Source organism: Globicephala melas, chromosome 5, assembly GCF_963455315.2.
Source record: "Globicephala melas chromosome 5, mGloMel1.2, whole genome shotgun sequence".
Classification (NCBI taxonomy): Eukaryota; Metazoa; Chordata; class Mammalia; order Artiodactyla; family Delphinidae; genus Globicephala; species Globicephala melas.
The window spans coordinates 77,456,806-77,528,894 of NC_083318.1; the positions used below are offsets into that span (position 1 = coordinate 77,456,806).

Below are 72,089 nucleotides of genomic sequence, written 5' to 3' on the forward strand. Positions count from 1 at the left end.
GGCGGCAAAATAATAGCTATAGCTTTGAGTTTCATTCAAATTTTTTTCAATAATGGTATTCTATCCCTCTCTTTTATAAAGCTGAAAACAAGTTTCTTGGAGCTGAAAACTCACTTGGGAGATCCATCTTCTCTTGTGCTCCCAAGGAGGATTCTTTCAAATCTTGATCTAAAAGGAAAATTTAGTTGATGGTTATGAGTATGTAACCCCTGCTCTAAGCCAGAAAGGTACCTGTGTTTACCTTATGGGTTATTACTGATTAAAGACCTAGATCTTGTCCAGTAGAGTTTCAAACAATTTCTGTCCATTAGAAAAAAGTTCCAGATGTTATATTTTTAACTCTCTGCAAGTATTAATCAGTTTTGTGTCTTTCCTAGTTTTCTAGTTCCCCCCTAGTTTTCTAGTTCCCCAAAATACCTAGTTTCTCAAAATGCTGTTTCAACCAGCTTTTTCATTACTGGTTTCCTATTTTACAAATTAAATATATTTTTGATATATATCATTCTGTATTTGAAAAAATGGTTTGAGCATATTATTAATCTTTATATGTCTCATAATGCACTTTTTAATTTATTCCACAGAACAGTTTGATGTGCTTGTGACAGGTAAGCCTGAATGAACTGTCTCCCAGCCAGTGAGGCTACTAAAAGTTGAACTGATCAATCTTTATGGTAAAATTTCATGAGAGAGATTCTCCTTTGAGTATCTTTTCTAGTTGGAAGGTACAATGAGAAGATAAAAGTTCATGCCAGTGATATTCTCAGTGTACTCTGAAAATTCCAAGTGATTAGTGGATAATGGGCTCTTTCACTTATCTTTCTAATGGTTAAGATTATTCATGATCTAGAGTAACATTGTAAAGAATGGACTGTATTATGCTAACTCATACATAAACTTAAAACACAAGTCTTACGCAATTCCAAAAGGTTACTATGTAATTGCATCCATATTTTAAGAGAGCCTACATTTGAATTTTGTTCCTGATAAGAAGTCAAGCAGCGGTAAAGAATTAATTTATATTTCTTCTATATATTATTATTGTTACAAATTAGTGAGCTAGTTTTTGGAAGAAGAATGAAGCAACATGTAATTTTTGTTAAATAATTGATTTTCTGAAATCATATGGCTGCATAAGGATATATGCTCATTTTCTTCTACGCCTACACATTACTTAGATGTTCTTGGAAGAAAGGTAGATAAATTGGAAACAAAAGTAAAATCCTAAAACAAATTTTCAGTCATTCGGAAAAGAGTAGGATAAAATCCTGAGTTATTTTAACTCTACTGCAGGGACTAATCAACTAGTTTCCAGTGCTTTTTTTTGAAATAGATTTTAAACACAATGTCCTTGTTTTTTCCTTTTATACCATTCCTCATGTTTGAGTTATGCATCATTGGTAGTGATTTAAACCATGGCATCTACATCTGGTCTTTATTACATGCTTTATTGCATACTTGAATGGCATTTTTCAAAGCCTGGAGGTTTTTCATATTTCCTTTAGTGAGATTTATGCAATAGAATTTGTAGAGTCAGAAAAAAGAGAATCAAGAAAAGAGAGTTGATGACTCTATTTAATGTAACCTTAGATTGCCACAGGCTAACTCAGACCTAAGGGAAAAAAATCAAGTACCCAACTTAAATCAATGGCTTTAAATTCTTTTTTTTTTTTTTTTTTAATACTCTACTGAAGTTCTAATTCCACCAGTCTTCACAAGTGGCTGCTTGTGATGCCGGAATGCCTTCTAACTTCTTTTTCTCTCTATCAAGGGCAACTTATTTAAAGAAATATGCTTATCACAGTTATAGAATGCTTAGAAAACTATTTATTGAATGAAAGGGCAATATAAAAAATCTAAGTAGTCTTTGCACTGTAAGACTCCTTTCAGCAATGGGCAGATGCCCTCCAGTATCTGGGGCAATCAATAAACTAGCATTGTTTCCACTAAGAGTTACATATTTCACAGGCATCAGGGTATAATGTAAAGCACCAGACAGGCATAGATTTTTAATCCCATCTCTGTATGGCTATGGGAATGTTATTTGGCCTACTAGGTTTTAGTTTCCTCTTATATAAAAAGGAATGTGACCTTGGAAGGTTGCTGGTAGATTAGAAATAATGGATACAGAGCACCTGGAACATAGAGTCATTCTATAATTGCTGTTAGTAAAAATTATCCCACCCCAAGTAGAAAGAACTGTCATTTTTTTTTGGTTGCTATTAGATACCCTAATTGATTCATGTTCTTTTGGTCTCACAAGGTAACCTTGTTCTTTCAGCCTTACTTACTTTTCTGTGAGGAGTTTATATCATGTCCTCCCAGGAAATGGGACAAGAGCTGTTTTTCTGTCAAAGCTTTATGCTAAGCTCAGCTGTCTCCTCCACTGACCTTCCCCATTTTTTCTGAACTGTAGTTTTGTATTTCAAATCTGTGACTAATCAAGATGGAAGGGACTGGAAATACAATGCTGAGTTAGATATGATCCCTGCATCTGGGATCTCCTGTCTTCCATGTTACTAATTCTCATGTTTGTTTTAGAATGCTTCCAGCAGAAAGCCCAGGGGCCTAAATGCCAAGAGTATCCTTAGTAGACTGATTTACATAAGCTGTTCATGGTCTCAATTTCATTGCTTCTCGGACTATTAAAATAAAATTTTAAAATAAAATCTCTCTACAATACAATTGATTGTTGAAAACCAGAAAAAAATATACAGTGCCCTCTCCCTCTTCCAATACTTCCATCCTTAAATTGCTGCTGCAAATGAATAATAAACCATTTATTATACAGATGTTAACTGGGAAGCTACTAAAGTTCTAGGGATACAACACTGACTAAAACAAACAGCAGTCCCTCATTGAACACACACATTTGAGCCTTGGCCTTGTGTGGAACATAGGTTGTATAGGCTACCATATGTAGGTGATGGGAATCATTTTTTAAAAAACTTTATTATTTTTCTTCTGCTTTTTTTGAGATATAATTGATATACAGCATTGTATAAGTTTAAAGCGTACAGCATGATTTGACTTACATACATTATGAAATTATTATCGCTGTGAGATTAGTGAATGTCCACCAACTCATATAGATTCAGAATTAAAGAAATATAAAAAAAATGTTCTTTGTGATAAGAACACTGGATTTCCTGTCTTAACAACGTTCATATATAACATACAGCAGTGTTAATTATATTTGTCATGTTGTACAATACTTCCCTAGTACTTATGTATCTTATAATTGGAAGTTTGTAATTTTGACTGCCTTCCTCCAATTCCCCCTCCTTCCCCTGCCTCTGGTAGCCACAAATCTGATCTCTTTTGCTATGAGTTTGTTTGTTTTTGAAGTATATTAGTTCCTGGTGTACACTATAGTGATTCGATATTTCTTTACATTTCAAAATGATCACCAAAATAAGTCTAGTTAGGGTATGTCACCATACAAGGATATTGCATAGTTATTGACTATTTTCCCTACACTGTACATTTCATATTTGTGACTCATTTGTTTTGCAACTGTAAGTTTGTACCTCTTAATCTCCCTCACCTATTTGTTTTCTCCCCTCACCTGCCACCCCGCCCTCAGGCAACCACCTGTTCATTCTCTGAATCTATAACTCTATTTCTGTTTAGTTATGTTTGTTCATTTGTTTTCTTAGATTCCATATATAAGATAAATCATTCAGTATCTGTCTTTCTCTGTATGACTTATTTTACTTAGCATAATACTCTCTAGGTCCATCCATGTTGTCTCAAATGCCAAGATTTCATTCTTGTTACAGCTGAGTTATATTCCATTGTATATATGTACCACACCTTCTTTATTCATTCATCTGTTCATTCATCTATTGATGGCACTTAGGTTGTTTTTATATCTGGCTATTGTAAGTAATGCTGCTATGAACACAAGTGTGTTTCAAATTGTTGTTTTCATTTTCTTCTGATAAATACTGGGCATGAAATTGCTATGGTAAGTCTATTCTAAATTTTTTGAGGATCTTCCATACTGTTTTCCATAGTGATTGCACCAGGATACATTCCCACCAATAGCGCATAAGCGTTCCCTTTTCTCCACGTCCTCGCCAACACTTGTTATTTGTTGTCTACTTGAAACTCGTGGTTTTGATTTGCATTTCCCTGATGACTAGTGATGTTGAGCATCTTTTCATGTGTTTATTGGCTATCTGTATATTTTCTTCAGAAAAATGTCTGTTCAGGTCCTCTGCCCATTTTTAAATTGGGCTGTTTGTTTTTTTGGATGTTGAGTTGTATGAGTTTATTGTATATTTTGGATAGTAACCCTTTATTGGAAATATCGTTTGCAGATATATTCTCCCATTCAGTACGTGGCCTTTTCATTTCATGATAGCTTCCTTTGCTGTGAAAATATTTTGTAGTTTGTTATAGTCCCATTTGTTTATTTTTGCTTCTGTTTCCTTTGCCTGAGGAGACATATCCAAAAGAATATTACTAAGACTGATGTCAGAGAGCTTACTGCCTATATTTTATTCCAGAAGTTTTATGGTTTCAGGCTTTACATTTAATTCTTTACTCCATTATATATTTATTTTTGTGCATGGTGTGAGAGAGTAGTCCAGTTTGATTCTTTTGCATGCAGCTGTCCAGTTTTTCCAACACCATTTATTAAAGAGGTTATCTTTTCCCCATTGTACATTCTTTCCTCTTTTGTTGTAGATTTAATTGTCCATATAAGTGTGGATTCAATTCCAGACTCTCTATTCTTTCCCATTGATCTATGTGTCTGTTTTTGTACCAGTACCATACTGTTTTGATTACAGTAGCTTTATAGTATAGTTTGAAACCAGGGAGCCTGACATCTCCAGCTTTGTTCTTCTTTCTCAAGCTTGTTCTGGTTATTTGGGATTTTTATGTTTCCATACAAATTTTACAATTATTCTAGTTCTGCGAAAAATGCTGTTGGCATTTTAATAGGGATTGCATTGAATCTGTAGCTTGCCTTGGATAGTATGGTCATATTAACAATATTAATTCCTCCAATGCATGAACACAGTATATCTTGCCATGTGTTTGTGTTGTCTTCAGTTTCTTTCATCAGTGTCTTGTAGTTTTCTGAGTATAGGTCTTTAACTCCTTGATTAGATTTATTCCTAGGTATTTTATTCTTTTTAATTAGATTGTATTATTTTCTTAACTTCTGATAGCTCATCGTTAGTATATAGAAATGCAACAGATTTCTATATATTAACATTGTATCCTGCAACTTTACCAAGTTCATTGATGAGTTCAAATAGTTTTTGGTGGTATCTTTAAGATTTTCTATATACAGAAATGTCATTTACAAATAGTTACAGTTTTACTCTTTTCCATCTAATGTGGATTCCTTTTATTTTATTTTTTTTCTTGTCTAATTACTGTGACTAGAACTTCCAATACTATGTTGAATAAAAGTGGCAAAACTGGACATCCTTCTCTTGTTCCTGATATTAGAGAAAGTGCTTTTAGCATTTCACTATTGAGAGTGATACTAGCTGTGGGCTGGTCATATATAGTCTTTATGATGTTGAGGTGTTTTCCCTCTATATCCACTTCATGGAGAATTTTTATAAATAGATATTGAATATTGCCAAAACCTTTTTTTGCATCTGTTGAGATGATCATAGGATTTTTATTTTTCAATTAGTAAATATGATTTATTTACAGATATTGAACCATCCTTGCATCCTGGGATAAACCTCAGCTGATCCTGGTGCATAATTCCTTCTATGTATTGTTGAATTCAGTTTGCTAATATTTTGTTGAGGATTTTTGCATCTATGCTTATCAGTGATATTGGCCTATAATTTTCTTTTTTGTAGTGTCTTTGTCCAGTTTTGGTATCAAGGTGATGCTGGTCTCATGGAATTAATTCAGAAGTGTTCCTTCCTCTGCAATTTTCTGGAATAGATTGAGAAGGATAGGTGTTAACAACTCTTTAAATGTTGATAGAATTCAATTGTGAAACTGTCTGGTCCTGGATTTTTGTTTGTTGGGAGTTTTTCTTTTCTTTTTTTTTTTTTTAATTACTGATTCAATTTTATTACTGGTGTTGGTCTGTTCATATTTTCTATTTCTTCCTGGTTCAGTCTTTGAGAGAGTGTACATTTCTAGGAATTTGTCCATTTCTTCTAGGTTGTCCATTTTATTGATACATAATTGTTCGTAGTAATCTCATAATTCTTTGTATTTCTGTGGTGTCAATCATAACTTATTTTTCATTGGTGATTTTATTGATTTGGGCCCTCTCTCATTTTTTCTTGATGAGTCTGGCTAAAGGTTTACCAATTTTGTTTACCTTTTCAAAGAACCATCCCTTAGTTTCATTGATCTTTTCTATTGCTTTTTAGTCCCTTTTTAAAAAATTTCTGTTCTGATCTTTATGATTTCTTTCCTTCTACTCACTGGGTTTTGTTTGTTCTTCTTTTTCTAGTTCCTTAGTAAGGTTAAGTTGTTTATTTGTGATTTTCTTGTTTCCTGAGGTGGGCTTGTTTCAATAACAACATCTGTCTTAGAACTTTTTTTGCTGCATCCCATAGATTTGGATTGTTGTTTAATTGTTTTCATTTGTCTCAAGGTATTTTTTAATTTCTTCTTTGATTTAGTCAGTGACCCTTTTCTCATACCCTCACTTTTAGTGTCTTTAGATCTAAAATGAGTCTCTTGTAGACAGCATATAAATGGTCCTTGCTTTTATATCCACTCAGGCACTCTATATCTTTTGACTGAAGCATTTAGTCCAATTACATTTAAAGTAATTATTGATAGGTATAAACTTATTGCCATTTTATTGTTTGGGGTTGATTTTTTAGTTCTTTTTTGTTCCTTTTTTCTTTTTTTGTCTTTTTTCCTTGTGATTTGATGAATATCTTTAGTATTATGTTTGGGTTCCTTTGTCTTTTTTGTGTATTATCTATTATACATTTTTTGTTTGTGTTTACCATGAGGTTTATATTTAGCAATTTATGTGTGTGTGTGTGTGTGTGTGTGTGTGTGTATGTAGATGATTATTTTATTTTCAAACACATTTTAAGAACTGTGTATTTTTACTCACCTCCCCCTCACAGTTACTGTTTTTGACATCATATTTTATATGTCTTTCTTTTGTGTATCCCTTAGCTACTTATTGAGGTTATAGATTTTACTACTGTTGTCTTTAGTCTTCCTACTAGCTTCGTACATGGTTGATTTACTACTTTTACTGTATATTTGCCTTTACCAATAAACTTTTTCCTTTTCATGTATCTAGTGGTGGCCTTTTCTTTTTTTCTTAAAGAAGTCCCTTTAACATTTCTTGTAAAGCTGGTTTGGTGAACTCTTTTAGCTTTTTTTGTTTCTAAAACTTTTAATCTCTCCATCAAATTTGAATGAAATTCTTGCTGAATAGAATATTCTTGGTTGTAGGGTTTTCCCTTTCATCACTTTAAATATATAATTCCACTCCTTCTGGCCTGCAGGGTTGCTGTAGAAAATTCAGCTTATAGACTTATGGGAGTTCCCTTGTAGGTAACTTTTTTGCTTTTCCCTTTCTGCTGTTAATATTCTCTCTTTATTTTTTTTAATTAATTAATTTATTTTTGGCTGCATTGGGTCTTCATTGTGGTGCATGGTGGCTTCTCTTGTGAAACACGGGCTCTAGGCATGCAGGCTTCAGTTGTGGCACATGGGCTCAGTAATTGTGGCACATGGGCTTGGTTGCTCCTTGGCATGTGGGATCTTCCTGGACCTGGGTTCGAACCCATGTCCCCTACATTGGCAGGTGGATTCTTAACCACTGATTTGATGAATATTAAATTCATCAAAGGGGAATTTGAGAGCAGGGAAGTCCCTCTCTCTTTATTTTTAATTTTTGCCATTTTAATTACAGTGTGTCTTGATGTGGTCCTCTTTGGGCTGATCTTGTTTGTATCTCTGTGCTTACCGGACTTGGATATTTGTTTCCTTTCCCAGGTTAAGGAAGTTTTCAGATATTATATCTTTAAATATGTTCTCTGCACCTTTCTCTCTCTCTTCTCCTTCTAGGACCCCTATAATATGAATGTTAGTATGCTGGATCTTTCCTCAGAGGTCTTTTAAACTGTCCTTATTTTTATTCTTTTTGCTTTTTTCTGTTTAGCTTCAGTGATTTCCACTGTTCTGGCTTCCAGATCTCTGATCCATTTCTCTACATCATCTAATCTACATAATCTTATCATATTCTTCATATATATTTGGTTCTTCTTTATATTTTTAACTCTTTGTTAAAACTTCTAATTTTTCACTCTTTTCATCCATTCTTCTCCTGAGTTCTTTGAAGCATCTTTATGATCATTACCTTCAACTCTTTATCAGGTAGACTGCTTATCTCTACTTCATTTTTTTTTAATTATAAATTTATTTATTTTTGGCTGCATTGGGGCTTCATTGCTGAATGCGGGCTTTCTCTTTAGTTGCAGTGAGAGGGGGCTACTCTTCATTGTGGTGTGTGGGCTTCTCATTGCAGTGGCTTCTCTTGTTGTGGAGCACAGGCTCTAGGCACACGGGCTTCAGTAGTTGTGGCTCATGGGCTCAGTAGTTGTGGCTTGTGGGCTCTAGAGTGCAGGCTCAGTAGTTGTGACGCACAGGCTTTGTTGCTCTGTGGCATATGGGATCTTTCTGGGCCGGGGCTCGAACCTGTGTCCCCTGCATTGGCAGGCAGATTCTTAACCACTGTGCTACCAGGGAAGTCCCTCTACTTCATTCTTCATCTTGGGTTCTATCGTATTCCTTCATTTGGAACGTATTCTTCTGTCGCCTCAATTTGCCTAATTTGCTGCTTTTATTTCTATGTTTGGTGAGCTGGTTAAGTTTCTCAACCTTGGAGAAGTGACCTTTTGTAGGAGATGTCCTGTGTGTCCCAGCAGGGCACTCCTCTCTGACACCAGAGCTATATGTTCTAGGTGTGTCCCATATGTGCGCTGCATGGGTCCTTCTGTTGTAGCAAGCTGACTACTATGGGTGGTCTGATAGGCATGGCTGACCCCCAGTCTGGTTGATTGCCAGGCTCTGACTCGTGTGGAGACTGCCGGTCACAGATGGGTTGGGTCAGGTCATGAAGCAGTTGGCTGCAGATCCTTGGGGGTTCCCAGGGCTAGTGCTGGCCTGCTGGTGAGTGTAGCCAGGTTCCAGAGTGGGTAGTGCAGGGCTGGGGACCCTGGATCTATATCAGCCTGCTAGTGGGTGGGACTGTTTCCTGACATGGCTAGCTGCTGAGTCTGGGGAGTCCCAAAGCTGATATCAGTCTGCTGGTGAGTGGGACTGGATCCTGGGGCAGCCGGCTGAGGTGTCCAAGGTGTCTCAAAACAAGTGGCAGCCTGCTGGTGGGTGGGGCTGGGGCACAGGGTGTCCCAGAGCTAGTCCCAGGCCAGTTGTGAATGGATCTAGGTCCCAGGGTTTCTGGCTGCAGGGTCCTGGGGTTTCCAAAGTTGGTGTTGGCCTACTGGTGGGTTGGGCAGATCCTGGGGCTGCTGGCTGAAAGACTCAAGGTGTCTCAGAGCTGGTGTTGGTCAGCTGGTGGGTGGGACTGGGTCCCGGGTGTCCTGGGGCTGGTGCCATTCTGCTGGTGGGAGGGCTATTTCCTCACATGACAGACTGAGGGACTGTGATGGTCTCAGGGCTAGTGCCTGCCCACTGGTAGGTATAGCCAGGGTATTGCTGCTGGCTGCAGGGCCCTGGGGTTCCTGAAGTTAGTGTCATCTTGCTGGTGTGTGGGAGTGGGTCCCAACATCTGACTGTGTGGTCCCTGGGCGGTTCGAGGACTATTGCTGGTGCTCTGGTATGCAGGGCTTGGTCCTAGGGCTTTATGGTGGACAGGACCATGTCCCAAAATGTCTGTGGGCTCAGAGGGTCTTAGGGCAGTTGGCCTGCTGTTAGGTAGAGATGTGTCCCTGCCCAGTTAGCTGCTTGGCCTGAGGCATCCCAATACTGGTGCCAACAGGCTGGTGGGCAGGGCTGGGTCCCATCACTAATAAGCTAGAGGGAAGATTCCAAAATGGTGCTTGTCAGCACCAGCGTCCTTGCGGTAGAATGAGCTCGCAAAGATGGATGCTGCCAGTGTCTATATCCCTATGGTGAGCTCCAGTTTCATCCTGCCTCTACAGGAGGCTCTCCGAGATCAGCAGGTGGGTCTCACCCAGGCTCCTTTTAAACTACTGTTTCTGCTCTGGGTCCAGAGTGTGTGAGATTTTGTGTGTACCCTTTAGCAGTAGAATCTCTATTTCCCATAGCCCTCTGCGTCTCCTGAGAGTAAGCTCCACTGGCCTTCATAACATGTTCTGAGATCTCATCTTCCTGGTGCAGGACCCCTGGGCTGGAGAGCTTGATGTAGGGCTGACATCTCTTGCTCCTTAGGGAGACTCTCTGAAATTGTCATTATCCTCCCATTTGTGGGTCACCCACCCAGGTATATGGGTCTTGAGTATACCGCAACTTCGGCACTCTTACCTGTCTCATTGTGGTTCCTTCTTTATATCTTTAGTAGTAGAAGATCTTTTCTGCTAGTCTTCTGCCTTTTTCATCAATAGTTGCTCTGTAAATAGTTGTAATTTTAGAGTGCCTGTGGGAGGAGGTGAGCTCAGGATCTTCCTACTCTGCCATCTTGGCCACTCTAGGAATCTTTTTTTTTTTTTTTTTAAGTGCATTCCTTTCTCTGTTCTGCTATTGGTTTCTTTGGAAAGCATCAATTATCTGCTAACTGGGCATCATTGCAGTTTCTATAACCATTCATCAGAAATTTAAGATCCCTTTCTTAAGGCACAGGCAAGACCCAAAGTCCTGTTTAGCCAGAATAATCACCTCAGGTTAGAATTCTATCCAGGACATTTATTATTCTTTTATTTTTGAGCTAGAAAGCTGTACTGAAGCACATTGTGACAAAGGGAGAGTGTGGGTTTTTAATTTGTTCCTGGGAATAAAATATCAGTTTCTTTTCTTTTCTGCCTGAAGCTATTTGCTTGCTTCACTTAATAATTAACCCCTCAGAAGAACCAAAACGCAAAAACAAAAACAAGAACTTTTCAAGGGTAAAACTATAAGTTGTTTTCTCAGACCATTAATAATTTGGTCAGCAGAAGCTGAATTAACTATAAAGTTATAGCTATAAAAGCTGTTTTACATAGTGGAAAGAGAGAGCTCAAGAATGACCTAGACATTTGTTAAAATCTTTACTTCACCACCTGGCTACTATGCAGTCTCGGGTAAGTTTCTTATGTGTAGTAAGCTGAAATTTCCACACCTGTAAGATAAAAATAATATTACCTATCATATAGATATTTGGGGGGAAAATGAATACCGTAAGTACAATACTGTGACTAGAACATGGTAAGTAGTCAGTAGGTAGTAATTGTTCTCATTGTTATTATCTTTCATAAATTCACAGGAATTAGAGAATTAATCTTTTTAAAAACTATTTAAAAGTTTTACAAAAGTACTATTGTAGAAATTTAGAAGAAAAGGTAGCGTTTTTACTTGAGCTGAACTATTGGATCGGGAATAGACCGTAAAGATTTCTCTATTTACTAGAATTTTCCTCTCTCCCAACCTGACAGAGAATGTTGAGGAAATCTTTGTTGAAAATTTGTATTACAGATATCTCCACTTTTAGATAAGAATAACTTATAGATAAAATAACATTCAAATTCATAAAACCAGTATTTTACTAACCATTATTCATGTGTCAAAAATTGGTTTAGATGAGAAAAAGTTAGATATATAAAATTAAGAAAAACAATATTCTCAAAACTTTGCTTTCTCATGGATAAATTCTTTCACTCATTTGCAAAATGCCATAAATTGTTTAAAATGCTAGATATACACATTTATATAAAATTTAATTTTTTGTCTATTACTGTGTAAAAATAAAGTAATATAGAATAAAATCTTTATTTGAAGGTAAAATAATATAGAGTTTTACCCTTAAAAAATGGGATGTCTTGAGACCTACATATCTTTATTTTATACTCTACAAAGTCAGCTTGAAAGCATCTAGTCCAGACTTTGTTTTCAGAAAACAAAATGACTTTTTAAAATATAATACATGACAGATGGATGAAAACATATACACACATGCATGTTGAGTGTTCTTTCACACTGATTCCTCAGTGAAAGGAGAGTCTAATGAGAGTTCCTATGAATGGTGACCAGGAGGTGACACAGAAGAACTGTATGCTCACCTTTCTTCCTTAATTTTACTTTGTTAAGACTTGACATTGTTCGTGTAAGACAAGCTTGCTTTGTTCCCTAACATTGTACTTCTTCCACCATCATTTAGTGTTTCAACTCATTTATTAACTCATGAAGATGAGATGAAATACAATACATTTTTCCTAATGGAATCTTAATCTTTTTCTCATTCAGTAGAAAACTGAAATTTAAGTTACCATTACCTTTGGGCAACTGTGAGATATACACTAAGTCTCTGGAGTTTAAAATATCGTGTTGGGTTTCTATCTTTGAAAATATTAACAACTGTAAATACTAAAGCTGGAGGGTTAAAAATGTTTCATTAAAATTCTTGTGGAAGTAAGGTGCTGTGGTCAGAAGAATCTCTCTTCTCTTGACTCAAATCCAGCCTAAGAACTTGTGGAATCCAGGTGTGGGAAAGCTGTATGCCTAGCTGGACCAGCATGCCAACACAAGTACCAAAGAAACTGCCCCATAACAACTTCATGAAATCGATATTGCCCCAGTTTTGCTGCTGTGGAATTTGATGCTTAAAAAGTTATGGCAAATTAAGAAGGTCACACAGCTGATAAGTGGTGAAAAAGACTCTCCTTGACTAAACTTTATTCAGCTCCTCCAAGCCCTCTTCTCAACCAGACCAAACTGTGGCCCCAGTCCTGCTAGGCCTGCATAGTCCAATTTTAGTGAGAACCCTGTTAAGCCAGTTTAGAGAGAATCCTCTATCCTCTATATCTGATCAAATTCCTCATGCCCCACATTGGCCTGCCTTCAGCAAAAATCCCAAGTCACTTTAGCAAGAATTCCCCTTACTCTTAATGTCTCCTCTTAGAAATTTTCCATCCACCAACAGCCACCACCAACCTGCTCCTCTACTGTGTTCCCTTTTCCTTATTGTATTCAGGGTAGAGCTCAGTCTCTCTCCTCTATTGCTATAGTCTTGACACCTATCACAATAGTCTGGAATAAAGTTTGCCTTACCATTTTAACAAGTGTAGAATAATTTTTTTCTTTAACAGAGACAAAACCAAGAATGGAATCAAGTCAGCTGAACTCAAAATCCTGGTTCTTTTCCTTAAATTGCTCAACATTTTCCTTTTCCTTAATAGCTCAACATTTGATATTTTTATTCTCTAACATTAAATTTCTGTTCTCTTAACTAGGCATATTAAAATAGTTTTTTAAAAAGCAGTAGACAGTTCTATTTTTGGATAGCAATGAGCGTGACACCTAAAATTTTTCCAAATCACTTTTTTATGTCACAGAAGTATTTATAATATGGTTTATTTCCTTTTTAAAAAATCTCTGCAGGCCATATGGTCTGTGGGCCAGTGCCTTCTCTGAACCATCGAATGAACTTGGTCAAACATACTTAGTTTAACAGGAAGAGAATTAGCAGATTTTCTTTTTCCATTGTAGAGTCTTTTTTTTTTTTTTTTTTTTGGTAATTTTATTGAAGTATAGTTGATTTAAAATGTTGTGTTAGTTTCAGGTGTACAGCAAAGTGATTCAGTTATACTTCTTATACATATATTCATTCTTTTTTAGAATCTTTTCTCATATAGGTTATCACTGAGTAGTTTTAATGACTGTTCCTGCTGTCATAATTATAAATATTAGTTAATGTTGCATTGAGTTGGTGTGTGATATATGTGATTTAAAAAATGGGTATGTAAAGTAAGTTTCCAAAGAATAGTGGTTTTCATTTAATACCTTCATTCATTCATTATGTGGTAATATTTGTTATTATTACTATTGCTGAGAGAAAAATGTAACAAAAAAATCTTATTAGAAAATCCCTTTTTTGTGGTAGCTATGATGTCTCTCATCACAACTAAGTTTAAACAATTAGAGGTGATTTTCAAAATCTGTAGTCCTATATTTTGGCTGTTTTAAAAATAGAGTTTGTCACTACTTATCACGTGTATTTTTTAATTAGACAAGATAGTGTTTATTTTTCTTCATAGTTGACACTTTCCTTCTACTTCATCAAAAGCTTTCATTTTCCTAACTTTAATGCTTTATTGCTGCCTGCTGCCCTTAAAGAGATCATGTTTTCCATTGCCTATAAAAGATCATGCTTAAATTGTGTTCTTTGCTACATCACACAAACAATAGTTTTAATAGTTTTCCTTATTAACTGTACTTTGCCTACTTTAAGAAAAAAGTCAGATAAACAAACATCTTCAAGCACAAATGTTTTATTTATCCTGATTTTATTACTCAACATTTATAATCCCTTGAATAAAAACAATTACTAGTGACTTAGGCAATACTTGAAGATCATATCATTTTCACAACCACTGTATGTGATAATTATTATAATGCCCAAATTTTAATCTGAAGGGTTTAATTTACTTCTCTGAATTCCCACAAACTGTAAGTAATTAATCTTGGACTTGAAACTTGGTCTTTTAAAAATTCAAAGCATTTTACATTTGATCTTCACAAATGTACAATTGAGCAGTAAATATTTATTGTTGATGCTTAATTAAAGTTGTCTGTATCCATTAATCTATTTCTGTATGCTTCAGAAATGTGCTTACCATGCCTTGAAGAATATTGAAAGTAAAGCTTGGGTGTTTCAATAGAAAATCTTAAAGATATCTGGGTTTTATTTAACGGGACCTATTTCATTACAGAAAAAAAATATTCTAATGTATACTTATGCAGCATCAAAAAGAGCATATCTGACATCAAAAATTTTTGGCTCAGGTTTATTCTGTTAAAGTGTGTCATTCACTTTAATTATCTTGAATACTTGCCCTCTTCTGTTTAATAATGTTGATATATATATATATATATATATATATATACACATACATACATACTTAGAGAATGAACTTATGGTTACCAGGGGGAAGGATAACAGGGAGGGATAGGTTGGGAGTTTGTGATTGATGTGTACACACTGCTATATTTAAAACAGGTAGCTAACAAGGACCTACTGTAAAAAAAAAATAATTAATTTAAAAAAAAAAAGACTTTTCCTGACCCCTTCCTCTCCTGGAACTATCTCACTAGCCCATCTTATTGTCTAAGGAAATAAAAACATTTATATGTGTGTGTGTGTGTGTGTGTGTGTGTGTGTGTCTGTGTGTGTCTGTGTGTGTGTATATATATACTGCAGCTTTATATATATATATAAATATATATATACTGCAGCTTTATATATATATATATATATATATATATATATATAAATACTGCAGCTTTAAAACCATTCTCAGAAACACTAGGTTTACATATATGTACTTGGCCTGCTAAAAATGTATTCAGCCCACCCCTATGTATCAATAGCTCCCCTTAATCCGTACCTCCTGCTGTTCCTTGTTCTAAGAAGCTAAGACAACACTAACATTTGTCTGCGACAATTATGCTTAGAATTTACAAAAGCATGCTGATGCAAGCCAAACAAGTAGTTTGTGGATTTAGAAGTGGCTTGAATTTCTTTTGGGCTTGCTACTTTATTCTTGTTAGTCCCCTGCCCGACTGCCATCAAGCTCAGTTCGATGCCATTTAAGCCTTTAGCATACAGACTGTATTTGTCATCACAGCTGATAAAGACAGAATTTATATGATTATACCGATTTTTGCAACTTTACTACTGAATTCAATTTGAAGTCAAATATATTTTATAATTTAAAATATGTAAAAGAATATGGCCTCAAAATACATAGTACTTAGTATTGTCCACTTTGAATGATACTGAGCTGTCTTCCACTGAATAAGAGTTGATATTAGTACTACAAAACTTTATAAGGCATTTACTACAAACTGGAAAAAGATTCTATTCAGCACTGAATTTAGGGCTGAAATCTCCATTTCAGTGTGGAGGCAGTGTTACCTCTGTTTAATGATCTTATTTTAAGTATTGATAAAATCATCCTCAGGTTTTAAAGGTTAATGTTCCTGAAAATACTCAAAGCAGATTTCATCAGAAAATATTTCTTCTTATTCACAGTTGTATGTATGCCATATAGTACTTTTTAAATAAATGAGGGAGATGCCTCATTACAAGAATGTACCACGTAGATTAGACTGCCTATATAATGCAAACACTGATATATTAATGACTACTCAAGCAACTGGTTTCTTTTTTTCTTTAACATCTTTATTGTAGTAAAGTTGCTTTACAACGGTGTGTTAGTTTCTGCTTTAAAACAAATTGAATCAGCTATACACATACATATATCACCATATCTCCTCCCTCTTGTGTCTCCCTCACACCCTCCCTATCACACCCCGCTAGGTGGTCACAAAGCACTGAGCTGATCTCCCTGTGCTATGAGGCTGCTTCCCACTAGCTATCTATTTTATATTTGGTAGTATATATAAGTCCATGCCACTCTCTCACTTCCTCCCAGCTAACCCTTCCCCCTCCCTGTGTCCTCAAGTCCATTCTCCACGTCTGCATCTTTACTCCTGTCCTTCCTCTAGGTTCTTCATAACGATATTAATATTTTTTTAGATTCTATATATATATATATATATATATGTTAGCATATGGTATTTGTTTTGCTCTTTCTGACATACTTCACTCTGTATGACAGACTCTAGGTCGATCCACCTCACTACAAATAACTCAATTTCATTTCTTTTTATGGCTGAGTAATATTCCATTGTATATATGTGCCACATCTTCTTTATCCATGCATCTGTCGATGGACACTTAGGTTGTTTCCCTGTCCTGGCTATTGTAAATAGTGCTGCAGTGAACATTGTGATACATGACCCTTTTTGAATTATGGTTTCCTCAGGGTATATACCCAGTAGTGGGATTGCTGGGTCATATGGTAGTTCTACTTTTAGTTTTTTAAGGAACCTCCATACTGTTCTCCATAGTGACTGTATCAATTTACATTCCCACCAACAGTGCAAGAGGGTATGCTTTTCTCCACACACTCTCCAGCTTTTATTGTTTGTACATTTGTTATGATGGTCATTCTGACTGGTGTGAGATGATACCTCATTGTAGTTTTGATTTGATTTCTCTAGTGATTAGTGATGTTGAGCATTCTTTCATGTGCTTGTTGGCAATCTGTATATCTTCTTTGGAGAAGTGACTATTTAGGTCTTCTGCCCATTTTTGGATTGAGCTGTTTGTTTTTTGATATTGAGCTGCATGAGCTGCTTGTAAATTTTGGAGATTAATCCTTTGTCAGTTGCTTCATTTGAAAATATTTTCTCCCATTCTGAGGGTTGTCTTTTTGTCTTGTTTATGGTTTCCTTTGCTGTGCAAAAGCTTTTAAGTTGCGTTAGGTCCCATTTGTTTATTTTTGTTTTTATTTCCTTTTCTCTAGGAGGTGGGTCAAAAAGGATCTTGCTGTGGTTTATGTCATAGAGTGTTCTGCCTATGTTTTCCTCTAAGAGTTTTATAGTGTCTGGCCTTACATTTAGGTCTTTAATCTATTTTTGTGTATGGTGTTAAAGAGTGTTCTAATTGCCTTCTTTAACATGTAGCTGTACAGTTTTCCCAACACCACTTGCTGAAGAGGCTGTCTTTTTGCCATTGTATATTCTTGACTCCTTTATCAAAAATAAGTTGACCGTATGTGCGTGGGTTTACTTCTGGCCTTTCTATCCTGTTGCATTGATCTATATTTCTGTTCTTGTGGCAGTACCATACTGTCTTGATTACTGTAGCTTTGTAGTATAGTCTGAGGTCTGGAGGTCTGATTCCTCCAGCTCCGTTTCTCTTTCTCAAGATTGCTTGGGCTATTCAGGGTCTTTTGTGTTTCCATACAAATTGTGAAATTTTTTGTTCCAGTTCTGTGAAAAATGCCATTGGTCCTTTGATAAGGATTGCTTTGAATCTGTACATTGCTTTGGGTAGAATAGTCACTTTCACAGTGTTGATTCTTCCAATCCAAGAACATGGTATATCTCTCCATCTGTTTGTATTTCTTTAATTTCTTTCATTAGTGTCTTACAGTTTTCTGCATACAGGTCTTTTGTCTCCTTAGGTAGGTTTATTCCAGGGTATTTTTTTCTTTTTCTTGCAATGGTAAATGATAGTGTTTCTTTAATTTCTCTTTCAGCTTTTTCACCATTAGTATATAGGAATGCAAGAGATTTCTGTGCATTAATTTTGTATCCTGCCACTTTACGAAATTCATTGATTACCTCTAGTAGTTTTCTGGTAGGGTCTTTAGGATTCCCTATGTATAGTATCATGTCATCTGCAAACAGTGACAGCTTTACTTCTTCTTTTCCTATTTAGATACCTTTTGTTTCTTTTTCTTCTCTGATTGCTATGGCTAAAACTTCCAAAACTATGTTGAATAATAGTGGTGAGAGTGGGGAACCTTGTCTTCTTCCTAATCTTAATGGAAATGGTTTCAGTTTTTCACCATTGCGAATGATGTTGGCTGTGGTTTTGTCATATATGGTCTCTATTATGTTGAGGTAAGTTCCCTCTATGCCTACTTTCTGGATGGTTTTTATCATAAGTGGTGTTGAATTTTGTCAGAAGTTTTTCTGCATCTATTGAGATGATCATATGGTTTTTCTCCTTCAATTTGTTAATATGGTTTTTCACATTGATTGATTTGCCTATATTGAAGAATCCTTGCATTTCTGGGATAAACCCCACTTGATCATGGTGTATGATCCTTTTAATGTGCTGTTGGATTCTGTTTGCTAGTATTTTGTTGAGGATTTTTGCATCTATGGTCATCAGTGATATTGGCCTGTAGTTTTCTTTCTTTGTGACATCTTTGTCTGGTTTTGATATCAGGGTGATGGTGGCCTCGTAGAATGAGTTTGGGAATGTTCCTCCTTCTGCTATATTTTGAAAGAGTTTCAGGAGGATAGGTGTTACCCCTCTCTAATTGTTTTATAGAATTTGGCTGTGAAGCCATCTGGTCCGGGGCTTTGGTTTGTTGGAAGATTTTTAATCACAGTCTCAATTTCAGTATTTTGATTGGTCTGTTTATATTTTCTATTTCTTCCTGGTTCAGTCTCAGAAGGTTGTGCTTTTCTAAGAATGTGTCCATTTCTTCCAGGTTGTCCATTTTATTGGCATAGAGTTGCTTGTAGTAATCTCTCATGATCCTTTGTATTTCTGCAGTGTCAGTTGTTACTTCTCCTTTTTCATTTCTAATTCTATTAATTTGATTCTTCTCCCTTTTTTTCTTGATGAGTCTGGCTAATGGTTTATCTATTTTGTTTATCTTCTCAAAGAACCAGCTTTTGGTTTTGTTGATCTTTGCTATAGTTTCCTTCATTTCTTTTTCATTTATTTCTGATCTGATCTTTATGATTTCTTCCCTTCTGCTAACATTGGTGGTTTTTGTTCTTTCTCTAATTGCTTTAGGTGTAAGGTTAGGTTTTTTACTTGAGGTGTTTTTTTGTTTCTTGAGGTGGGATTGTATTGCTATAACCTTCCCTCTTACAACTGCTTTTGTTGCATCCCATAGGTTTTGGGTCATCGTGTTTTTATTGTCATTTGTTTCTAGGTATTTTTTGAATTCTTCTTTGATTTCTATAGTGATCTTTTCATTATTAAGTAGTGTATTGTTTAGCCTCCATGTGTTTGTATTTTTTACAGATTTTTTTCCTGTAGTTGATATCTAGTCCCATAACATTGTGGTCAGAAAAGATACTGGATATGATTTCAATTTTCTTAAATTTACCAAGGCTTGATTTGTGACCCAGTATATGATCTATCCTGGAGAATGTTCCATGGCACTTGAGAAGAAAGTGTATTCTCTGTTTTTTGAATGGAATATCCTATAAATATCAATTAAATCCATCTTGTTTAATGTATCATTTAAAGTTTCTCTTTCCTTATTTATTTTCATATTGAATGATCTGTCCATTGGTAAAAGTGGGGTGCTAAAGTCCCCTGCTATGATTGTGTTACTGTCAATTTCACCATTTTTGGCTGTTAGCATTTACCTTATGTATTGAGGTGCTCCCCTGTTGGGTGCATAAATATTTAACAATTGTTATGTATTCTTCTTGGATTAATCCCTTGATCATTATGTAGTGTCCTTCTTTGTCTCTTGTAATAGTCTTTATTTAACATCTATTTTGTCTGATATGAGAATTGTTACTCCAGCTTTCTTTTGATTTCCATTTGCATGGAATATGTTTTCCCATCCCCTCAGTTTCAGTCTGTATGTGTCTCTAGGTCCGAAATGGATCTCTTGTAGACAGCATATATACAGGTCCTGTTTCTGTATCCATTTAGTCAGTCTATGTCTTTTGGTTGCAGCATTTAATCCATTTACACTTAAGGTAATTATCGATATGTATGTTCCTATTACCATTTTCTTAATTGTTTTGGATTTGTTATTGTAGGTTTTTTCCTTCTCTTGTGTTTCCTGCCTAGAGAAGTTCTTTTAGCATTTGTTGTACAGCTACAACAAATTGCAAAGCTGGTTTGCAAAGCTGGTTTTGTGGCGCTGAATTCTCTTAGCTTTTGCTTGTCTGTAAAGGTTTTAATTTCTCCATCGAATCTGAATGAGATCCTTGCTAGTTAGGGTAATCTTGGTTGTAGGTTTTTCCCTTTCATCACTTTAAATATGTCCTGCCACTCCCATCTGGCTTGCAGAGTTTCTATTGAAAGATTAGCTGTTAACCTTATGGGGATTCCCTTGTATGTTATTTGTTGTTTTTCCCTTGCTGCTTTTAATATTTTTTCTTTGTATTTAATATTTGATAGTTTGATTAATATGTGTCTTGGCGTGTTTCTCCTTGGATTTATCCTCTATGGGACTCTTTGTGCTTCCTGGACTTGACTATTTCCTTACCCGTGTTAAGGAAGTTTTCAACTATAATATTTGAAATATTAGCTAAGACCCTTTCTTTTTCTCTTCTTTTTTTGGGTCTCCTATAATTCGAATGTTGGTGTGTTTAATGTTGTCCCAGAGGTCTCTGAGATGGTCCTCGGTTCTTTTCATTCTTTTTTCTTTATTCTGCTCTGTAGCAGTTATTTCCACTATTTTGTCTTCCAGGTCACTTATCCGTTCTTCTGCCTCAGTTATTCTGCTATTGATTCCTTCTAGAGAATTTTTAATTTCATTTATGGTGTTGTTCATCATTGTTTGTTTGCTCTTTAGTTCTTCTAGGTCTTTGTTAGTGTTTCTTTTATTTTCTCCATTCTATTTCCAAGATTTTGGATCATCTTTTCTATCATTACTCTGAATTCTTTTTCTGGTAGACTGCCTATTTCCTCTTTGTTTGGTCAGGTGGGTTTTTACCTTGCTCCTTCATCTGCTCTGTGTGTCTTTGTCTTCTCATTTTGCTTAACTTATTGTGCTTGTGGTCTCCTTTTTGCAGGCTGCAGGTTTGTAGTTCCCATTATTTTTGGTGTCTGCCCCCAGTAGGTTAGTCTGGTTCAGTGGGTTATGTAGGCTTCCTGGTGGGGGGACTGGTGCCTGTGTTCTGGTGGATGAGGCTGGATCTTGTTTTTCTGGTGGGCAGAACCACATGTGGTGGTGTCTTTTTGGGTGTCTGTGAACTTAATATGATTTTAGTCAGCCTCTCTGCTAATGGGTGGGATTGTGTTTCTGTCTTGCTAATTACTTGGCCTAGGGTGTCTAGCACTTTAGCTTGCTGGTCATTGAGTGGAGCTGGGTCTTAGCATTGAGATGGAGATTTCTGGGAGAACTTTCACCGTTTGATATTATGTGGAGCTGGGAGGTCTCTGGTGGACCAATGCTCTGAACTTGGCTCTCCAACCACAAAGGCACAGGCCTGACACCTGGGTCCAGAAGAAAAGGGAGAGAGAAAGAAAGAAAGAAAGGAAGAAAGGAAGGAAGGAAGGAAGGAAGGGAGGAACGGAGGGAAAGAAAGAAAGGAAGGAAGGAAGAAAGGAAGAGAAAGAAAAAGTTGCTAAAATAAAAAATAATTATAAGAATAAAAAAATTAAAAATAATTTAAAAAAAGAAAGAGAGAACAACCAAACCAGAAAACAAATCCACCAAAGATAATAAGCGCTAAGAACTATACTAAAAAAAAAAAACAAAAAAAACCCGACAGACAGAACCCTAGTACAATTGATAAAAGCAAATCTATACAGACAAAATCACACAAGGAAGCATACACATACACACTCACGAAAAGATAAAAAGGAAATATATATATATATATATATATATATATATATATATATCGTTGCTCCCAAAGTCCACCGCCTCAATTTTGGGATGATTTGTTGTCTATTCATGTATCCCACAGATACAGGGTACATCAAGTTGATTGTGGAGATTTAATCCACTGCTCCTGAGGCTGCTGAGAGAGATTTCCCTTTCTCTTCTTTGGTTGCACAGCTCCTGGGCTTCAGCTTTGGATTTGGCCCTGCCTCTGTGTGTAGGTCGCCTGAGGGCCTCTGTTCTTCCCTCAGACAGGACGGGGTTAAAGTAGCAGCTGATTAGGAGCCTCTGGCTCACTCAGGCGGGGGGTGGGGGGCTGGGGGGGGTGGGGGGGTGGGTGGAGCGGGGGGTAGGGAGGGGTATGGAATATGATGCGACCCTGTGGTGGCAGAGGCCAGCGTGCTGTTGTAATAGCCTGAGGCCTGCTGTGTGTCCTCCCAGGGAAGTTGTCCCTGGATCACGGGACCCTGGCAGTGATGGGCTGCAGAGGCTCCCAGGAGGGGAGGTATGGATAGTGACCTGTGCTTGCACACAGGCTTCTTGGTGGCTATAGCAGCAGCCTTAGCATTTCATGCCCACCTCTGGGGTCCGTGCTGCTAGCTGTGGCTCACGCCCATCTCTGGAGCTCCTTTAGGTGGTGCTCTGAATCCCCTCTCCTCACGCACCCCGAAGCAATGGTCTCTTGCCTGTTAGGCAGGTCCAGACTTTTTCCCGGAATCTCTCCCGGCTAGCTGTGGCGCACTAGCCTCCATCAGGCTGTGTTCACGCAGCCAACCCCGGTCCTCTCCCTGGGATCTGCCCTCCGAAGCCCAAGCCTCAACTCCCAGCCCCCACCCGTCCCAGCGGGTGATCAGACAAGCCTCTCGGGCTGGTGACTGCTGGTCGGCACCGATCCTCTGTGTGGGAATCTCTCCACTTTGCCCTCTGCACCCCTGTTGCTGCGCGTTCCTCTGTGGCTCTGAAGCTTCCCCCCTGCCACCCCCCATCTCTGCCAGTGAAGGGGCTTCCTAGCATGTGGAAACTTTTCCTCCTTCACAGTTCCTTCCCAGTGGTGCAGGTCCCATCCCTATTCTTTTGTCTCTGTTTTTTTCTTTTTTCTTTTCCCCTACCCAGGTACATGGGGGAGTTTCTTGCCTTTTGGGAAGTTCTGAGGTCTTCTGCCAGCGTTCAGTAGGTGTTCTGTAGGAGCTGTTCCACATGTAGATGTATTTCTGATATATTTGTGGAGAGAAAGGTGATCTCTAAGTCTTACTCTTCTGCCATCTTGTAAGTCTCTGGTTTCTTTCTTATTTCCTCTTTTGATTAATAATTTAGGAGTGGTATGGAAAACAGGGTGGTAGAAAGGTATATTAGATACAGTATTATGGGTGAAAGGGTGTAGAAAATAGAAGGGAATATTGAATGTTTAGTGTAGAAAAGGAAAGGAATCTTGAGAGAAACACAAAAATATTGATACTTTCATGAACCAATACTCCTTGTACACATCAAAACTTCCGAATACTTTGTGATGAGAGTTCTTACATATTTAACTATAGAGTCTTTTGACTTTTTGTTTTCTTAGGGAATGTTTTTGGGGATAGCAGACAAATTAGCTCTCTAACAGACAATTTGAACTAATTCTATAATATTGAAGGCCATTAAAATCTATTTGGCTGGCAAACGAAAATTAAAATGTAAAAGTATTAAAACTAATCTTTGTTATAATTAACAAGGCTTGGATTAGGAACAACCATAAAGCCCAACACTGAGAAATGGTGTTGAAAATTCTTTGTGATTCTTCTTCCAGTTTCATTTTGATTTCTATCTCTAAAAACATCTGAAAAGTTGTTTAAGCATGATGTTAAATGGTGAATGCTAGAGATTATAGTATTACAATTTCATATATTTGCTTAATAAGTATTTGCTTTTTTCCCTCTCTCCATTCTTTCTTCCCTCCCTCCATTTCCCATTCCTCCCTCCACCCTTCCCCCTTCCTTCTTTCCTTTTTTCCTTCTTTCCTTTCTTTCCAGTTCTTAATAAAGAATTCATGCAGTATAAATTCTTCTTGGGAAGATTGAATCTTAAATAACATTTCTTTCATTTATCAAATTTTAATATTCATCCTATACAATGCTATAAAAATAAACATTATTTACATATGTATTTAAACAATATTCTAATACATAAAAACGTGTTATTTTAAAAGAGAAAATATCTGTAGTTTTATATCTATGTAGATATTTGCAGATAAGTCTTGGGAAACACTGCAAACTAAATAAGGTTTTCTTTTTGAAGCCATGTTGTGTTTCGTCTCTGCTTCATTTTCAGCTCTCATATTGTCATCCAAGCCCTCACTTCTCTTGTCTCCCAGAGATTGTTACTGCTGTGCTCTGTTTTGCACCTTAGGTTGAACTTTATTAATATATTATTGGATAAGGCAGAAAAAGAAATCACTGAAACATCTGCCAAAGATCATCTGGAACTTCCATGTGGCAAGAGAATGTCTTTAGCATCCAGCAGAAATGGCTATGTATTCTCTTCCTGAAGGCATTCACATGAAGGGCCTCTATCACTATCCCTGCTTATTTTCCATTATTTAGTCAACTGACAATCAAAATAGTTTTCTTGGTGCTCGTCTGATTCCTCTACTGCCTTTATTTAAGTCCATTGCTTCCATGTGTTCCTCTGAAGAGAAACGATTAAATAGCAGTTCTCTCAAGACTGAAAAAAAAGTTTTTATTTTTGAAAATCCACAAAATTACCCAGATTCCCTTAGAAGAAAAAATTGGGGTCATAGGCACAGAAATGAGTTCTATCAAATGGAAGAGTCCCAGGTATTAAAAGGTAAACTAGATTTTAGCATACAGATGTCTTTTCTTACACAAAACCTGACAATTGCAGGTTTGAGCAGCTTATTATATAGTCATTGCTTCCTCTTCAATAACTCATTTTGATATTTTGTAATTTGCCAAAACGTGCCTTTGTGATCCCATAGGCTCTTAAGTACTTTGTAATGAGTGTGTATGAACAGATGGAAAATGTTTTCAATTTCAGGGAAAACCACTAATGGATGTCACCAGCTATTAGAAAAGCTCAGGTGGCTCCATTTTCCAAGGAAAGGTATTGTCATAAAGCTCTTCATTTTTTAATAAAATGTTTGCTCATTTATACCTGGATGGTAATTTAAGATTTCACAAGTCTAAACAGATTACAACTATAGTTGGAAATTATTTAGTGCTAAATAGCCTGGAAATCCAATCTCAAGAATCTCACCTGAAAACAGTAATGACAATCCAGGTCATTTTATTAGCACAACATGAATTACTATAAAAACAATCCCCCTGAAGAAGTGGACAAAGACATTTCACTAAGAAGTCAAATCCATGCTTGAGCTTTGGTGATAATCCCTCTTTTAAAGTAAAAAGGAGTATACCTTCTGTCCTCAATTTGTATCCCAAACTAACACATCTTCTCAAAGAGAAACACATCAAGGGAATGATTGTAGCAGAAGCTGTTCCCAAAGTATAGTCTATCTCATGTTCAAAAGGTAGTTACTTGTTCTCCAAAATGCAGAGCCATTAGCTGTTAACTCTCCCCTCAAAATTCACACCAGCTCCTTCTTTTACAAAGCTCTTGGTCTGATATCCTGTGGAAGAAATAAGAAGATTTCTGATCTAATTAGTTTATTTTCGGCCTTTGTTACCTCTCTTTTATTTAGTAAAACATTGGTCAAAAATAAATGCAATACCATCTGTGCAATGATTGATATAGCATGTGCTTCTTTATTTAGAGCTCCACTAACAGGAATTATTTATATGTAGGTTAGGAAAGAATGGAGCTAGCAATTCTATCTAGCAAAGTAACTTCCTATAATTTTAAGGAGTGCTTCATGGCTGCATTTCTTCCTTACTTGGATATGAAGTATTCAGTATATATTTTGGATAAACGCTTTTCTCTTGTCATGGAAAATAGGTGGTCTAACACCATCCAGAGTGCTGACACTACACTTCTTTTAGTATCATGGACATCATGTAAATGTAATTACATCAAAACCAAAGTTATTAACAATAATATATATCTTTTAATAAGAGTGCTTCAATATAGAACAAAAAAGTTAAAAAAAATTATAGGTCTAAGGGCTATGTCAAATGCACATTGGAGTTTCTTCATATTTTGTTTCACCATGAAGACAAACCAGCTGACAGTGGTACTTCTGATGAGCCTACATTTTAGAGTAGTAGCAATTAGACAATGTTGTAGAAGCAATATGCATGAGAAAAGTCACTGCTTTTAAAAATATAACTACTCTAAGGATATCATTTGCTTTGATCTCAATGACTTTTATGTATAGATTCATAGGTTTAGTAATATAATTTTTTAAACAAGACAAATGACACACACCTCACTTTCTTCTTCATTATAAATGCTAGGAAGTTCCCACTTGTGATTATATTATTTAGCTAGGGATTATTGATATAATTTTCTTAGCCTCACTATCCAACTTTTATAACTTGCTTTCATTTTCATTATTCTTTTCAAATAGATCTTGGTCATATGGTATGCATTATATTTTTTAAAATTTCAAATCAAATCACCTTTTAATCATTTGTTTATGTACATGTAGCTTTAAGTCTAAATGAATTGTTTATGATAAGATGGACTTACTCTTCTTAAACACACGTTAGAATAGAATTTAGAATCTCGTTTGTAATATGGCTTAACAAATGAAGGGCTGTAATTAATTCATGAGTTAAATTAGTGTCCCTAAACTTAGCCATCTGCATCAAAATTTCTCCATGAAATTTTTGGCCTCTGTGAAGGGATGTGTTAATTTCTAACTTTGAATATTAACATTATTAAGACATGAAATTTTATGCTTCTGTTCTTTTTACTCAAATGAATACACACACATACATAATTATCTTAATCACACATGAAATTAATAGAAGATTAGATAATGGAGAAGAAAAGAGTAGTGAACTTGAAAAGATAGTTAAAGAAACTATCCAAAATGAGACAGAGAAAGAAAATCTGTGGAACAACTTCAAGTTGCCTGATTGGGGTCCCTGAAAAAGGGGAAGGGCAGAAAATATTTGAAGTAATAATGGCTAGAATTTTTCCAATTTTATGAAAATAATAAATCCACAGATTTAAGAATCTCAACAAATCCCAAGCAAATAAATATGAAGAAAACTACCTTAAATCATAACATCATATTGCTCTGAAGTACAGAGGAGCAAATATATAGAGATGATAGCAGATTTCTTATCAGAACGATGCAAGTAGGAAGACAATTGAGCAGTGTTCTTCCACTTTGTCTTCATTATCCCTCTCACACAGAAGACTTTTTAAATATATATTTTTTCCTAATCAGTCCTGCCTGATGAAATCTCAATACTTCAGATGTAAGGTATATCTGTTCAATATATACAGGTATACATACAGATATTTGTTCAAAATTATATATATATTGTATGTACTGTGGCTCTTTTGAGAGACACAAATCATTTCATATGACCCCCCACCCCAAGAATAAACTTTCACTCCCTTGAGGGTGGTCTTGCCCCATTGAGGATGCATGCAGAAAGTAACATCTTGAAAATAATGGGGGAAACTGTCAATCTGGGATTCTATATCCAGCAAAGATATCCTTCAAAAAACTAAGAAATAATAAATACTTTTTCAGATACAAAAGTGCTGAAAGATTTCATCACCAGTACAGCTGTACTATAAAAAAAGGAAGGGCAGAAGGAAGGCAATACCAGATCAAAATCTAGATCTACACAAAGAAATGAAGCACAGAAAAAATGGAAACAGCTTTTGAAAATATAAAGGCTTTTCCCTTTATTATTTACATCTCTTTAAAAAGGTAATTGACTGAATTAAACTATTAACAATGTTTTGTGAGGTTTGTAACTTTACCCCAGTGAAAAGAAACAGAAAATAAACATTAAAAATACTCAAAATAATGGCTATTAATAAGAGGTATGAAGAAAGTAAAAGAGTATAATGGTTTAGTAATTGACCACAATGGTGGAAGCAGGCACTGGTATTGAAATAAAGTTCTCCTTGAGGAGCTCAGGAAGTCAACCACAGGAGAATTCTAAAGTCAGAATAATCAAGGCAGGAGAAATAGTTAGATCAAAGATTCTTAAAAAACCTACACAGAAATCAAAGTGTGTGGTATAGTGATAAAAGATGGGATTAGTTGTCAACTCCGCAGAAAGAATACAGATTGGGGGGAGTGTTCAAAGGAGGAATAACAATATTCAATAAGTCTCTGGGGTCAAAAGGACCTTGTTTTGGAGAGAAAAGAAAAAGGAGAAAGAGGAAAAAGATAGGATTAGACCTAAAGGGAATATTTTTTGACACATCTCATTATTGAGTTTGACATACCAAAGGATATCCTAATAACATGGTTTTAATCTAAGCATATTCATTCGACCACCTAAAAAGCATATTCTCTTATTTTAGATTATCATACATGTTAATAATTTAAGAATATGACCATTAATCTTTCCTTACTGTGACTCCAGTGCTAGTATATAGCTTTCATATCAAAACTTTCATATCCCCCGTTGGACTCTATGCCAGAGCTTTATGACGTGGTCAGAGCTAACCCTTTTTATTCTAAGCAACCTGTTACTTAAATGTAGTTTATCACATAACACAGAGGCACAATGTTATCAATTATCTCAGACATAGCACAGATAATCTAGTATATTTACTGGCATTTTTGCCCAGGTCTTCATAATTGTTTGGTTAAAGTTGGCATAACATCATAGTAATCTTTTCTTCTATGTTTCTTATTCATGAGGTTTTTTTCAGTATCTTTATTGGAGTATATTTGCTCTACAATGGTGCATTAGCTTCTGCTGTATAACAAAGTGAATCATCCATACATATACACATATCCCCATATCCCCTCCCTCTTGTGTCTTGCTCCCACCCTCCCTATCCCACCCCCCTAGGTGGTCACAAAGCACAGAGCTGATCTCCCTTTGCTATGTGGCTGCTTCCCACTAGCTATCTATTTTACATTTGGTACTGTATATATGTCCATATCAATCTCTTACTTTGTCCCAGCTTACCCTTCCCCCTCCCCATATCCTCAAGTCCATTCTCTAGTAGGTCTGTGTCTTTATCCCATCTTGCTCCTAGGTTCTTCATGGCCATTTTTTTTTCTTAGATTCCATATATATGTGTTAGCATACAGTATTTGTTTTTCTCTTTCTGACATACTTCACTCTGTATGACAGACTCTAGGTCCAACCACCTCACTACAAATAACTCAATTTCATTTCCTTTTATGGCTGAGTAATATTCCATTGTATATACATGCCACATCTTCTTTATCCATTCATCTGTTGATGGACATTTAGATTGCTTCCATATCCTGGCTATTGTAAATAGTGCTGCAATGAACATTGTGGTACATGACTTGACTCATTTTGAATTACGGTTTTCTCAGGGTATATGCCCAGCAGTGGTATTGCTGGGTCATATGGTAGTATTATTTTTAGTTTTTTAAGGAACCTCCATATTGTTCTGCAGAGTGGCTGTATCAATTTACATTCCCAGCAACAGTGCAAGAGGGTTCCGTTTTCTCCACACGCTCTCCAGCATTTATTGTTTGTAGACTTTTTGATGATGGCCATTCTGACCGGTGTGAGATGATACCTCTTTGTAGTTTTGTTTTGCATTTCTCTAATGATTAGTGATGTTGAGTATTCTTTCATGTGTTTGTTGGCAGTCTGTACATCTTCTTTGGAGAAATGTCTATTTAGGTCTTCTGCCCATTTTTGGATTGGGTTGTTTGTTTTTTTGATATTGAGCTGCATGGGCTGCTTGTACACTTTGGAGATTAATCCTTTGTCAGTTGCTTCATTTGCAAATATTTTCTCCCATTCTGAGGGTTGTCTTTTTGTCTTGTTCATGGTTTCCTTTGCTGTGCAAAACCTTTTAAGTTGCATTAGGTCCCATTTGTTCATTTTTGTTTTTATTTCCATTTCTCTAGGAGGTGGGTCAAAAAGGATCTTGCTGTGATTTATGTCATAAAGTATTCTGCCTTTTTATTTTCTCTAAGAGTTTGATGGTGTCTGGCCTTACATTTAGATCTTTCATCCATTTTGAGTTTATTTTTGTGTATGGTGTTAGGGAGTGTTCTAATTTCCTTCTTTTACACGTAGCTGTCCAGTTTTCTCAGCACCACTTATTAAAGAGTCTCTCTTTTCTCCATTATATATTCTTGACTCCTTTTTCAAAAATAAGGTGACCATATGTGCGTGGATTTATCTCTGGGCTTTCTATCCTGTTCCATTGATCTATATTTCTGTTTTTGTGCCAGTACCATACTGTCTTCATTAATATATCTTTGCAGTATAGTCTGAAGTCAGAGAGTCTGATTCCTCCAGCTCCGTGTTTCTTTCTCAAATTGCTTTGGCTGTTCAGGGTCTTTTGTGTTTCCATACAAATTGTGAAATTTTTTGCTTTAATTCTGTGAAAAATGCCATTGGTAGTTTGATAAGAATTGCATTGAATCTGTAGATTGCTTTGGGTAGTATAGTCATTTTCACAATGCTGATTCTTCCAATCCAAGAACATGGTATATCTCTCCATCGGTTTGTACCATCTTTAATTTTTTTCATCAGTGTCTTATAGTTTTCTGCATACAGGTCTTTTTTCCCATTAGTTATGTTTATTCCTAGGTATTTTATTTTTTGTTGTTGTTGCAGTGGTAAATGGGAGTGTTTCCTTAATTTCTCTTTTAGATTTTTCATCATTAGTGTATAAGAATGCCAGAAATTTCTGTGCATTAATTTTGTACCCTGCTATTTTACCAAATTCATTGATTGGTTCTAGTAGTTTTCTGATAGCATCTTTAGGATTCTCTATGTATAGTATCATGTCATTTGCAAACAGTGACAGCTTTACTTCTTCTTTTCCGATTTAGATTCCTTTTATTTCTTTTTCTTCTCTGATTGCCATGGCTAAAACTTCCAAAACTATGTTGAATAAAAGTGGTGAGAGTGGGCAACCTTGTCTTGTTCCTGATCTTAGTGGAAATGGTTTCAGATTTTCACCATTGAGAATGATATTGCCTGTGGGTTTGTCATAAATGGCCTTTTTTATGTTGTGGTAAGTTCCCTCTATGCCTACTTTCTGGAGGGTTTTTATCATAAATGTGTGTTGAATTTTGTTGAAAGCTTTTTCTGCATCTGTTGAGATGATCATATGGTTTTTATCCATCAATTTGTTTATATGGTGTATCAAATTGATTGATTTGTCGTCGTGAATGATACTTGATATGATTTCAACATTCTTAAATTTATCATGACTTGATTTATGACCCAAGACATGATCTGTCCTGGAGAATGACCCATGAGCACTTGAGAAGAAAATGTATTCTATTGTTTTTGGATGGAATGTCCTATAAATATCAACTGAGTCCATCTTGTTTAATGTATCATTTAAAGCTTGTGTTTCCTTATTTATTTTCATTTTGGATAATCTGTCCATTGGTGAAAATGAGGTGTTAGTCCCCTACTATGACTGTGTTACTGTCGATATCCCCTTTTATGGCTGTTAGCATTTGCCTTATGTATTGAGGTGCTGCTATGGTGGATGCATAAATATTTACAATTGTTACATCTTCCTCTTGGCTTGATCCCTGGATCATTATGTAGTGTCCTTCTTTTTCTCTTGTAGTAGTCTTCATTTTAAATTCAATTTTGTTTGATATGAGAATTGCTACTGCAGCTTTCTTTTGATTTCCATTTGCATGGAATATCTTTTTCCATCCCCCCACTTTCAGTCTGTGTGTGTCCCTAGGTCTGAAGTGGGTCTCTGGTAGACAGCACATATACGGATCTTGTTTTTGTATCCATTCAGCCAGTCTATATCTTTTGTTTACAGTATTTAATCCATTTACATTTAAGGTAATTATCGATATGTATGCTCCTATTACCATTTTCTTAATTGGTTTGGCTTTGTTATTGTAGGTCTTTTCCTTCTCTTGTGTTTCCTTCCAGAGAAGTTCCTTTAGAATTTGTTGTAAAGCTGATTTGGTGGTGCTGAATTCTGTTAGCTTTTGCTTGTCTGTGTAAAAGTTTTAGTTTCTCCATCGAATCTGAATGAGATCCTTGCTGGGTAGAGTAATCTCGGTTGTAGGTTTTTCCCTTTCATCACTTTAAATATGTCCTGCCACTCCCGTCTGGCTTGCAGAGTTTCTGCTGAAAGATCAGCTGTTAACCTTATGGGGATTCCCTTGTATGTTATTTGTTCCTTTTCCCTTGCTGCTTTTAATATTTTTTCTTTGTATTTAATTTTTGATAGTTTGATTAATATGTGTCTTGGCGTGTTTCTCCTTGGATTTATCTTGTATGGGACTGTCTGTGCTTCCTGGACTTGATTAACTATTTCCTTTCCTATATTAGGGAAGTTTTCAACTATAATCTCTTCAAATATTATCTCAGACACTTTCTTTTTCTCTTCTTCTTATAGGACCCCTATAATTCGAATGCTGGTGCATTTGATGTTGTCCCAGAGGTCTCTGAGACGGTCCTCAAGTCTTTTCATTCTTTTTTCTTTATTCCACTCTGTGGTAGTTATTTCCACTATTTTATCTTCCAGGTCACCTATCTGTTCTGCTTCAGTTATTCTGCTATTGATTCCCCTAGAGAATTTTTAATTTCATTCATTATGTTGTTCATCATTGTTTGTTTGCTCGTTAGTTCTTCTAGGCCCTTGTTAAACATTTCTTGTATTTTTTCCATTCTATTTCTAAGATTTTGGATCATCTTTACTGTCATTACTCTGAATTCTTTTTCCGGTAGACTGCCTATTTCCTCTTCATTTGTTAGGTCTGGTGGGTTTTTACCTTGCTCCTTCTTCTGCTGTGCATTTCTTTGTCTTCTCACTTTGCTTAACTTACTGTGCTTAGTGTCTCCTTTTCACAGGCTGCAGGCTGATAATTCCTGTTGTTTTTGGTGTCTGCCCTCAGTGGGTAAGGTTAGTTCAGCGGGTTGTATATGCTTCCTGGTGGGGGGGACTGGTGCCTGTGTTCTGGTGGATGAGGCTGGATCTTGTGTTTCTGGTGGGCATGACTGAATCCATTGGTGTGTTTTGGTGTGTCTGTGAACTTAGTATGATTTTAGGCAGCCTCTCTGCTAATGAGTGTGTTGTGTTCCTGACTTGCTAGTTGTTTGGCATGGAGTGTCCAGCACTGTAGCTTTCTAGTCGTTGAGTGGAACTGGGTCTTAGTGTTGAGACGGAGATCTCTGGGAGAGCTCTCGCTGATTGATATTATGTGGGCCTGGGAGATCTCAGGTGGACCAATGTTCTGAATTCGGCTCTCCCACCTCGGAGGCTCAGGCCTGACAGCCGGCCAGATCACCATGACCCTGTAAGCCACACAGCTGGAGAAGATGGGCTATGAGTTGGGTGTCAGCCACTGCCCTGTTGTAGCTCTGTCTTAGCTATCTCCAAAGGTTCACCCAGATATATTGGGTTATTCCACCATTCCTCATAACTTGCACATGCCAGTCTGGGATTTGTAGATGTCCTCCTTATACTCTTCATTGAAACATCTTGCATTCATTGTGGTGAGAGATATGCTAATAGTGTTGGTTCTCTTCAGTTCAGAGACTGGGACAGTCTGAGCCTGCATGTGGCCAAGTCAGGAGCAGCTGGCCACCAATCCCAAAGTGATAACTTGTCAGATTCCAAGAAGGCTTTCTGCAGCACCCGAGCATTAGTCCCAAGCAGCTGCTCCACTCAGTTGCAGCACTGTGACCGGGGAACTCGGTGGGACCCTCAAACAAGGATTTCTGCTGGCCCTAGAGCCTGGCTTGCCCACCCAGGCAAGGAGCTGAGGAGAGTGTCTCCCGGCCCGTCCCACCAGAGGGGCAGACACCTGGAAGCTGCACAGCCGACAGCACAGGAGTTCTCATGTTTTTCTATCAGTGTGTATTCCCCACTCCCATAACCTTCCCCTCAAAAACTTAGCATCTGTAGTTTGTTTTAAAAAAGATTTCTAACAATTTTCACAGAATATGGGGATTTCTTATAGCTTATATGAAAATATTAAGTAGTGATGTTCTACATCATTAGCACATGACAAAACTTTCAAAATATTAATCCATAATTTCTCTGTGTTTTCTTACATGATTTGACCTTTTCGTCACTCAGAGGAGGGCTAATTTGGCTAAGAGAATGCAGTGGTCAAAATCTGCTTTTTGTGTTTCAAAAGCCTTGTAATTGGAGGGAAATTAAAGCAACTCACATTTTGAAAAATAAATATAGGAGAGAATATCTATGGTATAAAAGCCAGGTATTCTATCTTCGGACTAGATCAGAATGGAAAAAGAAAAGTATCAGAGTAGAAAGAGGGAGTGATTAGATGTGCGAGAATCCCTTTGAAAAAGGGTTTAGACTTCAAGTGGGATGAGCCTCAATTGGAGTGGGACAGTGAGAGACCAGTTAGGTTTGTGTAATCTAAGAGCAAAAAAAACAAAAAACAAAAAAATGGTGTGTGTATATTTCTTCGTAAACATTAGGAAGTTAGAAAGACCCAATTCTAGGAATATATATGTAATGTCTAGAAATGAGCTTACTTGGTTCTCCCTTGCACCAGTATAGTATAGGTGTACCTGAATAATTACACAAACTTAAGAGTACATTTGACATTAAACTAGACATCATGTGACATCCACAGAGATACTCTCCTGTCCTGGTATGGTGTGAAGCACTAAAGTGAACTCCAACAAGGAATGCTACTGAAAGTAAGAGCAATTAGTCAGACATTAACATGGGATGAAGCAGAGGCACTGGAATGGATCAGTGATGGATGATCATTCAGAATGATGAATGTTTCACTGAATGTCAACAGAGACTGAAGGCTACGAGGACAAGATATTACATACAAAATCCTTGCCATTCTGCAGGGTACACACAATTCTTGGCAGTAGGGTAGGGAATTTAAATGGACTGGTTTTAAGTTTTCCCGTCTCCACTGAATAGGAGCTTGAAATAAAAATTATACTGAATTATAAAAAATAAAGAAAATGACACTTCTGGCATATTTCTGGTTTTGGAGTGAGACATGCACCTTCTATGAATAAAGTCTATGTTTCCTCTGAGGCACATCTTACATTACATTTGAACAATCAAATATGTCATTGTCTATGTTTGCTTTTTCTCATATACCTGAAAAATGGCAACAAAACTCAGACATTTTTAACTCATTTTTTCCGGATGATTTGTATTGGTTATCAACTGTATTACTTAAATTTAAAAAACAAACCCACAATATCTTTTTCGCTGTAGAAAAAAAGGACTTCTAAAATTATAACTAGAGTTGATATCTTTTCCATGTATTATATTCAGCTCATGGAACATAATCACATTAAAGGATCCTAACTTAGGACCTCACCCCATCATGTTGTATGCCACATATTGTTTATAAATTAGTTAGCCACTTTCTCTCTACTTATATTAGCAATTCTAACCAGATGTTTTTTTCAAAATTTATAGAGTATTTATTTAAAAAAAACACTTAGAAACAGTATGGTTAAGTCTTAGGTAGTAATATACTTTTCTAATTCACTTCTAGATTTTTATCAGTTTATATCAAGTTATATAAACTTGCTTAGGTTATAATATCTGATCCACTTCTGAAATCTCAGTATCAAAAATATCTTTCTCTCTCTCTCTCATCATATCCTATTCATCCAATTTACTTATTAAAGAACCTTTACAGCAGTGATTCTTTGATTTCATCGAGATCTCTAGTCCACTTATTTTACCACTTTATCATTATTAACCGGAACTCTCCGGTGTTCATTTTTCCTAGTCTAGCGTACAATTCATACTCCATCATTGTCATTATTTCTTACTTTTATTTTGCATCCGTAGTACTATGGTGAACACATTAAAGTGATGTAAACCCCAATATCCATTTATTTTCTCCAGATCTGTACTACAGCACATAACTGCTTTGTTGACGTGAATCATTTCATATTACACATTTTAAGCAGGTAATCAAGACTACTTAACTCTCTTATAGGGCTTTCTTGTTGGGCTCATGTTCTCATGCCATGAAATATTCCTTCTCTCTTTTAACCCTAAATTTCTTCACCTTTAATCTGAGCTGAATATTCATCTTTTAACTCATTGAGAAAGTGGAAGCCACCAGAAACCATTTCCTTCAACATTCCACCACAAAATCTACAGATTTATCTATCCCACACCCATCTTCTCTTTCTACCCTACCACAGTTTAGAGTGTTACCCTTCTTATCAAAAAATAGTCCATCCCTACATTCTTTGGATCCAGTTCCTTTTCAAAAAGCTCACTCTTGGGCTTCCTTGGTGGTGCAGTGGTTGAGAGTCCGCCTGCCGATACAGGGTACACGGGTTCGTGCTCCGGCCCGGGGAAGATCCTACATGCCGCGGAGTGGCTGGGCCCGTGAGCCATGGCCGCTGAGCCTGCGCGTCCGGAGCCTGTGCTCCGCAACGGGAGAGGCCACAACAGTGAGAGGCTCGTGTACCGCAAAAAAAAAAAAAAAAAAAAAAACTCCCTCTTTTTGTCATATCTTCTGTTTCCTCCCTCGAGATTCTCTTCCTTTATAGCCAGCTGATAATTCCTGCAAGCATAAAACATATTTTTGCTAGCTCCTATTCGTTCTGTGGACTGCATATTCCTTCCACCTTCTTTCTTGGCTTCTACAAAATTCACCTCATTGGGGTTTCCTTTTACCACTTATTCAATCTTCTTTGCCAACTCATCCTCCTAAACCAAACCTTTAATTGTTAAGATCCTCAGAATTCGGTCTTGGTCCTTTTATTCATTTCTTTTTGATTACTTCTCAGTAATGTCATTGACTCCAAAGAATTCCAGTGTCATCTGTATGCTGATGACTCAAAAATTATCTTTTCTCTCCACAGGCATCTCCTTTGACTATCTGTTTCTCTCAAATTGCATATCTTGCTCCTTTCAATAAATGCCACTATCACCCACCTGAGGCCAGGAATTCAGAAATAATCATTTATTATTAATAGTAATCTGTCATACAGAGTGAAGTAAGTCAGAAAGAGAAAAACAAATACCGTATGCTAACACATATATATGGAATTTTAAAAAGCGGTAGTGATGAACCTAGTAGCAGGGCAGGAATAAAGACGCAGATGTAGAGAATGGACTTGAGGGCATGGGGTGGGGGGAAGGGGAAGCTGGGATGAAGTGAGAGAGTAGCATTGACATACACTACCAAATGTAAAATGGATGGCTAGTGGGAAGCTTCTGCATAGCAAAGGAGATCAACTCAATGCTTTGTGATGACCTAGAGAGATGGTATAGGGAGAGTGGGAGGGAGGCTTAAGAGGGAGGGGATATGGGGATATATGTATACGTATAGCTGATTCACTTTGTTGTACAGCAGAAACTAACACAACATTGTAAAGCGTTTATACTCCAATAAAGATGTGAAAAAAAGTAGTAATAATTTATATTAGTAACTATATTAGTAATTCTCTAAGCTAACAATTGCTCCCTCCTATCCTTTCCTATTGATTATAGCTCTGAAATATATTGATTACATATTTGAATTGTATACTGATTATATTTTGGAAATATCTGCCAATTTTTAGATTCTTTTACTACATGATTGTTCTTTATCTTGAGTTGCTATTAACTATTATCTGAATTACTAGAGATACCTCCTGTCCATTTGCTTCAACTTCTTCTCTACATGGCAGTAAAAGTGATCTTTTAAAATGTAAGTTGGATCACATTGTTCTACCAAAAAGTTTGAGTTGTTTCCCAAAGCTCTCAGAAAAAATTTAATGTTTACTATGATCTATACAGTTGGGCATGATTCACTTCTACTGAATCACTAAACTCACTTCACACTTGTGCCCCTCCATCTCCTTCCCCAGTCACATTGATCTTTTCTCAGTTGTGAGAATATGTGAAATTATTTTCATTACTTTGGGTGGAAATATACATGTTGGACCCCAGTTCCCACTAAACGTGCCCACAACTTCCTCTTCATCTGATTGTTTCTTTTTCATTTTTAATTCTTATCTTACATGACATGTGCTCAAAGAGACTCTCCCTCACTACTTTATTTAAAGTAGTTTTTTCCTCAGTGATCTCGTACCTTTCTATTTTATTTCTTAGCTCTTATTCACCCTAAAAGTATTTTCTTTGTCCCTTTGTCTGTCTACTCTACTAGAGTGTACATTCCATGAGGTTAGGTACTCTTTCTCCTAGTTTACCACTTTTTCTCCAATACCTTTAATGGGGTCTGTCATACTGTAGATGCTCAGTAAACATATATGTTGACTGAATTGCTCCTCATCAAAGGTATTTTTGATAAATAGCCATCATTATATCTGATGGATATAAAGCTTGGCAGGACATTTTGAACTGTTTATCTTACTTCTTGAAATAATCAACCACACAGATAGGAAGATGGCTGTATTCCTAAGGATCTTTCATTTTTCCTATTCATGGTAACTTTTGCTACTTTACCTTTGCTTTCCAAATAAGACTATGGGAATTGTGCCCTAATCACAAATTTTAGGACATATTTGAAGTTTGGACACATTTTCTTATATTTGGAGGTGGGATGATATTGTTAAGAAAACTCCCTAAATAGGTGCTTGATTTTCACTAATACCTAATTCCAGACTTTATTATGGTCAGTGCTCTCATTCTCTATTGTAACACAACAAACTATCACCAAATTTAGTGGCTTAATACAACATCCATCTTGTTATTATTCTTTATATTTTTTGGATCCGGGACTTAGGCAGAGCCCACAGGGAAAAACTTGCTTCTGCTCCACAAAATGTAGCCTCTCACTTGGGGTAACTCAAACAACTGGAGGCTAGAACAGTTGCGGACTAGCTAGGCATCTCTTTTCACATTATCTCAGGGTTTCTTCTTTTGGTTTCTCCACATCATCTTTTATCTTGGTGTCCTCAGTAACATAGCCTCAAGATAGTTGAACTTCTTACCTGGTAGCTCAGTATTCCAAGAGCAAGTGTTCTGAGAGCGGAAGAAGACGTCAGTCTCTTGAAGCCAGTACCTGAAAGCAGGTACAGAATCACTTCCACTGTATGCCATTTGCCAGAGCAGCCACAGAGCCTGCAAAGATTCAAGAAGCGGACCCTTAGAGGAATGCCAAACAATTTGTAGCCATCTTTAATCAACCAAAGTAAGGTACTGAGTTTTAATTATAAGTAGAAAGACGTTATTAAAATAAAAACAAGTGAAGGGCAAATCTTTCTTATTAATGATGTTATTGAAAAATCAATGGGCATTTCTGCCAATTTATAATTGATAATTTATTCCTTTATGAAGATGAAGCATATATTGTATTAGCCTCATATTCTTTACTGAATGCTCATTCATCCCAGTTTTGGTGTTTCAAATGTTGGCAATTATTGATACTTACATACATCCCTATGCTTTTATGTCATCCAATTTTAAATAATAATTTGGTTGATCCAATGAAACTCTCCTCTAAGCCTTTCTTTTTCATTTTTTAATTCCTTTCCATCTTTTAGTAATAGAAAATTTATTTCATGGTGTGGTGTGTGGTTTTTGTTGTTGCTGCTATTTTTGGTCATTGTTGTTTTTCTTTTCTTTGTTTTGGACATTGTGGAAGGTGAAAGGGAGGAACCTCACATATTCCAAATGCAAGAATGAGGACCTATGCTGTGAACAACATGTGGGTTCTCTAATCATTTAAATGTTTTGTTTTATTTAATCCTCACAACAAACCTATCACAACAAATGCTCCAGTTATATAATTGAGAAAAATGTTTAATATGGGTTAATGAAATTGCACATTGGATTGAGAAATGTACCCATAATGAAGGCAGAAGGTCATTCCTTGAATTTATACTGATATTTTTATGGACAACATTAGTCTGGGTCTTGATCCTGATTGTGTAGGTACACAAGCTTTTAACTTTTACACAAATGTTAGATTAGTGGATATCTGAATTTCCTATTGGTTACAAAACTCCATGAAGGCATACATTCTTGAAAGAGATAAAATGTCTTTTGAAGTTCAGGAGAAAACAATTTTTGTTAGTTAATTGAGTTGTTTAAATAGATGGCAAATTAGAAAGCAGGACTTATGTTGGAAATTCCTTGACTATAATTCACTTTTACTTACACCTGGAAATAACTTTTCATGTGTCTTGAAATTACTCTTTGGTCTTGATCCATTTTCTGAACAATATTTCCTTTTTCATGAAAGTTAGCATGTGTTTACAGCTGAATAGTTTTTTTCATCTATTTCCTGACAGTAGAATTTTGGATGTCTATAGGACTCTGTTCATTTTGTGTTCTTTCTGTTTCTTTCAGTTCAAGCTGGCATTTTGCTGAATATGGAAATCTTTTAAAACTTTGTAGATCTCCTATTAATCTTTTTTTCTGTCCACCCATTTGACAAAAAAAAAAAAAAAAAACAACCTGTAGATTTCTTCAAAATAAGCACTTTTAGAACTTATATTTCTCCTAAGGAATAATGTCCTTATACTTCTTAGGAGCACTATTTTTTATTCAGAGAATCTGTGAATTATACTTTTTAGGTCCTTAAAGGGTCTTTTATCTGACTAAACAGTGCTTTCAGGCACTGTTTTTTCCATCCATCAGTTTCATTTTTCTTTTGGTCTGAAAATTTGTTGCCTTTTGCTTAATAACAAATTAATTAATTACTTCCAAAACAAGCATTTATTATCTCGTAAAGTTTCTAAAAATCAGAAACCCAAGGGTAGCTTAGCTGGGTGGTTCTGACTCAAGCTCTCTCATGACATTACAGTTAATCTGTTGGTGAGGTAGCAGTTATCTGACTGCTGAAGGATACACATCCACACTTACAACCATGGAAGTTGGCAGGGGCTTCAGTTCCTTGCTTTGTAGCCCTCTTCATGCAGCTGGCTTCTTCCAGAATGAGTGACCACAAGGGAGAACAAGATGCCACACTGCCTCTTGTGGCCTAGTCTTAGAATCAGAAACCATTAATTCTCCTTCATTCTATTAGTTAGAAGTGTGCCCCCAGGTCCAGCCAACACTCAGCACAAAGGCACAGATACCAGGAGTTGGGTATCACTGTGAGTCAACTTGGAGGCAGACTACCACAATGCATTTCATCGGTTTTGGATAATCCATGGGCAGTGCCATCTCAAGTTTTACTTTTGCTTTATTATTGCTCTTATTTCTTCATACTACTCCATATACACTTTATCTTTTCATCGTGGATTTTTTTTCTGTTTTCCACTTCATGTTTTGTTTTGTGCTTCAATCTCTATTAATTCTACTGACCCATATTCTAGTTTTTAAATTGCCTTTTCTGCTGGGTCTAATGAGATGTTAAATCCTTCTACTGAATTTTAGTTTCAACTATTGCATTTTTTAGCTTTAAGATTTACCTTTTGCTGTTTTTATTCCAGTTCTTTGTGAAATTCTTTATTTTAAAATTTCTTTCAATAAACATCCTAATCCTTACGATTTAAAAGTTCAATACCTATTATTTTCTCTATATCCACTTTTCACAATTTTGATATTTTGATTTTTGTCTTATAATACAGGTAAGCTTTAGTTTACATGCTGGAAATTGCATAATAAAAATAAAACAGATTCTGCATAATAGTATCTTCCTTCAGAAAGGATTTAATTTTCTTCCAGTAATTAGAATATGGGCATATCACCCTCCTAGTCAATGTTGATAAATTTCCAGTTTGCCTTTTGTCCCCAGGACCTAACACTTATAAGGTTGAACTGAAAGGTTGGGATGTTTACTTGGCCTCTCATACTTGAAAAGCCCTAAGTGCTAACTTCATCTCCCTAGTGTGATAAGGCTGTTAAAATTTCTGCTTAGCTTTTAGAAGCTGCTATAGATTTGATATTTGCAAATATTACCCTAAGAATGTGAATCTGTGGAGTCAACCAACAAATATAAATTTTATTCAAAATGTTGTACTTGCTTCTCTCTGGTTCCCTTTCCTCTGTGTCTTGACCCATAAAGTCATACTTTATTTGTTAGACCTCAATGACAGTTTTTGTCTCCTCAGCCCAGTGAGACTGTTATAAGCTCTAGATCACTGTATGTTTTTGCTCGTTGCCCCTGAACAGTGAATAATCAAATTTCAAACCTGAGAATGGGTGGAAATTTAGCACTCACGTCAATATATTTCCCATCCTTCAAAAACTTTGTCTCTCAAATACTTGCTACCATGTTTAATTCCTGATGCCTCCAAACACTGTTTTTGTATTTTAACCAGACTTTATAGCTGTTATTAGTGGGAGATTTAGTCTAATGTCATTTATTTTATCTATGCCAGAAGCAGAAGTCAAATCAAGTAATTACAACATATATGCACATTTAATACACAGATATGTAGTTTATTTTTTCACTTACTCATAATTAGTTCTTAAAAATGTTGAGTTCAGAAGCTCAGATTTAGCTATGGTTCTATAGGATGTACTGGGAGCCAGAGTATAGATATACTGGTTGAAGAGAACATTATGATACAATCTGGAAAAGAACAGATAAATATTTTTTTCTGATAGTAGAAACTTATTTCCTCTGATATCTGACATACCAATTGACCTCAAGCCCAACTTTGCTGAAACAGTATAGGACCACAAAATAGCAGATTACATTCTGTTTTCTTAAAGATTCTGCTTGGAACTACCAAAACCCAGAGGGAAAATATATTTCATTGGGATTAATGGATAATATCTATTGAATGCAAAAAGTTAAAACTATATTATGTCTACAGTTGTTAACACTTTAGCAAAGAGAGGATGTAATTTTATTTATAGATTCTTGCTTTGAACTGCATTTAACTTTCTCAAAAGTATCTTTGGGCAATAAAACTTTCTGTGATTTTCTAAAAATATTTTAGTTTTGGTTCTGGCTATTTTAAGTAAGAAAAGTTATAACATTTAAACTTTTTTTAGAACTAAGAACTAATGTGATAATAGAACAAGGCTTAAAGAAGTAAAGTTATAGTATATTAGAAAATGGCAAATATGCTTTAAGAAAACATTTTAACATTTACATTTTTTACACTCAAGATCAGACATTCTATTGAAATAATTATAGTGCCAACTCATTTTAGAAATTGGTTATTAAACTTGAAATTTATTGGCACAATTTTTCATTGTCTACATGTTACTACTTTATTTTTTTCAGGTTTTTAAAAAAAAATTATTGGAGTATAGTTGATTTAAAATGTTGTGTGGCACATTTAACTGAAACTCTACTCCCTTTCCACAAAACTTTGAAAAAAATCTAAATACATTAACATGTCCCACAAAACCATGCATGATCTGAGTCCTCATAATGCAGATGAAATTACCAACTTTCCAAGTTCATCTCGTGTCTCTACCTAGTTGCTTCCTTGTCTTCAGCCACTAGGAATTATGCTGTCCCTTCAAATTGTGAACTTATTCTCACCTAAAGGTCTTTTTCTTATTCTCTTAAATTGAAGAGCTCTTCTTCCAGATTTTTAAATGACTTTCTCAGTTGCTTCACTTGTCTTTCCTTGTTTTTTACATTTTCAGATTCTCTCCTCGCATTATTGTAACAAAATAACATACTCTGTTCTCTTACCCATACTGCATTTTAAAAATAGCTTCTAACATTATATATTTGTTATTTTACTTGCTTAGTATCTTTTTCCCACTAAAGTGTCAGTTCTGTGAGAAGCTGTATTATCAGCGCAAATATTAGTGCTTATAGAGAGTAAATAGTTGCTATTTGTTATTGAATAAAGGACTCCCAGGCCCTTCACACACACATACAAATAGAAAAAGACAGGATGTAACTAACAAAATAACATTTATAGAATTAGTCATCTGACAAATATATGTTTCTATTGATTTTTATGCATAATTTCCTTGAGAAGCAAACTGATACTTTGATCCCATCTTTAGAGATGTATGATCCCATCTGTTTAGAGACACTAAGCAAGAATCAAAGCGTTTGGATCCTAGTGATGAAACATAACTAGTAGTTAGGAGGTATGTGTTCCCTGGAGGGTGAGAGACAAGGTTTCAAATCCCAGGTTTGTCTTTTATAAGTGCTATTGTGTAATATTGGACAAGTTGCTCTCTACACCTCAGTGTCTCATCTATACAATCAAAATGATTGTAACTATAATACTTCATGAAGTGGAATAAACTAGGTACATTCTAAAACAGACTAATGAAACAATAAAATTTAGTTATTATTTTCACTATTAGTTCTTGTTTCAGGAGATACAGGCTATGAATGACCATTTATGTCTCCGAGGCTCATTTTTCTCATTTTCAAAAATAGAATTTGCAAAACTTAAAAATGTTTTTATCTTTGAAGGTAGAGAATAGTTAGTGGTTGCTCTTACCATTTAGAGTATCTCAACACTGAAAAACAATAATTAGGACTCTATTCTATTTTCTCTTTTCCAAAGTAAGTAAACAATCTCATGGCTTTTAATACCATTAAGGTTGACATTTTTAATTTTATTCTCAATCAGAGACCAGCTTCATGAAGAGCACAAAATCTGACTTTGCTGTTATTAAGGAACACTGTCAAACACACAACTCCTCAGCTACCATGTCTTTTCTTTGCCATGTGGGTGGGTCAAGGGTAGTGGGAACAAACTAGTCTCTAATTGATCTTACTCTGCCATGGTGCATGTGGAGTCAGCAAAGTTGGTATCTCCTTTGAACTTTCACTATATTCTCTATATCTTTAGGTGAGATTCATTTATAACAGGAGATTTTTAAGTTTAGTTAAAAACAAACAAACAAACCTCAGTGTAGCTTAAATAAAGAAAGGATTTTATTGGCTTACTTATCTGAAAAGTTAGAGGCAGGCAATACTGGATCCAGTCTCCCCTAGGACTTCCTGTCTCTGTCTCTCCGGAATGCTTTAATGATGTCAGTTTCCATACCAGAGCTCCAGATTCTGCTGTTAGGATAGTAAAATCACTACAGCATATTCAGACCACACATTTTTACAGTTTCCAATCCAAGAGAAAGTAGTGTGTGTCTTTTGCTATATCTTGAAATCTTGGAGATTACTTGTTTCCATTTATTTCAATCATCTTTCAGTGGCCAGAGAGGTTTGTTTTAGGCCATCAGTTCTACTCAAGCCATGTAGCTAAGAATGGGAAGAACAAAAAATGTTGATGGAGAAAAAAGAATTGGACCTGAAGAAGCAGTCAGCAAATGTCTACTGACCTGTTTTAAGTTATACATTTTCATACTGAGAAAACCTGTCTGATAAATACCACCAGGAATACACCAGCAATAAAACAAATTTGGTTTATTTAATTTTCTGCAGTATTGGCAAACACTGTCCATGAGTAACACTGGGGCAGATAACTAAAAGGGAATGGGAAAGGACTTTTAATACGGCTTGCATTTCTGCCTAATGACTATTTCTAAGGAGCAATTTAGAGAAGCATGAAACATTGCTAGATGTTTGTCACAGCAGTCCTATTCAGGAGGCAGGAGAAACAAAGCAGGGCTAAGGAAATCATTGGTAAGGAAGCCATAATTTCTCAAATTATGTCTCCTTGGCCATGTCTAGTTGAAAACTTTCTTTTAGTTTCCATTAGAAATGCTATAGTCTGATTACTAGTCACACTAAGAAGATGACTTTGGGTTGTGTTTCTTCAGAAACCACAAAGTTAGGGTAAATGAGGAATGCTGTGAAAACAAAAAACAAGAGTGAACCCCCCCAAAAATCCTCTTATTTGAAGAACTGAGGATGGAAATAAAAGCTACTTCAATTGTGACCCAAAAATAGATCAGATCCTTTAAGCAAAGACAGAATGTTCTATTTTCACTGATTTAATTTCAAACAGTTACGTTTCTCACAGCTGAGAGTTTTAATCAACAAGGTTTCTCAGCACTAGGTGTTTGAAGTTAGTAAAAGAAGCCTTTACATATTCAAAATAGATAACTGCCACACTTAAAAAAAAGATATATTTTTTTAGTGCAGTTTTAAGTTCAAAGCAACATTGAGGGGAAGGTACAGAGATTTTTCCATATGCTCCCTACCCCTTATATGCATAGCTTCCCCAATTGTCAGTATCCCCCACCAGAGTGGCACATTTGTTATAATTGATGAACCTACATTCACACATCTAATCACTAAAAGTTTATAATAAAGTCCACTCTTGGTGTCGTATATTCTATGGGTTTGGACAAATATATAATAATTGTACCCAACATTATAGTATCATACAGAATAGTTTGACCACCCAAAAAATTCCTTGTGCTCTGCCGAGTCATCCCTCTATCCACCCCCAGCCCCTAGAAACTACTGATTTTTTTTTTCACTGTCATATGATTTTACCTTTTCCAGAATGTCATGTAGTTGGAATCATGACATGATAATGACTTTTGAGATTGGCTTCTTTTGTTTAGTAATATGCATTTAAGGTTCCTCCATGACTTTTCATGGCTTGATAGCTCATTTCTCTTTACCACTGAATGATATTCCATAGTCTGAATGTACCATGGTTTATCCATCCTCTACCAAAAATATCTTTGTTGCTTCTAAGTTTTGGCAATTATGAATAAAGCTGCTATAAATATCTGTGTGCAGGTTTTTGTGTGGACATACATTTTCAACTCCTTCAGGTAAATACCAATGAGTTTAATTGCTGGATCATATGGCAAAAGTATATTTAGTTTCATAAGAAACCATCAAACTGGCTCTGCAATTTTGCTTTCCTACCAGCAATAAATGAGAGTTACTGTTAATTCATGTCCTGTCCAGAATTTAGTGTTGTCAGTGTTCTATATTTTGGCCATTCTAATAAGTATGTAATGGCATTTTGTTGTTTTAATTAGCATTTTCCTGATGAGAAATGATGTGGAACATCTTTTCATATGCATATTTGCCATCTGTATATCTTTGGTGAAACATCTGTTTAAGATCTTTGGCCTGTTTTCTAATTGGATAATTTTCTTCTTATTGTTGATTTTTAAGAGTTCTTTGTATATTTTGGAAAATATTCCTTTTTCAGATGGGTCTTTGTGAATATTTCCCAGTCTGTGACTTGTCTTCCTATTCTTTTGGCATTGTCTTTGGAAGAGCAAAACTTTTTATTTAATGAAGTCCAGTTTATCAATTATTTCTTTCATGGATTGTGCATTTTTTGTTGTCTCTAAAAAGCCATCAACACAATGTCATATAGGTTTCCTCCTTTTTTTTTTTTGAGTTTATAGTTTTGTGTTTTACATTTATTTAGGTCTGTGATCCATTTTGAGTTCATTTTTGTGAAGGGTGTGAGGCTGTCTGCAGATTTAAAAAATTATTTTTTGCATGTGGATGTCCAGTTGGTCCAGCACCATTTGTTGAAAAGACTATCTTTCCTCCGTTGTACTGCCTTTGCTCCTTTGTCAGAGATCAATTGAATGTATTTATGTGGATCTGTTTGATTTCCCTATTCTGTTTCATTGATCTATTTGTCTGTTTTTGGCCAGTACCACACTGTCTTGGTTACTGTGTCATTAAAATAAGTCTTGACATTAGGTAGTGTCAGTTTCCTCCAATATCGTATTAGCTATTCTGGGTCTTTTGTCTCTTCATACAGACTTTGGAATCAGCCCATCAATAGCCACAAAATAATTAGCTGATATTTTGATTGGGATTACATTGAATCTATAAATCAATTTGGAAAGAACTAACCTCTTGACAATATTGAATCTTCCTATCTATGAACATGGAATATCTATTTATTCAGTTCTTCTTTGATTTCATTCATCAAAGCTTTGTTGTTTTCCTTATATACATCTTGTACATCTTTTATTAGACTTATACTTTAACATTTCATCTTTTTCGGGGTAATGTCGATAATATTATGTCTTTAATTTCAAATTCCACTTGTTTATTGCTGGTATATAGGAAAGTGGTTGACTTTCGTATATTAATTTTGTATCCTGAAACCTTGCTATAATTGCTTATTTCAGGAGTTTGTTGTTGTTGTTGATTCTTCAGATTTTTTACATAAATAGTAATGTCATTTGCAAACAAAGACAGTTTTTATTTCTTTTTTCCCAATCTGTATCTTATTTCCTTTTCTTATCTTATTACATTATCTAGAACTTCCAACATTATATTTAAAGGAATGGTGAGAGGGGATATACTTGCCTTGAACCTGATCTTAGTGGGAAAACTGAGTTTCTCACCATTAAGTACTATGTTATCTATAGGTTTTTTTATAGATATTCTTTATCAAGTTGAGAAATTCTTCTCTATCCCTATTTTACTGAGAGTTTTTATCATGAGTAGGTGTTTGCTTTTGTCAAATGCTTTTTCTGAATCTATTGATATGGTCATGTGATTTTTCTTCTGTATTCTATTGATGTGATATATTATATTAATATATTTTCAACTGTTGAACTAGACTTGCATACCTGGGATAAATCCCACTTAGTCATGAGGTATACTTTTTTTTTATACATTGTTGATTTTGATTTGCTAATATTTTGTTGAAAATTTTTGCAGCTATATTTCATGAGTCTAGTGTTCTATTTTTGTAATATTTTTGTCTGGCTTTGGTATTAGGGTACTGTTGGCCTCATTAAATTAGTTAGGGATTGTGTCTTCTGCTTCTGTTCTCTGAGATTGTAGAGAATTGGTATAATTTCTTCCTTAAATGTTTGGTAGAATTCACCAAAGACCCAATCTGAGACACTCTATAACTTATTGTTAACTAAAATATCCATGAGAACCCTTAAATAACTTAAACATATGTGGTAAAAAAAAAAAGTAGTACTATTCTTTGTTCTGTTTTTTTAATTTTGTTTTACCATGGACATTTAGTCTAAAAATTAACTTTAGGAACCTTTTATTCTGTCCTAATAATTTTTCATATAAGAAACCAGAGATGTGTATTGGTGAAATAACTTGCTCAAGTTCACAAGCTAATTAGTGCCAGACCTAAGAGTAGGTTCTCTCTCCACAATACTGCACTGTTACCAGCTAAGTGGCAACAAATAAGAAATGTTTGTACAGAAAGGTGCATGCTACAGTACTACTAGTTGTAAGAACTCACTCGGACAGAAGTTCCTTCCCTTAAATAATCCATCATCTTCTTCCATGGGTCTGCTATTTGTATGTCATTCATTTGGACAGTTTAATTATTGGTAAAATAATTTCAACTGCCATTGGAAAAAAAAACTTTTTATTATTTTATCGGAAAAATATTAGCTACAGCTTTTTCCATCTGAAAAGAAAGAAAAAACACCAACTTATCAAGAAGGAAAAGTTGGAGGGCTATCTTCTTAACTATGATGATTTGGGAAGTAAAATCTCATTATGGGAAGAAAGGGGTGGGGTGGGGGGAAGGTGTTTGCCTTGATAGCTAAAAATGACTCATCACTGTCCCCAGTCCTTCTCAACGGATCTATTGATAGTTTCATTCATTCAACAGACACTTTTGAACATCATTTTGTGTCAGGCACTATTCTAAACTATAGAGATATATAGTAGCAGTTATTAAAGTAAACCAAGTCCTTGTCTTTAGAGAACATACTTTCTAGTGAAGGGAGGCAGAAATAATCCAATAAGGAAATAAATATATAACATTCCAAATAAAATAGGGAATGGGATTTGGGGGCATTCATTCAACATGTATTTATTTCACGTCTGTTATATGTAAGTGCAATCTCACCTCTTGGAAATGCAAAGACAGAAGTGTTTCATCCTTGGGAATTCACAGTGGGAAACACAGATGAATAAACAGGCAAAGTTAGATTAAAGCTTTATAGAAGAGCAAAAATGGAATATAGAAACTTATACATTCTGCCTTATTCTTTCCAGAGTTATGGTGATTGGGAAGATGCCATTAGCATAAGCTAGTTGGGAGAAAAGTAACTACCTGGTCAATTGGAAGCCCCACCCTGATGATCAGACCTCTCATTGCTGAACTTAGATAGATTTTTACTATAGCAAAGGAACTGTAAATAAAAGAGCTGTGAAAGAACTATGGGTATTCTACAGAGTAACCCAGACTATTAGAAACATAATATGAGCCACAAATAAAAGCCACATATGTAGTTTAAATTTTTCTAGTTGCTTGATAAAAAGTGAAATGGATTTTAATAATATATTTTATTTAACTTGATATGTTCAAACTATTATCATTTCAACATTTAATTACTATAAACTTATGAATGAGATTTATATATTTTTCTTTCCATACTGTCTTCAAAATCTAGTACATGTTTCCACCTAAGCACAGCTCATTTTGGACTAGTGATATTTCAATTGTTCAATAATTCATGTCTACCATATTACACAGCATAGCTATAGAACTTTCCATCTCAGCCTACCCTGCCTTTCTGCTGAGATTTTTATCTTAGACAATAAAGATATGTACAGATTTCAGCATAGAGTATGGATTTTCTAGATTGTTTTGATTACAAATTGCAGCTGGCAATTTTGGGGGCTTTTCTGTTTATGTTGAATATTTGGTTAATAGTTCTAATAAGTTACAAGGTAGTAGACATTTTTGTGTAGAGAAAAATGATGCTGTATCTGAATAAAATAAGCCGAATCTCTGTGAGCCTCTTACCCCTGCTAAATTACTGTAAAATTATTAATTATTTTAAGAATCAAACAAAAATTTTTCCTTTTTCTTTTCATTTTTTGGTCCAATAACAATGAGAGTATGAAGGTCAGGCTCAAGTGTCCCAAGATTTTCTGAAATTGTAAAACACAGTGTAACAGAGAAGAATCTGCATTTCTTCTGGTTTCTCATTGAATTACATAGTAACTAAGAACTGCCAACTTGCTGACTATATATATTTTTAAGTTCAAAAGGCAAAAGGTGAATATTCACCATTGACCTGCTTGTCAAAAACACTGAACAATTTTTTCTAGATGCTGACAGTTTATTTGAGTTTTTTCCTGCTTTGTCCTTACAGCCTTCTCTCACAGGTGTTTTCTTTCTGTGCTTTTTCAGAGCATTTGTTCAGGTGATGCTTGAATTTATAAACTCACTAAAGTATAAGATCTAATTTAGTCAATCAGAACCAAGAGTCTGTAATCTGGAAAGGTAGATTTTAGGTATCACAATACAGTATAAATAACATACATCATTTAAAAAATAATCTATTTTTGATATTTAATTAGTAAGTTATTGGTAATTATGACTCAACATAACTATGGAAAGACTAATAATGAAATATCCTCCAAATCTAAATGATATTCTTATAGGACACAAATTAAAAAGTTATTCTTTTATGTATATAATCTGACCAGAAAATGAAAAAAGTTAATTAATTATTCTTCACTGTAGTAATTTATGGTTAACTTCCATTTTTTGATTTTTCTAATTGAATAGTTAGTTGATAGCTATATAAAGAAATTTTTATTCCCCTATACTGTTTCCCTGCCTTTGTTTCAGGTCAAGTGGTATTGAAGCATTGATCTTTTGTAGGTTGCAATTTTCTCATTAATACAACTTGAGGATACCACTATGTTCACCCCAAAACAAGCATTCAGACTTTTAAAATTTCATTCGACATTTTAATAGTAACTTCCTACAAAATTTTTAAGGAAAGCATCACTATTTTATAGTTAAAAAAGGAAAAATAGGATAAAGAGGCAATTCTAGAAATTCCAAATGGTCTATTCAAATCTAGAGGCAATTGCAGTAGACCATGTTGATTCGCCAGAGATCTAGTGTCCCAGTTAGCTAGTTATACAGGTAGACTCAGGCATCTGAAGTGTATTTTCAAACAATCATTTTTTATCTAGTTATTATAAGCCTATTCATTAGGTAGAAAGAAAACACAAAAAAATTTAGTCATGGGATGAAAATGACAAAAGTAGGATATTTTATTGTTAAAATATTGCTGTCTAAGGAAAAGAGCCAACATAGGTTCTCAGGATGTTTATTAGGACAAAGTCCTGATAAATAATTTTGACCAAATGAAAATATTTGAAAGGACAGGTAAACTGAGGTATAGAGAGTAGACCAAATTATCTGAAAGAGTATTTGTTCAACAATTTTTTAGATTTTTTTATTCTGAGGTGAGTATAGATTCATAGGAAATTGCAAACACACACACACACACACACACGGAGATTACGCATGCTTCACCCACATTTCCCCAGTGGTAAAATCATAAGTAATCATAGTATAGGATCAAAACCAGGAGATTGACATTGGTATATGCTACACAGAATTCATTTGTGTGTGTGTGTGTGTGTGTGTGTGTGTGTGTGTGTGATATGTAGTGCTAAGCGTTTTTATCACATGTATGGATTCATGTAACTACCACCACACTCAAGATACAGAGCTGTTACAGTACCACAAGGTCCTTCAGACTAACCCTTCATAGCCTCGCCTAAACGTTCTCTCATCTCCATTCCTAACCTCTGTAAACCACAAATCTATTGTCTATCTCTATAATTTTGCTATCCAGAAATGTCAAATAAATGGAATGATACAATATCTAATCTTTTGAAACTCGCTTTTTATTCACTCAGCAAACGCCCTTGAGATCCATCCAAGTTTTTGTATGAACTTCACATTCTCTTTCTCCTCTCTAGGATTTCAGTGCTAGACAGAGAGTCCTGTATTTGTCTGCAGGTCCTTGTGGCTCTATTCTTTTTTTTTTTTTTTTTTTTTAAGTCTGTATTCTCTCTGTTTTTCAGATTATTCAGATTGGGTAAATCTTTGAGTTCACTGATTCTTTTTTCCATCATCTCATTCTGCTATTGAGCCTATCCATTGAGATGTTCTCCCCCAACCCCCTTTGGTTACTATATTTTTCAGATCTATGATTTCTTTTTGTTTCTTTTTTATATTCTCAATTCCTTTGACAAGATTTTCTATTTTTTCACTTGTTTCATGACTGCTCATAATTGCTCATTGAAGCATTTTAATGATCACTACTTTAAAATCCTTGTCTGGTAACTACAGTTTTTCAGTAATCTCAATGTTGATGTCTCTCGATTGTACTTTATACAAGTTGTTTATTTGTAAAAGAGAAATTATTTGCAAAAGAGATTTTTTTATTGTCATGTGACTATTTTGGATATTACGTTGTGAGACTCTGGAATCCATATAATCCTTTTTAGTAGGCAGTTGTCCTGTTTAGGATACATTGGAGTTAGATGAGGGTGAAGGTTCAGCTCCTCGTTGGTTCTTGTTGACACCAAGGTAGGGTGGGGGAGATCAGAGTACTGAGTAACCTTGCCTCACACAGCCTCATTCAGTCTTGTTGCTGCTGGATGGGAGTGAAGGCTCAGCTCCTCATTAGGTCTTGCTGGTACTGAGACATGGTAAGTTGAGTGCTAACTAACCCACCTTCTACCACATTGTTAGGTATTATTGCTGCTGACTGTGGTTGGTGGGTCAGCTCCCTGCTGGACCTTCATGAAATTTCCAAAGTAGGTGAATTAGAGTATTGCCTAATTCCTTCTTCTGTATAGAAGATTGAAGACCTACTCCCTGTTTAGGTACACTGACATTACCCTAGTAGTATAATTAGAGCATTGCCTCTTTATGCCAAGTAGGGGATGGAAGATCAACTCCTGTGGTTGGCAAACTCTAAAATTGTCCCTCAATATTTTTCTCTTTAATCCCCATGACCATAAGTATAGAGATATCTTGCCCATGATTATGTCATTACAGAGTAAAATGGATTTTGCAGATGTAATTAAGGTTTCTAATCAGTTGACTTTGAGATAATCAAAATGGAAATTATCCTAGTGGGTCTAATCTAATTATATGAACCCTTTAAAAGCAGAGATACTTCTCTAGCTAGTAGCAGAATGGGAAGTCAAAGATATTCAAAGGAAAAAAAAAAAGATTTCAGACATCTTTGCTGGTTTTAAAGATGGAAAGGGCCATGTTCATGGAGCATAGAGCAGCCTCAAGGGGCTGAAAGCAACCCCTAAGCAACAGCAACCAATTATTAAAAGTAGGATTATGGTGGTTGATTATATGAATAAGATGCTTAAAGATTTTTCTGAGACATGCATATTAAGCTACCTGATTATGTCCCTTGAGTGGTATCCCTAGGCCACTACCAAGCCATCTGTTGTACAGAACCTTGTATTATGTGACTCTCAAGATGTTGATCTTAATTTAATTACCTAAGGATGGCCCAGGTCATTGCTTTATTACTAAAAGAGTAATCCAAAGTTTCTAAGTTATCCTAACTCTTAGTGGAATTTAAAAAAATAATAATCACAATTTGTTTTCTCTAACTGAGTGCTGTGATAGCAGAATGTGAATGAGAAAAATCATAAATGAGGATGATCTGTGAAGATAGATCTGATTTTATGCTGGGTATAAAGAATATGGCTTAGAATAATTTGGTTTGTTTTTCACTGAATCACTATTTTTTATATGAATTGTCATTTTAAAACTTTATTATTGCATAGATTTTGTAGATATGATCCTTTGTCAATACAAAGACTCAATAATGGAGCAGAAGAACAAATGCAAAATAAAACTTTAAAGGATTTTCCTATCTCCGTATCTTTGATGGCAAGGGCAGTGAGCAACAGTATTAAGAGCACATAGATCCAGAAAAGGTGGGAGAATCTCCTGCTAAAGGATTCTTGAAGAAGTTTCATTGCAAAGTTAATTTTATGGAAATACAAGGAATGCTCACAGGAACAGTCAGGATTTCAAGGCTGCTTATCCAAAGTTTTAAAATCTATTACAGTACAAAAGTGAAATACAGACTTTAGTGGAAGAAGCAATAATTTCCTGAATGTTAAAGAAAACACTTAACAGTTATATAAAAGTAGGAGTAAACTTTATTTACAACTGCAGCTATATTCTCAAATTCAGTATTGAAATCAATCAAGACTGAAAAGCAAAAGTGTCATTTACAAGCTATTCCCTCATGGTTCCTTTTTACTCAAATCACATTTGGAGCCTGTCTTCTGTGATAGAAGGTAACATTTGCTGCATGTACTGGGTGGCATTTGCAATATGCCCTTACTGAAATCCCAAATCATGTTTATAAAGAAAGGTTCAGTCAAAAAACATTTTCAACCCATTTACTGATACATACTTTATAATCTTCAGTACTTTCCCTGTTTCCTAATATACAAGTTTGTTACAAACTGACTATCATGCAAAGGAGAAGAAAATAATAATTTTTACATGGCAAGAACACAAGATTTCAAGCTGATTTTTACGTTTGTGAATATGTGTCGTTGGCTAGATTTGCTTAAACATTCCCTGAAATGAATTCAAGACTGTTTTCAGGTATCAGATGAAAAAGCATATGTAAGAATAAAGATCCTATATTTGTATTACTGCAGAGTTTTGTTTCCTCCATAAATATATTATATATAAAAAGTAAATCAAAAAATAAAGCTAAAAAAATTATGTTTCCTGAGCATCTACAAAATTTATTATAAATCTGTTTTTCCCTTTCCAACATTAGATGTTTGTGTGTTGTTACCAAAACTATTTATGCACAGGTGAAGATTTTCAAAGTGCAGGAGGATTTATGGTGGAGAAATGGAAGAATGTATTGAATCCAATGATATACAACTATATACTTTTCAAAATAGGCTCAATTTTTTACCTTAAATGGGTTAAACTTTGCTATGACTACAAAGTAAATAAGAATTGCATATTCATGCATATCTTAAAATGAAGATTTTGAATATAAAATATAGACATTTCATATATGGCAAACCTTTGAAATTAGTGAAAATTAAATTAAGGTCTAATAAATACCTAATTTTAGCTGGGTAGCTATTTGAAGAATAAAATGAAGCTGGATTTCTCTGTCTCTATATCAGAAATAATTCTGGCTGACTCAGAATTTTAAACAAAAAAGGCAGCTACTAAATAAATTATGAGTGAATATTCATTGTGGAAAAGTGACACAAATTCCAACAGAGCCTTATGTTGAAATAAAATCATCACAAAAAATTATGGAAGATACATTCAAAATCTAGTTCTATGGTTAAAAGAGATAATATGCACATTCTTTTTATTATAAAATAAACAGTAATAAATCACTAAAAGGAACATCCCAAATAAATGAGAGTAAAAAATGAAATGAATTATACAACAAATGATCAACCTCACTAATGAAGTTAAAAATAGATTTCAAAAAGTACCTTCCCCATCTATCTATTTATATTTCTCTATACCAATATATATGTTCACAGTTCATCAACAGTCACATAAAATAACTTTCTTTTCTCCATGCCAACAACAGTCTTAATTATTTTTGTCAATCTTATATGGATGGGCAAAGATAAGCAAAGACAAAAGTATTGTTGGCATGGAGAAACAAATCTCTTTATATGCTGTTGATGGAATGTGAACTCAATTTCTACATCATTTTAAATCATTTATTAAAAGACAAACATTTTAAAGAGTTTGCCACATTCTCATCTTTAGAATATCACAAACATATTTGCATGAATGGGACAGTACAGGCATCTATATACTGTTGACCCTTGAACAATACTGGGGTTAGGGGCACCAACCCTCTACACCAACCAGCTGAGGACCCGTGGTACATATTTATTGAAAAAAAAATCTGCATGCAAGTGGACCCGCATTTCAGACCAGTGTTGCTCAAGGTCAACTGTAGAAGGTTTTCAGTTTTTCACATCATTGTTTGTGCTCTTCCTCTTTGATAGATTAATAAATGAAATATGACCCACCCATATGAGTGTATTAATTTGTAGCAACAACAAATGGATGTTTAGAATTTAGTGTGAAACAGCAAACAAAACATTGTAAAATACTTAGTATAGTATCAGGATGTTTATTAAAATATGCAGTAATAATATATGATTTATTATCATGCAAGCATATTGAAATGAATTAATCATATTTCATCATTTATTTCACAAATACTTTGAGACTCCTCACTGTGTCAATCACATGGTTCTTTCTCTTTTCTCATTATTATGCAACCATATGATTATTAATTATTTTGTAATAGTTGTGCAAATAGTTGGTACACATATATCTACATGGTAAAAATAAGCAATAAAATGACCATCTTTTTTTTTTTTGTGGTACGTGGCCCTCTCACTGTTGTGGCCTCTCCCATTGCGGAGCACAGGCTCCAGACGCGCAGGCTCAGCGGCCATGGCTCACGGGCCCAGCCGCTCCGCGGCATGTGGGATCCTCCCAGACCGGGGCACAAACCCGAGTCCCCTGCATCGGCAGGCGGACTCAACCACTGCGCCACCAGGGAAGCCCTAACATGAACATCTTTTAATCCACAATCCAACTTAATTGGAACTTTGCCAATAACACTGCATCATCTTCTGTGCTTCTCCAAATTACCATCAAATGCCTCATTTTATTTTAATTATTATTCCCAAACTGTGTGTATCATTCCCTTACTTTCCATTTTAATATTTTTCAAAGTATAATATTCATATAAGAAACAAGTAAGCGACCAGTTTGATGATTTTCACACTTACACAATAAAGCAAAACAAATACAAAAACAAAAAAATAACAACAATCCCCAGATGGAGAAACAGAACTTTACTAGCACCCAAGAAGCTACTCATTCCCCCTTTAAGTCAATATTTTCTTTGAATGGTAACCACTTCCCTATCTTCTTACACACTGTATCACTTTTGCCTGTTTTGGAATTTTATATAAATAGAATTATAGTGTTTTGTTTCTTTTGTTCAATATTATTTGTAAATTTCGCCTATCTTGTTCAATGAAGCAATGGCTCATATAGTCTCGTTAGATAGCTGTTTGTTATAATGTAGTCTAATTTATTGTTTTTTCTCATTTACAGTTTGTACTTTTGCATCGTGTCTTATACCCTGTGACTATAAAGATAGCATATATTATATTTAAAATTTTTTATTGCTTACAGTATTTAAATTTAAATCAGTGACCAATGTGGAATTATTTTCTATGTATGCTGTCAGTTAGGTTCACAAGTTTCATTTTTTTCCATAAGGATTTTCATACTGAATAACCCATGCCTTTTCCCATACCTGAAACCCATGCTTTCATCACTGCATTCCCACATCACTCTTACATGGTTTATTTAGAGTTACACATATGATATGGCTGCATAAAATCACTGAAGCCTCTTCGGCTTACAACTAAATCTTTGGATAAAATACAAAAAATCTCCTTGGAAAGAAAAAGAGACTCTGCATTGACAAATTGTAGAGAAATAGAAAGGAACTAGCTACCTTTTGCACTCTCTGTAGTCATGAACAGAACATGATCAAAAGGCATTACACTGGCCTTCTGTTTCACGATGAGGCCTGTGTATACTCACTTCCCCATCAGCATCGTTATTCAAAACAACGGGTCTCTTGTTAAAATTTCAAATTTCTTGGGCAAAAATATATCCACAGGGTTCAGATGAGGCCAGGCATTGCTTCTTCAGTATCTCAAGCACCAGAAAAATATGTTAATTCCTGAAGGAAACGATATTAAACTTGTATCAAATTCAGCTGCTTTGATTCAGCAAACCCCAACAGTTAAAAACACGGATATCAGAAAATTTTTGCATAGTATTTATGTTGCTGAAAAAGGATGTTCAGCAGGCTGATGATTAAGACCTAAGTTGTCCAGCTACAAAAACAGTAAGGTGCTGGATGATTCCTGTTTATGATATATATATGTTTTTTTTTTTTTTTTTTTTTTTTTCGGTATGCGGGCCTCTCACTGTTGTGGCCTCTCCCATTGTGGAGCACAGGCTCCGGACACGCAGGCTCAGCGGCCATGGCTCACGGGCCCAGCCGCTCCGCAGCATGTGGGATCTTCCCGGACCGGGGCACAAATCCGTGTCCCTTGCATCGGCAGGCGGACTCTCAACCACTGCGCCACCAGGGAAGCCCTGTTTATGATGTTTTAAAGACACAATTAATGCCCTGTGTCAGAAAAAAAAAAGTTAACAAGCAGCTTTTCATTCTTTGAATGGACCAGGCACATTTCCTACTTCTCTGACCTCAAGTTGGAGGACCAGGTCATTTTGTTCTGGGCAGGGTAGAAGGGATTACTGATTACCTCCTCTTTCCACTTGGTTTCTGTGCAGGATGGCATCCTTCTGGCCATAGGCTTATACATCCACCTGAGCAGTGTCTATAATGCTGGGGTTGTCTCCATCTTTGACAGAGTTCTGACTGAGCTGGTGTTCAAAATGAAGCAGATGGATAAGTTGTAGCTGGGAATCCTGCAAGCCATTGTGCATTTAACCCAGATGCCAAGGGTCTGTCCAAGCTCCCAGAGGTTCTGTGGAAGTTTATGTTATTCTTGAGGCCTATACCAAGCAGAAGTATCTGGAAAAACCAGGCAGCTTTGCAAAACTGCTGCTGTGCCCCCCCGTCCTGCACTCCATCAGCTTGAAATGCCTGGAGCATCTCTTCTTCAAGCTCACGGGGGACATGCCCATTGACACCTTCCTCATGGAGATGGAGATACTGCTGCAGTTCACCTGAGCCTCACCAGTTACAGCCTCCTCTACCTCATAATTGTTTATGATAAATGTAAACAAGTATAATCAGATTGTAGACGGAAGAAAAAATTTGGAGAAGTCGAGCACATTAGGGAAATGAAGATATTAAGGGAATAAAAAAAGGTATTCTGAAATGAATGAAAAGTAAGAGCATTTGCACTAGCAAACTTACTGTATGAGAAATGTTAAAGAAATTTCTTTAGGCTGAAGGAAAATAATACCAGAGGGAATCCTGGGTCTTTAAGAATGAAGAGAGACCAGAAATGCTAAACACCTAGTTAAATACAGTAGACTATTTTTTGTTTTAATTTCTTTAAAATATAAACACATATTGACAGCAAAAAGTATAACAATGTCCAATGGGACTTTCAGCATATGCAATAGATTTAACAACTATAAGATAAGGCTTATGGGGGTATAAAGAGACTTAAATGGCAGCAAACATCCTATATTTTATTGAAGTAGTGCAACATTATTCTGAGACGGCTGTGAACACTTGAATATGTGTATTTAAATTCCTAGAGTAAGAAAAAGTTATACAAAGAGATATAGCCAAAAATCTAATAGATACCTTAAAATACAGTGATCCAAAAGAAGGGGTAAAAGGTAAAACAGAGCACCAAAAATCAGAAGAGAGAAACAGAAAACAAGCAATAAATGAGACTATATCAACCACATGAGACTATATATAACCATAACAATAATTACATTAAATTTTAATGGTCTAAGCACCAAGAACCAGAGACTGACAGAGGTAGATTAAAATGTAGAACTGCATGATATGTGGCCTACAAGAAAAAAGATTTTAAATATAAAATCACAGGTTGATTAAAAGTAAGGAAATAGAATGTCTTACCATACAAACAGTAAGCTTAATAAGATTGGAGTAGCTGCCTTAACATCAGATAAAACAGACTTCAAGACAAAGAATATTACCAGAAGTAACGTAGGACATTTTATAATGATAAAAGTTAGAAATCTTCAACAGCACATAATTCAAAATGTATATGCACCTCAAGTAAAATAGCTTCAAAATATACAAATCAAAAATTGAATGAATTGCAGAAAGAGACAATTCAACAAACACAGGAGATATTAACATCCCTCGCTCAACAACTGATAGAATAACAAGACAAATAAATCATTAAAGATATAGGAGATCTTAGCACTGTTCATCACTAGAAATATTATTTATTACATTATCACATTCAATATAATGTATACTCAACACACATTCTTTTCTATGGAAAAGAATGCTATTTAGATTGACCATATACTGGACTATAAAATAATACTCTAAATTTAAAAGGATAAAATACATAAAGATTTTATTCTCTGACCAAAAGAGAGTTAAATTAAAATAAGATATGTAGGGCTTCCCTGGTGGCGCAGTGGTTGAGAGTCCGCCTGCCGATGCAGGGGACATGGGTTCGTGCCCCGGTCCGGGAAGATCCCACATGCCACGGAGCGGCTGGGCCCATGAGCCATGGCCACTCAGCCTGCGCGTCCGGAGCCTGTGCTCTGCAATGGGAGAGGCCACAACAGTGAGAGGCCCACGTACCACAAAAAAAAAAAAAAAAAAGAAATAATAAATAGAAGAGCATATATAAATGCAATGAAAACAGGCAACAGAGACAATTAGAAAAGCTAAAAATGTGTTTTGATATGATCAGTGTCATCGATAAATTCCTAGGTAGACTAATTAAGAGAAAAAGAGGTAACACAAATCATCATTATTAAGGTGGCTATTGTTATAGATATTATAGGAATTAAGATGTAATAATTGAATACTATGAACAACTTTATGCCAACAAATTTGATAACTGAGATGAATGGACATATTTCTTGAAAAAGATAAATTATCAAAATTGACACAACCCCTCCCCTGCAAAATTTGAGCTCTATATCTATTGAAGAAATTGAATCTGTTATCAAAATAACTCCAAAAAATTTTCAAGATCCAGATGATTTTGCTGGTGAATTTTATTAAACACTTAAGGAAGAAATAACACATTTAAAATAAATCTTTTCAAAAAATAAATGAGGAGGGATGACTGATCAGTTCTTTTAATGAGGCCATTATAAACCTGATATTAAAATCTGACAAAGAAATTGGAAATACAGAAGGAAGCAAGGAAGGAATGGAGGGCGGGAGGAAGGAAAGGAAAAAGAAAATTACAGAAATGGCTTATTGATACATGCAGTAGCAAGGATAAATATCAATATCATTGGTACATAGTTTATGATTCCGTTTACATAAAGTTGTAAAATATTTATATGTGCTAATTACTGTACTTAATATATCTTAATAAAGTTATAGCCTATAACATTATAGGAAAGTGCCTAATAGAGCATATAACAAGTGTTAAATTTTCAGTAAATTATTATTGTATTAGTAGTTTCTTTGGGTTGCCATAACAAAATGTCATAAACTGGGTGGTTTAAACAACAAAAAATTATTGTCTCAAAGTCTGGATGTCTGAAATCGAAGTGATGGCAAGGCTGGTTCAGTCTGAGGGCTGTGAGGGAAAATCTGCTCCATGCCCCTTCCCAGCTTCTGGTGAATTGCTGTCAATCTTTAGCCTTCTTTGGCTTTCTGATACTTCACTCCAATCTCTGTTTCTATCTTCACGTGGTATTCTCCCTGTGTGCCTGTCTGTCCCTGTGCCTAATTTCCACGTGTTATAAGAAAACTGGTCACATTGAATTAGGGCCCACCTAATGACTTCATTTTAACTTGTTTACCTCTGTAAAAATTCCTTCCAAATAAAGTCACAATCAAAGATATTGGGAGATTGGGAGTTAGGGCTCCAACATATCTTTTTTGAGGGATAACAATGAAACCCCTTGGAGGAAGGAATACATTTCAAGAAATGGAAAAATCATTTAAAAAATTAAAAGTTTTTGTTTATATTGAAAAAAAATTCTCTCTCCAGATTCTCTGTTTATACATCACATTTATGAGGACCATTTGTACACCCAACTCTAGCCGGTGGTGTTTGAAAGCCACCCTGGTACTCACTGTCCAAAATTAATCTAGACCAACTCCTCTTTATATGCTTGATCTTGCTGTTTAAAAAAATTGCTCTTCAACTTCTTGTTCTGTAAATACATCTTCATACTTAGCATTTGTCTGGCTCCTTTGATGAACGACCAGGTTTGGGTTCACTTTTCTGCTTGACTTGGTTGCTATCATCTAGGAAACCACTTTTGGTATTTCTGGCCTTTTCCCTAGGCCCTTTTGTGTTCATCTATCAAGTCCAGTTTTAGTACCATGAAAATGACTGGCTTTACACATCCTCTGTTCAGTCTCCCACAGAAAATGCCCTTACTGATATTTCTGAACAAAGCAAAACAATTCTGTGCTCTGTTCCATGTGACAGCACTTGAAAATATTTGAAGAAAACTATTTTATGCTTTTAATATACTACTTTTTCTTTTGAATTGCCCATCTAAGCCTTGTTTTACTTGAATTCTTACATATCCTACAAGGATAAACTCAAACATTACCTATCTAAAAATTCTGCAAACCTCAAATCCTGGCTGTGTTGATCATGACTTCTACCGAGTTGTAGTTCTCTGCATGCCTTAGATTATCTATTATAATTTATTGTAATTATTTAATCTTATTTTACCCACAATGCTATCTGCCTCTTGAGTAAGGATATCTTGCTTAAATCATCTTTTCGATTCCAGGGCAAATAATTAAAATGAAAATGAAAACTTACAGGCAATCAGTAAATTAACTTTGAATGAATGAATGAATAAAAGAGTCATGAGCTCTGTAAGCATTATCTTCAAGTTGAATAGTCATCAGTTCTCCAATATCTTATTATATTAGGTCTACTATCTGTCTGGTTAAACGTCTGAGTGCAGGCTCATTAGTCCATGCTTTGCTTAAAATGCAGTGAGCAGAACTGAACAAAATGATCTTGAAATACAACTTCCAGTTAGAACTTACTGCAAGTTTTTGTTCTGAGAATGACACATAACATTAGTTAGGATAATCTAGATTTTGGTGAAATATTGTACCTGTGATGGTTAATTTTATATGTCAACATAACTGGGCTAAGGGATGTCCAGATAGCTAACCAGTTAGGATTAAGGTTAGGGTTAGGGTTAGCTAACATTATTTCTGGGTGTGTCTGTGAGGGTACTTCCAGAAGAGATTAGCATTTGAATCTATAGACAGAGTAAAGAAGATTGCACTCACCTATGCAAGTGGCATCATCCAATGCACTGAGGGTCTGAGTAGAACAAAAAAATGGAGGAAGAGAAAATTTGCTCTTTGCCTGAGTTGGGACGTCTGTCATCTCCTGCTCTCTAACATTGGTGCTGTTAGTTCTCTGGCCTTCAGACTTGGACTGGGACTTATTATCCTCCCCCTCTCCCCACTCCCCCTTCTTGGGCCTTTATACTTGGACTGGGACTTAAACACCATTGGCTTCCCTGGTTCTCAGGCCTTCAGACTTGGTTCTCTGGAAGATATCAGATGTGGGACTTCTCAGCCTCCACAACTGCATAAGCCAATTCCTATAAAAATATAGATATATAAAGATTACATACAGACCTCTCTCTATATATACATACATATATACATATATATGTAATTGGTTCTGTTTCTCCAGAGAATCCTGACTAATACAGTACCCAAATTTTAACTATTTTAAAAATGCTGTAATTCTTTCTCAGGTAACATTGCAGGCTTGGGCAGACATACTCTGAATATTTATTTGGGGCCTAGAGTAATAACAGGCCTTTTATCCTCTATATGTCACATGCAAATTCACTTTTGAGTGAATGCAAAATGCAAATTCATTTATTTCTGATCTGATCTTTATGATTTCTTCCCTTCTGCTAACATTGGTGGTTTTTGTTCTTCTTTCTCTAATTGCTTTAGGTGTAGGGTTAGGTTGTTTATTTGAGATGTTTCTTGTTTCTTAAGGTAGGATTGTATTGCTATAAAGGTCCCTCTTAGAACTGCCTTTGCTACATCCCATAGGTTTTGGGTTCTTGTGTTTTCATTGTCATTTGTTTCTAGGTATTTTTTGATTTCCTCTTTGATTTCTTCAGTGATCTCTTGGATATTAAGTAGTGTATCCTTTAGCCTCCATGTGTTTGTATTTTTTACAGATTTTTTCCTGTAATTGATACCTAATCTCATAGCATTGTGGTCGGAAAAGATACTGGATATGATTTCAATTTTCTTAAATTTACCAAGGCTTGATTTGTGACCCAAGATATGATCTATCCTGGAGAATGTTCCATGAGCACTTGAGAAGAATGTGTATTCTGTTGTTTTTGGATGAAGTGTCCTATAAATATCAATTAAGTCCATCTTGTTTAATGTATCATTTAAAGCTTGTGTTTCCTTATTTATTTTCTTTTTGGATGATTTGTCCATTGGTGAAAGTGGGGTGTTAAAGTCCCCTACTATGATTGTGTTACTGTCAATTTCCCCTTTTATGGCTGTTAGTATCTGCTTTATGTATTGAGGTGCTCCTATGTTGGCTGCATAAATATTTACAATTGTTATATCTTCTTGGATTGATCCCTTGATCATTATGTAGTGTCCTTCTTTGTCTCTTGTAATAGTCCTTGTTTTAAAGCCTACTTTGTCTGATATGAGAATTGCTACTCCAGCATTCTTTTGATTTCCATTTGCATGGAATATGAACAGACCAACCACAAGCATTGAAATTGAAACTGTGATTAAAAATCTTCCAACAAACAAAAGCCCAGGACCAGATGGCTTCACAGGCGAATTCTATCAAACATTTAGAGAAGAGCTAACACCTCTCCTTCTCAAACTCTTCCAAAATGTAGCAGAGGGAGGAACACTCCCAAACTCATTCTACAAGGCCACCATCACCCTGATACCAAAACCAGACAAAGATGTCACAAAGAAAGAATGCTACAGACGAATATCCCTGATGAACATAGATGCAAAAATCCTCAACAAAATACTAGCAAACAGAATCCAACAGCACATTAAAAGGATCATACACCATGATCAAGTGGGGTTTATCCCAGGAATGCAAGGATTGTTCAATATACTCAAATCAATAAATGTGATACACCATATTAACAAATTAAAGGAGAAAAACCATGCGATCATCTCAATAGATGCAGAGAAAGCTTTCAACAAAATTCAACACCTATTTATGATAAAAACACTCCAGGAGATAGGCGTATAGGGAAGTTTCCTCAACATAATAAAGGCCATATATGACAAACCCACAGCAAACAGCGTCCTCAGTGGTGAAAAACTGAAACCATTTCTACTAAGATCAGAAACAAGACAACGTTGCCCACTCTCACCACTATTAATCAACATAGTTTTGGAAGTTTTAGCCACAGCAATCAGAGAACAAAAATAAATAAAAGGAATCCAAATCAAAAAAGAAGAAGTAAAGCTGTCACTGTTTGCAGATGACATGATACTATACATAGAGAATCCTAAAAATGCTACCAGAAAACTACTAGAGCTAATCAATGAATTAGGTAAAGTAGCAGGATACAAAATTAATGCACAGAAATCTCTTGCATTCCTGAACACTAATGATGAAAAATCGGAAAGTGAAATTAAGAAAACACTGCCATTTACCATTGCAACAAAAAGAATAAAATATCTAGGAGTAAACCTACCTAAAGAGACAAAAGACCTGTATGCAGAAAATTATAAGACACTGATGAAAGAAATTAAAGATGATACAAATAGATGGAGGGATATACCATGTTCTTGGATGGGAAGAATCAACATTGTGAAAATGACCGTACTACCCAAAGCAATCTACAGATTCAATGCAATCCCTATCAAAGTACCACTGGTATTTTTCACAGAACTAGAACAAAAAATTTCACAATTTGTATGGAAACACAAAAGACCCCGAATAGCCAAAGCAATCTTGAGAATGAAAAACAGAGCTGGAGGAATCAGGCTCCCTGACTTCAGACTATACTACAAAGTTACAGTAATCAAGACAGTATGGTACTGGCACAAAAACAGAAGTATAGATCAATGGAACAGCATGGAAAGCCCAGAGATAATCCACGCACATATGGACACCTTATCTTTGATAAAGGAGGCAAGAATATACAATGGAGAAAAGACATCCTCTTCAATAAGTGGTGCTGGGAAGACTGGACAGCTACATGTAAAACAATGAAATTAGAACACTCCCTAACACCATACACAAAAGAAACTCAAAATGGATTAAAGACCTAAATGTAAGGCCAGACACTATCAAACTCTTAGAGGAAAACATAGGCAGAACACTCTATGACATAAATCACAGCAAGATCCTTTTTGACCCACCTCCTAGAGAAAGGGAAATAAGACCAAAAATAAACAAATGGGACCTAATGAAACTTAAAAGCTTTTGCACAGCAAAGGAAACCATAAACAAGACGAAAAGACAACCCTCAGAATGGGAGGAAATATTTGCAAATGGTGCAACTGACAAAGAATTACTCTCAAAGATTTACAAGCAGCTTATGCAGCTCAATATCAAAAAAACAAACAACCCAATCCAAAAATGGGCAGAAGACCTAAATAGACATTTCTCCAGAGAAAACATATAGATTGCCAACAAACATGAAAAGATGCTCAACATCACCAATCGTTAGAGAAATGCAAATCAAAACCACAATGAGGTATCACCTCACACCAGTCAGAATGGCCATCATCAAAAAATCTACAAACAATAAATGCTGGAGAGGGTGTGGAGAAAAGGAAACCCTCTTGTACTGTTGGTGGGAATGTAAATTGATACAGCCACTATGGAGAACAGTATGGAGGTTCCTTAAAAAACTAAAAATAGGACTACCATACGACCCAGCAATCCCACTACTGGGCATGTACCCTGAGGAAACCATAATTCAAAAAGAGTCATGTACCAAAATGTTCATTGCAGCTCTATTTACAATAGCCCGGACATGGAAGCAACCTAAGTGACCATCACCAGATGAATGGCTAAAGAAGATGTGGCACATATATACAATGGAATATTACTCAGCCTTAAAATGAAACAAAATTGAGTTATTTGTAGTGAGTTAGACGGACCTAGATTCTGTCATATAGAGTGAAGTATGTCATAAAGAGAAAAACAAATACCGTATGCTAACACATATAGATGGAATCTAAAAAAAAAAAATGGTCACGAAAAACCTAGGGGCAAGACGGGAATAAAGACACAGACCTACTAGAGAATGGACTTGAGGATATGGGGAGGGGGAAGGGTAAGCTGTGACAAAGCAAGAGAGAGGCATGGACATATATACACTACCAAACGTAAAATTGATAGCTTGTGGGAAGCAGCTGCATAGCACAGGGAGATAAGCTTGGTGCTTTGTGACCACCTAGAGGTGTGGGATAGGGAGGGTGGGAGGGAGGGAGATGCAAGAGGGAAGAGATATGGGGACATATGTATATGTATAACTGATTCACTTTGTTATGAAGCAGAAACTAACACACCATTGTAAAGCAATTATACTCCAATAAAAATGTTTAAAAAAAAAAAAAAAGCCAGTACTTGCATTTTATTTCTCACTAGAAGGAGTCCTTTCCTAATTTCTAAATTTAAAGTACATTTCAATCATTTTGTGGTATACCTTTCTATCAAGTTGTGGAAGCTTACTTCTATTGATAAGTTGCTGAGATGTTTCAGTGAAATCCTGGTCTTTGTATTTTGCATTGATTTTATGTTTCTCACCTTAAAATGTTAATATATTTAATAACTTTTATATTTATTTTAATTATAAATTATACTTGCATTTCCGAGACTGATCATGATATATACTTATTTTATGAAATTTTGTTGCATTCAGTGTGCTCATATTTTATGCACAACATATTTATGATAACTTGTGAAATTAGATGATAATTTTAATTTATCACATGATTCATTCCTGCCTTTGGTATCCAAGATGTACTTACTTTATGTAATGAACCTGGGGACATTCTGTTTTTTCTCTTATCTCAATGTTTATATGAGATTGATAATATATATTACTTGAAGTTTTGATAAAACTTTCTGATAAAAACATCCGAGTGTGATGATTTGTTTTTGGGGAGAATTTTAAATACTTATTTGATTATTTAATACTTATAAAACACCATATATTTCTAGTTTTTATATAAGCTTGGTAAGTTATATTTCTAGAAAGGTGTACATTTTGCTTGTTGTCAAATTTATAGCATCTATATTTTCATAAAACCATGCAATGATGGTTTTTAAAAGTCTTTACTGCTAGTATTATTTTTTCATATTCTTTTTTTACTCTTTGATCTATCTTGCCAGAAGTGTGCCACTTTTATTAGTTGTTTCAAGAAAATGTCCTTTTAGTTTATATTTAATATTTCATTAAGCTTTTTTTCTTGTTTTATTTCTAGATTGTCTAGTTTTCTTTTCATATTCATCTAGCTTCTGAATTAAGTGTAACACTAACTTAATATTTTAAAAAATCAGTATTTTAAAAGATGCATTTAATGTTATAATTTTCTAAGTATATTTATTTAGTTATATTCTGTGTCTTGTCTCTAGCTTCATACAAATATTTCAGAGCTCTTCTGGCTGCCATGACACAGCCCATCACAAAGAGTTTCTTACAGAATTTCCATCCTAATTAAAGGACCAGAAAAATATCTTTTGAAGTCTTATAATTTTCATTTTGGAGTTCACCCATTTCATTAAAAGTTATCTGCTTTACCTGTAAAAGTGATTTTATGTTTAGTTCAGGTGAAGGGAGGGGATAGAATGGTACAATGAGACCATTGTCATAATACATGTTTAAAAAACCTAGAGTTTAAAGATTTGAAAATATATGTGTGTGTGTGTGTGTGTGTGTGTGTATGTATATATATTCTTCTTAGTATATTTCTTACGTATTGTTGTCTTTTCTGGGGAAAAAAACAAATTAAGTTCTTTGAATCTAAAAGTTTATCTTGATTTTGGATTTAAAATTTTCTTATCTTAAAGGTCCCCATGAAAATTCTCTAAATCCTCACTTTCACCTTGTCCTGTCTTTTCTTCAATACTAAGCACAAATAAAGCCAGCCTAAAGTCAGTTTAGCTTCACTAATAGCTGAAGATAATGTCAGAGACAAACATCAGATTGGAAGATAGCCAAGGACTATAGTCAAGCACTGGAGCGCCTTGCTGCTTCCACCAAAAGTGGCATATTGGTCAGTACTTCAAACCCTTGGTTTCTTAGATCTCATTAGAACTCCCCAAAATGTCTTTTGTCTGTTTTTCTAATCAACACCCTGATGGAGAAACAAAGTCTGAAACTCTTCTCACTTATAGTCTTACACTTCCTGTTTCCTGTAACTATGTGTATTCTGCTGATTCTGTACAGTACTAGGAGTAAAATGAATACTGACATTTGCCTGCAAACTGTGTGGAATGTGTGACAAGTGATGCAATTCACTGTACAAAGTGAAAAACCAGACATTTTAACAAGTAAAATTATTACCTCCCTATTCTCTCTGATATCAAAACTGTTAGTTGCTAGCCTTCATCTTAAGGATGGAACTCAACTGTTCATAAAAACCTCTCTTAATGAGCAATGGCTGGCTAGTGACAAATGATCATTATCCTTCCTTCTTTGCAAAAGAAAAAAAAAAAAAAAAGACCTTGACATGATGAAGTGCTCTAATCGACTGTAACCTCTCTTTCGTTGTTGAAAAATCTATTAACCTATGGGGAACTGTGGCCTTCAAGGCCAAAGAGTCAGCATTGCTGATTGAGGAAGATCTATATTTTTTGTTTGGCAGTTTTGCCCAAATTAAAGGAATAAGAAAAATGGCCATATTTCCCCCCTGCCCCGCCTTTTCCCAATAGTATGTTTTGTTTTGTTTTTCTCCCCATTCTATCTGATTACTTATCCTGAGGTGAAAGCATTTTTAAATAGCTCAGAGTGTTCTGCCTGGACCTTTTCTGTATCTGGGATACTTCTAGAATTTTACACAGGTGGTACAGCTCAAGCTGGCACTGCCTTCTCCTTGGCAGTGTCTCAAATATTTATCTGAGGAAAGAAGGTTTAAGATTTCCTCCAGACTTCTTGATGGTCTCAATTTTTCAGAGTCAACAGCCTTACTTTTCCATAGGGAAAATCAGTGTTTAAATCAGGATTAATAGTAGTATAGATCCTGGGTTCTACTTTAAAATGATCTCGGTACTGGAATTATTAAACGAACTCAACATGATGGACAACTTTTGACTAAAGTCATTTTTTAAAATTCTTATTACACTTTCAAATAATAAAACAGCTAGAATCCTTTTTTTATTTAGTGAGTTACCATATATGTTTAAAAGTGCATTCTATGTATATGCTAATTTTATAATTGGATAAAAGTGACTGTTTTAGAAAGATATCTAGATTTAGATATAGATCTTTTTTCCCATGGAAGAGGAAGACTATATCCTAAAGCTGGGAGATAAACCCTAACAATCTAAATATGGCCATGTATAAGGACCTTTCTTGCCTTGGGGTTCTTCCTTTTGTGAAATTGCTAAATGATCTCCCTTAGTGAATGGCTTAGGATACACAGTCCCTTTCATATGGTTTTCTAGTGTCAAGATAGGAAGGGTATGCTAGAGAACACAGAAGTGAGCAAAAACAACTCTTAGGGAACAGTCACTATCAGTTTATATTACTTCAGACCTTCACTTTCCATACTTCCTTCAGCTACCTCCTGGCCCTATGAGTCTTCTTCTTTTATATTAAAAAAATATGTCTTCATGCCCTCTTATCCATCCTTATTAAAACTTACTTTCAGAAAATATGTTTATAACCATGTAAGATTTTCAAAACATTAACAACAGGTAGAGCATGGTGAGTGTCCAGTCAGAAATGATGGCAGCCATGGGGCTAGAACAGGATTGTGGGTACCTTCTACTGTGCAAGGCACCAGCCCTGGGAGAAAGTGTGTTAGATACATATATATATATATATAGACTTCCTGGCACCTTTGAAATCACCTCAGAATCAAGCTCTTTTTTCCTGGGGTCAGCAATAAAGTAATGTATAATTACATGCATTTCATTGGCTGATTTGTCTCTGAACACTTTGGGGCTGTTTCATTATTGAGGTTTAGGAAATTTAGATTTCTGTGGGTTAAAGTACGTTGGCCCTGGGATTATATGCTAAGGAACTACCAAGTACAGAATCAATGAGTTTCAAATTTCTTTATCTCAATGGTTTCTGTAATGTTGGTTATCACATTCTCAGTAAAACTGAAAAGTCAAAATATTTTATTTTAGTAAATTAGTTCAAGATATATTCATTCCATATAATATGAAATTATTTAGATATATTT

General features: G+C 35.4%; 1 pseudogene; it reads left to right on the top strand.

Moving 5' to 3' along the window:
• The first annotated feature begins 10,070 nt into the window (after nt 1-10,070).
• Nucleotides 10,071-59,750, top strand: LOC115865709 (retinoic acid receptor RXR-gamma pseudogene; annotated as a pseudogene).
• Nucleotides 59,751-72,089: the final 12,339 nt, after the last annotated feature.